The 72,089-nt window shown below is 39.8% G+C and overlaps 2 protein-coding genes across 6 annotated transcripts in view; both read right to left on the reverse strand.

Annotated features, from left to right (window-relative positions):
- Positions 1–12,062: 12,062 nt before the first annotated feature.
- Positions 12,063–47,978, reverse strand: LOC101355471 (zinc finger protein 709-like). 5 transcript variants are annotated; one of them, XM_023739446.1, is made up of 6 exons: positions 37,931–37,942; positions 29,498–29,533; positions 29,105–29,352; positions 17,753–17,879; positions 16,672–16,825; positions 12,063–15,522 (listed from the first exon to the last, which is right to left on the reverse strand). In XM_023739446.1, the coding sequence occupies exons 2-6, from the start codon at positions 29,508–29,510 to the stop codon at positions 13,737–13,739; spliced, it is 2,328 nt and encodes a 775-aa protein (XP_023595214.1). In that variant the 5' UTR covers positions 29,511–29,533; positions 37,931–37,942; the 3' UTR covers positions 12,063–13,736. The 5 variants fall into 5 exon arrangements, with proteins under 5 accessions (XP_023595214.1, XP_023595209.1, XP_023595211.1 ...); XM_023739441.1 differs by lacking the exon at positions 37,931–37,942 and adding an exon at positions 46,279–47,978 and having other exon boundaries at positions 12,064–15,522; positions 29,105–29,682; XM_023739443.1 differs by lacking the exon at positions 37,931–37,942 and adding an exon at positions 39,408–39,630 and having other exon boundaries at positions 12,064–15,522; positions 29,105–29,682.
- Positions 47,979–54,521: 6,543 nt separating this feature from the next.
- LOC101355726 (zinc finger protein 345-like) overlaps positions 54,522–72,089 on the reverse strand; it is a 19,738-nt gene continuing 2,170 nt past the window's right edge. The window contains exons 2-4 of the mRNA XM_023739447.1: positions 62,704–62,830; positions 61,583–61,733; positions 54,522–58,149 (exon numbers count right to left, since the gene is read on the reverse strand). Of these exons, the coding sequence (XP_023595215.1) occupies positions 56,199–58,149; positions 61,583–61,733; positions 62,704–62,830 (2,229 nt within the window). The 3' untranslated portion in view covers positions 54,522–56,198. The remainder of the gene's footprint in view (positions 58,150–61,582; positions 61,734–62,703; positions 62,831–72,089) is intronic.

Consider the following 72,089-nt stretch of genomic DNA (forward strand, 5'->3'; position numbering starts at 1 on the left):
CACCAAACATTTGAACATAACTAGAAGAGGCTCTATGCCACTGCATAAAACACTCCACCCTTCATCCATTGTCTAATCGCATGTTCATCATTGCCTTTTAAACCTCACCAGAAGCACATTCATTGTCCACATGTCTAACATCATGTGTATTGATGGCACCATAGGTATTCAATAAGACGATGGAGACTTTCTCTATGGGTCTTATCAGTTCTTTTTGAGCCCTCACCAGAATTTCCTTTGATGTCCATGCTTATACCAACCATCTCTTCAAGGCAATCTAGGCTTTTACTATTAAAAAAAAAAAAACCTGTTGCCGTCAATTCTGACTTATAGCCACCCTATAGGACAGAGTAGAACTGCCCTAAAGCGTTTCCAAGGAGCAGCTGGTGTGTTTGAATTGCTGACCTTTTGGTTAGCAGCTGAGCTCTTAGCCACTTTTTCTTCCAGCCTCCACCCATTACCCAATTCCAAAACTTCTTCCACATTTTAGGTGTTTTTTAGAGCAGAACCCTACTCTCCAGTACCAAATTCTTAGTTTTCTAATGTTACTGTAACAGAAATACCAATTGCTATAATAAACAGGAATGTATTTTCTCAGTTTAGGAAGCTAAAAGTCCAAACTCAGGGTGCCGGCTCTAGGTATGGCTTTCTCTTATGGGCCATGGGTTAAGGTCCTCGTCTCTTTTCATTTTCTGATCTCGGTTCCTTGGAGATCTTCATGTGCTGTGGCATCTATGTTCTCCCATCTCTGCTTGCTCAGTCTGCTCTTTTTATTTTTCTTGTTTGCTGTCTGTTCTTTTTATATCTCAAAAGAGATTGACTTAATACACACCCTACACTAATACTGCCTCCTTGACATAAAACTCACTCCCAAATAGGATTATATCTTCTGGTGTATTGGTTAGGATTTATAACATTTTTTTTTTGGGGGGGGGGGATACAATTCAATCCATACCAGGAAGTATAAAGCATTTTCCATCTGTGGGTCTCACCTCTCAGTTGTCTCCCTGTTCTAAGGAGCCTGCCCGGGTTTGTCTATTCTACATTCACGTATGCCTCTTGGGCAGATGTGTTTGCCACACTCTTGTACAACGTGGATGCACCCATGATGAACACCGTTATCTACAGCTTGGAGAACAAAGACATGAAGGGATTCTGGCGGCAGTTTCTTTGCAGTGAGCCTCCTAGTGACAGTGCTCTGTGCTTGACGTGTGTTCTAGGATGATGGAGCACAGCACTTAATAGTGTGAACTTAGCTTTCCCTTTCTGGGTTGAAATCTTGATGCAACCCTAATAGACGGTGACTCTGACAAAAATGCTCACCCTCCCTGTGCCTCAATTTCCTCATCTGGAAAAAGTATGAAAACATAAGCCTCATAAAAGTGATGTGAGGATTAAATGAGCACATATGGTAAGGCATCAGCACGAGAAATGTCATGTCACAAAACAACCCAGTAAACGTTGGTACTTGCTAAGAGGGATGTTTTAATAATATTCCTGGGTTTTCTCCCATATTAAGCCAGTTTCTCTCTACATGCCCTGGTCTCCACTAAGGCTGAGTGCCTCAGGATGAATGTATGCATGTAGGATGTTTAGCAGCATCGTTGGCCTCTGAAGCACTAGATGTTATTAGCACATGCCTCCTTCCCACTTGTGGCTATTAAAAATGTCTCCAGATATTGCCATTCTCTGAGGTGGAAAACGGCCCCCCAGTCGAGAATCACTGATGTAGCGAAGTGTCTTCAAAGGAGGAAAGAAAAATTTTAAAAAGCTAAAAGGAAGGGAATGGGGGCTATATCCCTGTCCCATTTGGGAATCTTGGGGAATATGATTAGAGTTGGGCCCTGTGTTAAAATAGGGCATTGGTAGCAGAGGTGGAGAGTCTGAGCAGGCTGGAGAACCTGAGAGGGCAATGAGCCTTCATCTTGGCCCTCTGGATTTCCATGAGGATGGATAAGAGCAGGGAGTCTACAGGTTGGAAACGGGCCCTGGGGTGAGAGGTGAAGTGATGTTACCCCATTGTCTGCTACGGACAGCCTACACCAAGGAACAGATGGAGGATTTAGCGTGATGAAGAAGATTCTGGGGGATTAGAAGGGGCTAAAAGCACGGCTAAATCCACAGGAGACAACCATGGGGTCTGGTGCAGGCCAAGAGAACACAGCAAACATTCATGATCATAGACTTTGACAGAGGCTGCCAGTGGAAAGCCCAATCTCAGTGCCAATAGCTGAAAGTTCAGGGGACTGTCCAGTGACATCCACTTTCTAGTTGTTACCATTCTAATTGGTGTAAGGCAGTGAGGTGAGATCCAGAGGGCCCAGATTTGTAACATCTCATACAAAAATCTGCTCTCTTCCTCAGTGTGGGATGTCCCTGCAAAGGCTTCTCTTGTTTTTGCACATTTTAATCAATTGCCCCCAAGGACATTTTTTTGACCTTACTACTCATTCTGTTGCCCAAAAAGATCTACTCTCAGGCTCTTTCCATTTCTACGTTAGTCATTCCAGTCATTAGATTTGGAGGACCTACTTGTGGTAGCCAGCCTCCAAGATGGCCCCCAAGGATCCCCACCTCCTGGTATTCTTGCCCCAGTGCAATCCTCTTCCACGATGCATAGGGCTGAAATGTGACACCAATACAATCGTGCAGACACATCAGAATGTGTCTTCCCAGGCTAGTTCATGACAGGTATTGCAGCTTTCTCTGTGCTCTCTTCCATTGCTCACTTTTAGGAGAAGCTAGCCACCATGTTGTGAGGACACTCAATCAGCCCTATGGAGAGCCCCGCATGGTAACTGAGGTCTCCTGCCAACAGCCAGAAGCAGATCCTCCGGCTCCAGTCAAGTTTTCAGATGATTGCAGCACTGGCCAATATCCTTATCAGAGACTTTGAATCAGTACCTCCAATTAAATCACTCCTGAATTCCTACACATAGGAAAATATATGTTGATGACTATTTTAAACCACTTAGTTCCGGGCTCATTTTTTTTAATGGAGAAAGAGAAAACCAATAATGACATGTAATTCTCAAAATCCTCTTCGTAGACAAATATGTCATCATAACTTTTCTGACTGTCTTTCTTATTAGTTGCTGACATGTCAATCTTGACAGTGATATTGTGACAGAGCAGACCTTCCCCATAGGGTTTTCTTGGCTGTAATTCTTATGGATGCGGATTGCCAGGTCTTTCTCCTGCACAGCCGTTGGGTTGGTTCAAATCACTGACGACTTAACCATTTGTGCCACCATGGCTCCTTTTTTCTAGACTAGAGCTGTTAAATAAACATTTAAGAGATATTTGATCCCTAGAATGCAAATCTTTCACTGAGCATGCTCTGATGCTTTGGCTAATGAGGACATTGTGGTTGTCTTGACTTTCTCCCCTTCTGTCTTCCTCTCTCACTGCCCTTCACAGGTACACAGGTGCACTCCCTGTTCCAAAGACCTTCTCTGCAATGCTGGGACATGAGCAGGCACAGTACGGTCTTCTAATAATTGGAGTACACACTTGAAACAAGTTTACATAAATGTGCTGACTCACCATAGCCTGTAATTGGAGACAGCTTAGCTCTCATGTGGGGAAACTCCATAATAATCCCCCACTAGGCAACAACACAAAGGGCTTCCTGGTGAGAACACTGCCTTCTGTCATTGTGAATTAAGAAAAGGCCAGGGTTGTCTAGCATGAATTGAAAACCTGTGAATTCTTCATGGAACCTATTTTAGAATATTGTAAGAAATGATCCCTTGGCTTCTAAGATTTATCAGTAGGGAAAATGGTTCTCAGGAGCTCCTCCCACAGTCCACAGGAAATCTTCCTTTCTCATTAACTGCAACTGCACCATATTTGTGAGATGCCTAAATTATTTTGAGTATGCAGCAGTCCTTAAATCGCAACAACATACAGATATCTATCTTTTTCTACCGAGAGCAATAAGAATATAAATATAGAAAAATATGCTAAATTTTAGTAAACGTTCGAAGGATAACTGAGACTTTCAGTAGTTTGGACCAAGTCTTACGTTGAACTAACCTGAATGAAATAAAATACATCTTCCTAAAAGTATAAAGGAAATAAGATATTAAGGAATTGCTGGACATAATTCAGAAGAATACAGAATTAGAGAACAATCAAATATTTCAGATGAACTTTACCAATAGGAAACTGACTCAGTTACAAAACTATGAAAACAAGGTTTAGAGATGGGGGAGAGTTTGAGGTCAGGTTTCTCAAAAGTGGGAGCCATTGCAATATAAGGACTTCGTGGCCTGACTGTGAGCCATCCAAATGGGAATCTCAAGCTCTGAATGTTTTAAGGTTTCTGAGACTAGCAGCAACTCCAGACAACTGGCATAGCCCCTGCCCCTGAAAAAAATTCTGTGTAGGAAGAATATTTGTATCTTCAGTTATGTCTTTAAATAAAACATATAATGTATGGACAGCTATTCTTCTTTGACAACAAATAAATGAACAATTGTCCTTTAATCTATGTTAAAAATTGTTCAAAGTAGTAAGAAAACCTAATGAATATGTCTATCACAGAACAAATTATCAGGCACGCAGATAATGAACTAGCATAGACAACAGAAACAGACACACAGATGTAAAACACCTATGATTTCATGGTCATGAGGATAAAAGGCAGAAACTGGAAAAAATAACAAATGAAACTGCAGATTTGAAAGCAACCAGCCAGAAATTCTGTACTTAAACATATAGTTACAAAAATAGAAGGGATAGGTTTAATATCATTCAATATACAGCAAGGAGTAGATTTCACAAACTTATAAGTACAAAACCAAAAAACAAAACTCAAGCAGAATTATAAAAGTCGGAAAACACTGAAGGAATGGTATGCAAAAGGGATAAACAAATCATGGTAAGGAAAATAAAGCTGGGTTGAAGCAGGCAAACTTCTAGTAATTCCAAGTTTTGTTCTTGGCGGACAATCTAGTTTGTGTGAAAAAGCGTCCTTTCTCCACATCATTTCTGGATTTTAAAAAATCTGGATTTTAAAAAATCTATTCAACATTTTGAATTTTATCTGACACCCTTTGTAGCTCTGATTCCAGGAGAACAGAATTGTTCTTAATCCCTAGTACCATTTTGGGGCAGACCTTTTGCCATTCTCATGTAAAACCTTGTTTCTTTTACTGGCTTTGGAGTATAACACCTTCTCTCCATCTTCATGACTGTTACCTGTCCACCTCCCAGTCACTCACTGGACTAACTCATGACTTCAAAAGCTGACTCATCCTTACGCTCCTAAATATGCATCACTTCTAGGGGCCTTCAGTGTCAGCACATATTTTTATTTTGGTCTCTAATTTCACTGACCTCATTACTGGGGAATTTCCACTCCATTCTACTTTAAATAACCTGTGGTCATCCAGAAGTGCTCTGTACCTATGAAATCAATGACTCTCTCTTCAACACATCCACTAACCTCTATTGAGCTTGACTCATACCTATTCCTTGATTAAATAAAATCTACAGTCCCCCCACGTGTCTGCCAGTTTATTGTGGAAGTTGCAGGTTGCTGTGATGCTGGAAGCTATGCCACCAGTATTCACATACTAGCAGGGTCACTCATGGCAGACAGGTTTCAGCTGTGCTTCTAGACTAAGCCAGACTAGGAAGAAAGACCCAGCAGTCTACTTCTGAAAAGAATTAGCCAGTGAAAACCTTATGAATAGCACAGGAACGCTGTCTGATACAGTGCCAGAAGATAAGCCACCCAGGTTGTAAGGCACCCAAAGACAACTGGGGAAGAGCTGGCTCCTCAAAGCAGAGTCAACCTTAATGACGGGGATGGAGTCAAGCTTTCGGGACCTTCATTTGCTGATATGGCACGATTCAAAATGAGAACAGCTGCAAACATCCATTAATAATTGGAAAGTGGATTGTATGAAGTACGAATCCAGGAAAATTGGAAATTGTCAAAAATGAAATGCAACACATAAACATCGATATCCTAGGCATTAGTGAGCTGAAATGCACTCGTATTGGTGACTTTGAATCAGACAATCATATGGTCTATTATGCCAGGAATGACAACCTGAAGAGGAATGGGGTTGCATTCACTGTCAAAAAGAACATTTCAAGATCAGAAAGTACGCTATCAGTGATAGGATAATACTCATACGCCTACAAGGAAGGCCAGTTAATACTATTATTCAAATTTACTCACGAACCACTGAGGTCAAAGATGATGAAACTGAAGATTTTTATCAGATTCTGCAGTCTGAAATTGATTGAACATGCAATCAGGATGCATTGATAATTACTGGTGACTGGAATGTGAAAGTTGGAAACAAGCAGCAGCAGTTGGAAAATACGGTCTTGGTGATAAAACTGATGCCAGAGATCAGATGATAGACTTACAAGACCAATGACTTCTTCACTGCAAATACCTTTTTTCACCAACATAAATGGCAACTATACACATGGACCTCACCAGATGGAATACATAGGAATCAAATTTACTACATCTGTGGAAAAAGATGATGGAAAAGATCAGTAACATCAGTCAGAACAAGGCCAGGGGCCAACTGCAGAAGATCAATTGTTCATATGCAAGTTCAAGTTAAAACTGAAGAAAATTAGAACAAGTGCATGAGACCCAAAGTATGACCTTGAGTATATTCCATCTGAATTTAGAGACCATCTCAAGAATAGATATGACATGTTAGACGCTAAAGACCAAAGACCAGATGAGTTGTGGAATGACATTAAAGACATTATACATGAACAAAGCAGGGGATCATTAAAAAGGAAGGAAAGAAAAGACCCAAATGGATGTCAGAAGAGACTCCAAAACTTGCTCTTGAATGTCGAGTAGCTAAAGCAAAAGGAAAAGACACAGTAAAAGAACTGAACAGATTTCAAAAGGCAGCTCGAGAAGACAGAGTAAAGTATAATGACGTGCAAAGAGCTAGAGATACAAATTCAAAAGGGAAAAACACATTCAGCATTTCTCAAGCTGAAAGAACTGAAGAAAAAAATTCAAGCCTCCAATTGCAATAGTGAAGGATTCTATGGGGAAAATATTAAATGACGAAGGAAGCATCAAAAGCAGAAGGAATACACAGTCATTACACCAAAAAGAATTGGTTGACGTTCAGCCGTTTAAAGAAATAGCATATGATCAGCAACCAATAGTACTGAAGGAAAGCCCAAGGCAATGGTGAAGAACAAGGCTCCGGGAACTGACGGAATATCAACTGAGATGTTTCAACAAACGGACGCAGCGCTGGAAGTCTATGCCAAGAAATTTGGAAGACAGCTACCTGGCCAACTGACTCCAGAAATTACTGGACAATGTCGTTAATATCATATGCAAGTAAAATTTTGCGGAGATCATTCAAAAGCAGCTGCAGCAGTATATCAACAGGGAACTGCCAGAAATTCAGGCCAGATTCAGAAGAGGACATGAAACGAGAGATACTATTACCGAAGTCAGATGGATCCTGGCTGAAAGAGGAAACCAGAAAAATGTTTAGCTGTGTTTTACTGACAACGATAAGGCATTCGACTGTGTGGATCATAACAAATTATGGATAACACTGTGAAGAATGGGAATTCCAGAACACTTAATTGTGCTCATGAGGAACCTGTACATAGACCCAGAGGCAGTGGTTCAAACAGAACAAGGGAATATTGCATGGTTTAAAATCAGGAAAGGTGTGTGTCAGGGTTGTATCCTTTCACCATACTTATTCAATCTGTATGCTGAGCAAATAATCTGAGAAGCTGGACTATATGAAGAATGAGGCATCAGGGTCGGAGGAAGACTCATTAATGAGGGATATGCAACTGACACAACCTTGCTTGCAGAAAGTGAAGAGGACTTGAAGCACGTACTGATGAAGATCAAAGACTACAGCCTTCAGTATGGATTGCACGTCAACATAAAAATCTTCATAACTGGCCCAATAAGTAACATCATGATAGAGAAAGGATTGAAGTTGTCAAGGATTTCATTTTATTTGGATCCGCAATTAAAATCCATGGAAGCAGCAGTCAAGAAATCAAATGACGCATTGCATTTGGCAAATCTGCTAAAGCAAAGATGTCACTTGGAGGACTAAGGTGTGCCTGACCCAAGCCATGGTGTTTTCAATTGCCTCATATATATATGAAAGCTAGACAATGAATAATGAAGACTGAAAAAGAATTAATGCCTTTGAATTATGGTGTTGGCAAATATTGAACCTACCATGGGCTGCCAAAACAATAAATCTCTCCTGGAAGAAGTACAACCAGAATGCTCTTTAGAAGGATGGTAAGACTTCATCTCATGTACTTTGGACAAGTTGTCAGGAGGGATCAGTCCCTGAAGGACATCATGTTTGGTAAAGTACGGGATCAGCAAAAAAGAGAAAGATCCTTAACGAGATGGACTGACGTAGTGGTTGCAACAATGGGCTCAAACATAACAATCATGAGGATGGCGCAGGACTGGATGATGTTTCATTTTGTTGTTCATAAGGTCTCTGTGATTTGGAACTGACTCGAAGTCACCTAACAACGACAACATTCACGTAGTTCTTCCATCTCTGCCTTCTCAGGGCACTCCTGATTCTCCTTTCAGTCACCAATTGTACTGTGTGTTCTTCTTAGGGCACTTTGGTCCTTTTTTATTATTTACTTTTTCTCTTTTTGAATTAAAAAAGCAGAACATTTAAAATATTCCATTTGGTTATGAATTCAGAATCACTGTAGATCACATGAACTTGGTCTGATTCTACAGAGCTCTTCTAAAAACCAGTAAGACTAGTTTGACTGTATTATTTAATGAGCATATCCTAATCTTGGAGCCCTGGTGGCGCAGTCGTTAACAGCAATGCCTGCTAACCAAAAGGTCGGCAGTTCAAATCCACCATGCACTCCTTGGAAACCCTACAGGGCAGTTCTACTCTGTCCTATAGGGTCGCTGTGAGTCAGAATTTACTTAATGGCGACGGCTTTGGTGTTTTGGGGGGGGGGTCCAAATTTTGAATATTGGCTTTAATCTGACAAGGATGCTATCCACAAAAAGTGTGAAGAAAAAGCTGAGGGTGCAGAATTCCAAACCTTTACAGGTACAGAAATGAAAATGACCTGAAAAATAGCTGTCAGAATGTTTAAGAGTTCCATATGGAAAAAGTATTCTATTTATTTTTTGTGTGCCCAAGAGGCAAGACAGAGATTCAATGGCGGAGATTTCTAGATAAAGAAGTCTGCACTAAGAATATAATGTTTAAAGAACAGGAAGTTGAATCATGTTTCATTGTTTACTTTTATAAAATGTCAGCCATTTGACAAGATTCAGCCAAGAGAAGCACCAAGGATCTCACCACCGTCTTCCTGACTCTCTACAGAGAATTGTGGTGCAGATGAGGTCACCACACGTAAGAAAAATCGAAAACAAAAACCCTTTCTATTTCTGAGAAAGACCTCCAGTGGTTACTGCAGGGCCGCTCTTCTTTCACTCACCAAGCATCTGAAAATTCCATTTCATCATTATCTTTTTATTTTCACTCATCCCACAATCATTAAAAGACTACCTGCTCTGTGACAGGCCCTGTTCTTTGTGCTGGTGATACAAGATGAACCTGATGTGTGGTAAGTCATTAGTTCACCCACTAATTCTTTGCTTCAAGTGTCTGTGGGTCTTCAGTGTGAGAGACACAGAGAGAAGCAGAAACGAAGAAGCATAAGCTGTACTCCAAGAAGCTCTATACGGTGTGAGACAGAGCAAAACCAGTGCTATACTAGGGGCCAAATAAGCATACCAGGATAGTAAAGAGACAGGGCAGTTGGGGTGATGACAGAAGGTTCCTAGAAGTGGTGGCCTTATAGAATCTTCACGTAAAGTTAAACAGAAGGAAATGTATTTTAGACAAGTGACGTGCAAATACAGATGTTAAGCAGAAAAGAGACAATTAGATGCTGAGTTTAAAAACATACATTCTGCTGGCAGTAGTGAAGTGGCTAAAGAATACTAATATGACAAGATAAACTCTTTGGAGACTACTGCAGTGATTATAAGATATTTGGGACTTAAGCCCGGGAAAGAGACTTTTGCTGGAAATGTGGACATGTGGGAGATGACTGGGTTCGTGGTTGAAGCCAAGAACATAGGTGACTATAGCATATTTTCAAAGAAGTGTAAACATGAAGATTGTGGAAAGAGCTAAAAAATAGCTAGAAGAGGAGTTCAATCAGGTTGGAGAGATTTGACACTAAGGGCAAACAGGAAAGAGAAATATTGAAGAAACTGGAGAGAGTAAAAGACTGATGGTGTGATGATCAGAAAAGAAGGGACAAAGAGCTGATGCAGAGGGCCAAATTCTTCACTGAGATGCATAGTATAGAGGTGTGGACGGATACAGGAGCAGAAACTTTCTTAAGGCAGGAAATTTGAGAACATCCATGCCTGATTGCCTCTAAATGTATTCATTTATTCATTCACTCATTAAAAATTATTCAGTCCTTACTATATAAAGACATCAGGTGCACAGACATCAGTCTTGGTAACCCATTTTCCAACCCTCACTAACATTCCACAAATTATGTAATACAGTAGTTGAGACATCAGTTTTAGGGTCAGGTAGAGTGTAATGGCTTCACCTACTTACTATGCCAAGGAAACTGAGAAATCCCACTTCACAGGCCAACTGTGTCACGTGGAAATCTCAGATTCCTGTCCTTGTTTAGTTTTGACACCAGCCACTCATGCAAGATTCTCACTCTGACTAGCCACCTGGGGCTACGCCAGACTTCATAAGTTAAAAGAACACCGTTCTTCACATGGACAAGAGGTAGATACCAGCTGCAAGTTTGGAAGTCTGAACAACTCCCAACTACTGATTTGCTGGCTAAAACTCTGGACGTACCCTCTAACTTCCTGAGAATACTAGCCACAAGATCGTGGGTACCCAGCCCCCATACCGTTGAACTTCCTTTCAGTTCAATAATTTACTTGGATGACTCAAATATTACGAAAAGGTCAGGCTTATGATAATAACACAAAAGGATGCAAATGAAGACATGCATAGCAAAAGCTCTGGGAGAGTCCTAGTGCAGAGCTGCCACGTCCCCAGCACTTGCCACCCTCCAGATGGATAGATGTTTCTCACCATCTGTGAAGCTCCCTTAAGGCTCCGACATTGGTGCTTTTATTGGCCAGTCCTGTCTGAAAGCTAAATTATGCCTCAACAGGTTAGCATCAGGCCACCAGGTGGTACTCTGATCCTACCTGCCCTCACTCATCAGCCTCACAAGCAGTCCAACTCTCAGGAACCTCGAGCAAAGGCAAAATTGCTTTCTACAAGGTGGTTCATCATCCCCCAGTTAGTTCTGAAACTACTTTATATGTATTCTAAGATTGAGCAAATACTGTGCATAATGAAATGCAGCATTATTACTATTAGAAAAAAGAGTAACAAAGGAAAAAGATTAAATTGAACCCAGTGATGTTGGACTCGAATCAGAGATATGCGTACAACCTTGTAATTTTTGAAATGTATAAAGATACACATGGAAATAAGCATAAATATGTCTTATGAGTATACTCACACACATATATTTCCTAGCTCTTTCAACTCTGACGGCCCAGTAGTAATAAGCATACCAAATGCCCAAATTTTTGCTTCTAAGCCTCTATTTCTAATAAAAGGAACCAGTATTTCTTGGAGAAAAGTCTGATCCCAGGGTTTGGGCAGGAGAGGATAGGATGAGCCTCGAGAACACCAAAGACACAAGGAAAAAGGTTAACCCAAGAAACTACAGGGCTGCATAAACCAGAGACTCCATTAGCCTGAAACTAGAACTAGATGGTACCTGGATAACACCAATGACCACCCTGACAGAGAACACAAGAGAGTCCCTCATGGAGAAGTGTGGCACAGAACTCAAATTCTAGTAGAAGACCAGACTTAATGATCTGAGACTAGAGGAACCCCAGAAGACATGACCCCCAGACTCTGTTAAACCAGAACTAAAACCACTCCTGAAGCCAACCCTTCAAAGATTAGACGGGACTATAAAACAAAACAATACTCATGAATAGTATGCTTCTTAGTTCAAGTAGATACACAAAACTAAATGGGCAGCTCCTGTCCGGGGGCAAGATGAAACGGCAGAAATGGATAGGAGCTGGTTGAATGGACACAGTAAACATGGGATGAAAGAGGGAATGTGCTGTCACATTATAAGGATTGCAACTAGGGTCACATATATGCATATATTTTTGTATGAGAAATCAACTTTAACTGTATAAACTTTCACCTAAAGCAGAATTTAAAAAAAGGTTAGTCTTGAAAACTGGCAGAAAGTAATCTACAAATAATAGGGACATGTAGAAAAAAATACAGAAACCCACTTAAGGGAGCTCCACATAACAAAACTTGGGACAATTTCAGCAAGAAAAGAAATACGGATTAGCCTATACAGGCAGTCCTGGAGTTATGAACTTATGTACATACAGTCAATCTGTATTCATGAACTAAACCCCGTAAAACCTATTAAAAATTAGGAATCCCTCCTGCAGGAATTCAAACCACGCAGCCTTTTCTCAGTGGTCACATGGTGGCTGCCACTTGGTCTCAAAGCTTGGAGCCAGGTAGAAGATGACACCCCCAGCAACATCACGTGAGGAGCTACACATGGGCAGGGTCCATGCTCAGTGCTTACCTATCCTCCCTACTGTCCCACCTCATGGTGATGGTATGCATGCACCATGCCAATGCAGGTGGTAGTCCCGCCTCCCCACGTTGGGGGTGAGGGCATAGCAAGAGAAAATCCAATGAAGCCACAAAGATTCCTATTAACAAATGAGTTACTTTAAAACAACAGAATGTTATTACTGTGTTAATGTTATTTTAGCGTACCTAGAAGTGTCCTCTTTAATGACTTTTATGAATAGAAAGGCATGCTATACACTACATACTAACAAATATTTGACTGAGCTTAAATATGAACTGTACCTAACTCTTCTAACTTATGTACAAATTCGACTAAAACACAAGCGTACGAAAGGAACTCATTTGTAATTCGGGGCTGTACTGCTCTAAACAATTTAATAACAGGAAGAGAAAGGAAAGCCATTTCTTCCACGATTCTAATAAACATAGAAGAAATGACTGGGTCAAAAAACACCATGTTGTAAACACCACAGAATTACCAATACATACTAAAAGTTGGTCACGGTATTGTAAAAAAATATAGTCTCAAAGCATCGCCCTATGAGAAATTACTAATCATAAATGCCAAAATAGTTACACTTAAAATAGAAAATAGGGGAAGGAAACATGATCAATGTGAAAATAAAATATACAACATATACAAAGCAAATGTATTTAATTGTATACAAAATAGCATCAATAAAAACAGTAAAAAACAAAACAACATTTACTCAAGGCTGTTCCTTGCAGGCTTATTTGTAATAACCAAAGACTTTCAGAAAAGTAAAGTTCAGCTTGTACTAAGAAAGTAACAAACAACGATGAGGACACGCAAATACAATAAAACTGGCATTTCTCCCAAAGGCACAAAGTGACTATAATGACTCATTCTTTTAGTATTGCTTTCTTACAGAGAAACTTTGTTCTTAATTGCAAACTTTCGAAAATTAGCTCTTTGAAATTACAGCAATAGGGATGAATCATCCCACTTTTGACAATCTCTCCACTGTGAGTTCTTATATATGAAGGTGTGAGAAACGACTAAAAGTTTTCCCACATTCCTTAAACTCGTAAGGCCTCTCCACTGTGAGTTCTTCTATGTATAGTAAGGTGTGATGAATGCCTAAAAGTCTTCCCACATTCCATACATTCATAAGGCCTCTCTCCGCTGTGAATTCGCATATGTGAAGTGAGGTGTGAGACTTGCCTAAAGACTTTTCCACAGTTTTTACATTCAAAAGGCATCTCTCCACTGTGAGTTCTTTTATGCGTAGTGAGGCCAGATGAATAACTAAAGACTTTCCCACATTCTTTACATGCATAAGGCTTCTCTCCACTATGAGATTTTATATGTGAAGCAAGGTTTGAGGAATACCTAAAGGATTTCCCACATTCCTTACATTTATAAGGTCTTATTCCACTGTGAGTTCTTGTATGTAGAGTGAGGGATGAAGAACAACTAAAGGCTTTCCCACATTCCTTACATTCATAAGGCTTCTGTCCATTGTGAGTTTTTATATGTATAGTGAGGTGTGGTGACTGACTGAAAGCTTTCCCACACACCTTACATTTATAAGGCCTCTCTCCACTGTGAATTCTTCTATGTGTACGGAGGTCTGAGGCTTGCCTAAAGAATTTCCCACATTCTTTACATTCATAAGGCTTCTCGCCACTGTGAGTTCTTATATGTACAATGAGGGATGAAGAACGACTGAAAGCTTTCCCACATTCCTTACATTTGTAAGGTTTCTCTCCACTGTGAGTTCTTTTATGTGCAGCAAGGGCTGACGAATAACGAAATACTCTCCCACATTCCTTACATTCATAAGGCCTCTCCCCACTGTGAGTTCTTATATGTTGAGTGAGATGAGAGGAACAAGTAAAGGCTTTTTCACATTGTTTACATTTATACGGTTTCTCTCCACTGTGAGTTCTTATATGTTGAGTGAGGGATGAGGAAAAACTAAAGGCTTTCCCACATTCTTTACATTCATAAGGCCTCTGCCCATTATGAGTTTTTCTATGTGTAGTGAGGTGTGATGACTGACTGAAGGCCTTCCCACATTCCTTGCATTCATATGGCCTCTCTCCACTGTGAGTTCTTGTATGTGTAGTGAGGTATGAGGAAGAACTAAAGGCCTTCCCACATTCCTTACATGCATATGGTCTCTCTCCAGTGTGAGTTCTTATATGTTTAGTGAAGTCTGAGGTCCGACTAAAGGCTTTCCCACAATCCTTACATTCATAAGCCCTCTCTTCACAGTGAGTTCTTACATGTTGAGTGAGTGATGTGGCATCACTAAAGGCTTTCCCACATTCTTTACATTCATAAGGCTTACCTCTGTCATGAGATTTTTTATGTAAAATAACAGATGAAGGACGGCTATAGGTTTTACAACATTCTCTACTTTCCTGATTACTTCTCACGTGTGTCCAAAAGGATGAGAATCTATACAAATCTTTCCCACATTCCTTACATTCATAGCGTTTCTCACCAGTGAGCGTTGTCACAGGATTCTTAAGGGTTGAGACAGAAATGACATCCTTCTCACATACCTTGCGTTTATGGGGTTTCTTTCTAATAAGAGTTCTCAAAGGAGTGCGTAGGTGAGAGGGACAACTGCAAACTTTTCCGTGTTCCTTACACTGACAGGGGTTGCATCTGGTGTGAGGTCTGGTCTGATAGTTATGTGATGAATGGTCCTTGAAAACTTTTCCACACTCACAGCATTCAAAAGGATTTTCTTCTGCAGGATTTCTTTTCATCACAGTCAGATTTGGAGTCTGGCAGCTTTTCCCACACTGATTGTCTTCATTACTTTCACAGAGGTTCTCTACTGTAGGACTTCTGTTAAAAATAGGCATCATACTATTGAAAATAAAATTTGTTCCCATTTCACCATTACCAAACACAGTAAGCGTGCACAGTTTCTGCCGAGTTGTCTATTTCATAGGTTAAATCATCTAGAAGAAATACTACCATAACTGTCACTGTTTTTCAAAAACACAAGGCCTTCTGATAATTGTGTCTAAGATATATTTCAAAAACAGGTGACTCATATTTATGAAAGTGTATTGTGAAAACATTCTGAACGCATAATTTTACAGCTGGGTTTATATATATAAACACAAACACCCACTTGCTTATAGACATGATTAAGTTTCAAAGTCTAGGAAGTTATGTGAAAACTGGCATTATGCTACAAAGAATGACCACACAGATCACAAAATGGATACCTGTATCATTAAATAACTGTCAAACCACTGAGATTTATGTCCTAGCCAAGTTAACACATTACCTAAACCACCACAGCAGGCATTAGTCTTGCCTGGCATCTCGGCATTTATTACTGACAGACATGCATTCTTAATCCGCGAAATACATCGTAGATTTTTTTTTCCTATCACCCATAAATGTGAAATATTTGATATAAGACAGAAAGTGAGGAGTTGGGGTATATGTATACATATTTATATATATCAGCGTATAACAGGGCTTAGAACAGGTTCGTAAAGTTCAACATAAACAAGGACAGTGTACATGGTGCATAGCAACCAAATCTGCTGCTCATCAGATTTTGACCCGAATAAAAAAAGTGGTGTCCCACTGCACTGAATGTGTCTAGTTCTCCACAGTCTTGCCAACAATCCAATTTTCCGCATAGATCCTGAAAGATTCAGGAGACTTATGAAGATTGGATTATTGACAGGACTGTGAAGAGTGACACGTATTCAAGATGCGGTGATCAGATGCTAACTTTGAGCAGAGCACTGCTAATCGTTTCCTCCTCAGGTCAAAATCCGATACAGAACAGATTAGGTTGCTATGAAATGCATACACTGCTCTCGTGTAAGTTGGCAATTACTGAACTGTCACGAAGCAGTCCAAAACCTTGGTGTATATGTGTGTGTGTCTACATATATATATATTTAAATGTCATGACACCTCAAGACTTATTACTAAGGCATTGTATACTTTTGTTTGAACGATACTCACCTCATATGTCTCCCCTGGCTTTTATGCTGATCTTTATTGCCATGCAATTGGTCGCAGACTTCTCCTAACATGGACGACCAGGTGTTATTCTTCATGAGTTGCACCACTATATGTTCACTGGATAACTTTTCTTCATCATTAAACTTTAGAGAGACTGACCCAATATTTCAAGTCAATATTCACAATATGAAAGAAAACAGAAAGGAATTATCAAGGGAAAAAAAGGCTGCTACGACCAAAGAAAGACTTAACACACATTTTCCCATTTTAGCACTCTGACTATGGTTAAAAAGCAACTTACTGGGAAATACCGCCATAAGGATTTAGAGTGATGGTGACATGAATAAGTGTAATTAGGAGAGCTAAATAGAAAGATATTGGAAACAATACACATGTAACACAAAAAGAGAAAAAGGGTCTCTGACCACAGGCGTGAGAGGATTGCTGAAAGTCAGAAAAGCTCCAGTATCTGGGAAGTTGTGTCCTCAACCCAAAAGAGACTTTTTCTAGCTGAATAGTTCAACTGTTATTCCCTCCATGCAGGACTGGTCCTTCAAAAAATTCTGGCTTTCCTGGTGCTTCCCAAAACAGTGGCCCTGAATAAGTCCTCTCCACAGTGCTCAGATCTTTCCTGTGACAGAGTGCTCATGGAGAAATGCATATCATGAGGGAGAACAGTGAAGAACAACGAACATTTCCTTGACACTGATGGACAGGTATGAATTTATAAACAGCAAAATATTCATGTTAAACTTGCAATAAACACAATAAAACTCTCTACAAGGTCCCAAACCACAAATCTCTCAGTGCCCCCAAGTGACCCGTGAAGCCAATACTTACATTTACAACACTAAAAGAGCCTCAGCACTTTTAATCACAAACGAAATGAATACTTACTTTAACACAGAGTTTTACATTCATGGGGAAGCCAGGATAAGTTAGCGCTATAGACCAAAGGATCATGCCTGTTTTACTTAGCAATTTATTCCTCTTCTTCAGCCCAAATACTGGTCCAAAGTTGGGTACAATATTTTTATTCACTAAAAGAATAAATTTAGAAAAAAAACCATGCCATTCTTACCTACTGAAGCCAGATTTCTGAAGGTTTCCATCATCACATCTCTGTAGAGCTTCCTCTGAGCAACATCCAGCAAAGCCCATTCTTCCTGGCTAAAGACCACAGCCACATCCTCAGCCATCACTGAGTCCTAAAACATCCCACACATTCTGGATTAGCAAGGTACCATGTACTCTGATGTGTACAAGAACAAACGGTGAGGACGACAGTCCTGGGAAACTGAGAATTCATAGGGATTGGACACAAGGTTCTGTGTTCTACCAAGGTCTACTCTAGCGTATAGCCACAAGCCTCGTCCGTTCACTAACTATATTCATTTCCTCAGTGATTACATCCTGTCTCACAGATTTCCAACACACTGAAATAATCTCTCCATAGTTTCACTATAATCAATTGCAGTCATATTATTCTTTTTATGGTCTAGAACAGTTAGAAAACATAGAAAAATTAGACAAATACTCTGAGATCATTTCCATGTGAACAATTACACTTCCTTCCAAATCTTTCCCACATTCCTTACATTCATAGCGTTTCTCACCAGTGAGTGTTGTCACAGGATTCTTAAGGGTTGAGACAGAAATGACATCCTTCTCACGTACCTTGCATTTACGGGGTTTCTTTCTACTAAGAGTTCTCAAAGGAGTGCGCAGGTGAGAGGGACAACTGCAAGCTTTTCTGTGTTCCTTACACTGACAGGGGTTGCATCTGGTGTGAGGTCTGCTCTGATAGTTATGTGAACCAGAACACTCAACAAAACAAAGCACAGAGTGAATGCAGGATGAGTTACTAACAACTGGGAAATACCACAGAATGGCATTTTTTCCATTTGCCGCTCACAGCTATGACAGGAACAAGGTCCTGTACAAACTGGTAATCGAAGGTCCTGAATTGGTCATATTTCTTGAATCCTAGATCAAGAAATGACAGGTCCATTGGCTGAATAAAAAGAATATTCTTTTGCAGAATTATGAATTTTTACGTCAGTCGCCTATTTTTCAAAAACTCATGACACCCTCTCTGTTTCATACAGATGAGCAAAGGAAATAAAGGATAAAAAGAGCTCAGGTAAGACAGGAAACATGAGAATCCAAATCTCCCCATAATTCTCAAATTTTGAGACCTGATTCAACTACACCAATTATTAGTGACTGCCCCCTCAACAAATATAAATTCACACAACCTCACATAAACAGTCTAATATTATAAAACGACAAAAAACACTACCTCTGCAGAAACAAGAACAGTATACCCTTGTGTTTATTCAGCGAGAAGCTGTTATGATTCCCATTTTGTAAAGATGGAACGTAATAAATTTAATCAGCGTGACCTAATCATATACGTAACCATTGTGCAACTGGCTGTTTTACTATATATAATTTTTACTAAAAAAACTAGCACTTAAGTTGAAGTGCTGACGGTTTACCTGTTAAATTGCCCGTGAAGTCCAGGAAACAGAGATTTACACTCCAACCATCTAGAGACTCCACGCCAGCATTCTCTCACATTTGCAGCCCTTGGAAGGCACACAACCATGACTATCTGAACACTGACCACTGGAATCTCCTGGTCTGTTAAGAGTGACCTCTGTGAAACAGTACTAATCCATTGGCTTCCTCATGGAGGAGAGAAAAGGCTGCTAAATGATACTTTGGGTGCTAAAACAAAGCAACTTTAGAGTTAGAAGACTCCTCTTGTCAGGGAAGTGGTGAAGTGAGCTGCCTAGGTCCTCTCTAATCAATCCTGGTATGATGGGTCATAACAAACTTTCAGCCAGAGCCAAAATCCAGAAGTCTCCTCCACAGCAGTGGGCCAGGTTACATACTTTAAAATCATCAAAACTCTAAAGCTCATTCTGTAATAATGATAAAAATGCTTCCTGTACTGAGCAACTATGATTTGTGAAAGGTTTTGCAAACAGTTTTCAACACGCTAGCTCGTTTTTATCTGATGACTCTCCTAAGCAGGTATCATTTCAAACAATTCATCGCTGAGTAAAGTAAGAGACAATCACATGCTCTATGATGCCCACAGAGCCCTTTGCTTTTTATACTTTTATCACCTATGGCAAAGCCCTGGCGGTGCAGTGGTTAAGAGCTTGGCTGCTAACCCAAAGTTCTGCAGCTCAAATCCTCAGCTGCTCCGTGAAAACCCTACTGGTCAGTTCTACTCTGTCTTACAGGATCGCTATGAGTCCGAATGGACTCATAGGCAACAGGTTTTAAACGCGAACTTACGTATGGAAAATGCAGCACGCTAACGGGATAAGCAGCAACTAACAGAAGCATTATTTAGTAAGTTACCACAAGGAGCTACAAAATTATTTTACAAAACATTAGCTAGTGAAACCTGGGTTGGTAAGGGAAAAAAAGATTGCACCTTCAATTCTAAAATATTGGAAGCAGACTATGATTTTGCGAACACTCATACACATTTCACATGCTCATCGCCTTCAACAAATCCCAAGAAGCACAAGAATCAAAGGGCTCCACTAGCCTTCATGACCAGAAAAGATACATTTCTTATACCCAGAAAAAATCATTATCGGTACTAAAAACAGGTTAATTTGGTCAACTGAAAAAAGCAACTTAAGTGAATACTATAAAGTAATATGAAAATAAAGACCACAGTAATGACACAAAACTCAAACGAAGACCTCCAGTGTCTTATTCAATATAGAAAGAGTTTGTAAGTCGTCACTCCCATCCTCCCAAGATAAAATCTGAACATACGGAACTCAGAAAATTGGGGTCACAGGGCATACTGCTGCCCAAAACTGGAGGGACACAAAAGCAGCTACAGAGAATCACGCCAGAACAAAAACCTAAGAACTGAAACCACCTCTAGGATCAGTATTAGCATAGAAAAACTCAAAAATGCAACTGATGAATTGCTGGAGGCTTGATATGGACAAACTTTAGGGATGAAAATGCCAGAAGGCCCAATCTCAGGGGGACCCAGAGAGTTTTGTGAATTTTATTTATAGGAACCCTATCAGATCCTCAGTGTGACCATCAGAGAAAAATCTCTTTGTGCTTTCAAATGTAGCCATTTCAAAAAATTCCCAGAGGATTCTGTTTTCCCTGACAAGGCTTGCCCTCAAGAGAACCTATTTTACCAGAGTCTACCTGACCTGCAGTAATGTAATACCCAACAGTAATGAAATACCCCGTCTAGGCTTCCTGCCTCATCAAAGTGGGTGAGGGGAGGAGAAGCTCTTGCAGGGTCACTGCCCAGGGCACAGCCTCACTAAGATTGAGACTTAATCACTGGACTATCTCAGGCTTCCCTTTTGTGCCCTCCTTACCACTCCACCCACAGGGCTCTTATAAATGAACGGGATTACAACAGAAAGAACTCCAAATCTCAGATCTGGTTTAAGAAGTATCTAGGAAACCCAAATAAAACAGGGACAAAAAAAGCAAGAACATCAGAGCAACTGACAATTACAGCAAACAGTAAACACAGTCTAACGTCTAGCCAGAGAAAAAAACCTCATACTAAAGGCCTATTTTGTTTTACTTAGCAAATAATCTCTGGCTTTCAACAAAATCCACCAGTCATACTAAAGACAAAAGCACAGCATAAAAGGACAATAGAAGCATCAAACTCAGTCTAAGATACACCATAGACTTTGGAATTATCAAAACAGAAATTCTATATTAAATAATGAGCTACATGCGCTAATACAATATACAACATGTAACACACGGATAAAGTAAGCAAAGAGATGAAAAGCATAACAAAGAAACCAAAGCAAATGCTAGAAATCAGAAGCACAGTAACAGCAAGGAACAATGCCTTTAACAAGTTCATCAAATGACAAAACAAAGCCAAAGAATCTGTGCGCTTTAAAATGTCAATAGCAACACTCAAAACAGAAATGCGAAGAGAAAAAAGAATGAAAAATATAGAACAGAATACCCAAGAACTGTGGGGCAATTACGAAAGGTAGGCCATCCACGTATTGAGAATACCAGAAAGGAAAGACAGTACAAACGAAATGAATAAATCGTTGACGGGATAATGACCGAGGAATTTAGAGAATTAATGATGCACACCAAACCAGATTCAGGAATCTCAGGGAACACCAAGCAGGATAAATACCAAAAAATTACATTTAGTAATATCATATTTGAACTGTACAAAATCAAAGAGAAAATAATGAAAAAAGCCCAGTCAAGGATATGGTACAACTGGAACCATCATTCATTGCTAGTGAGAACGCAAAATGGTACAGCCACCATGGAAAAGTTTGGCAGTTCATCAAAAATTCACAACAGAAGTACAATATAACCAGCAATTCCACTCCTCGACAAATACACAAAAGAACAGGGAAAAAAATCAAACAAAAATATATATACCAATATTCATTGCTGCACTATTCACCAAGCCAAAACATGGAAACAAATGCCCATCAACAAATAAATGGATAAACAAAATATAGTCTATCTATAGAATACAATATTGCTTAGCTATAAAAAAAATCCCTGACAGATGCTAGAATATGGACGAACTTTGAAAACATTATGCTGAGTGAAATAAATCAGTCACAAAAAGACAAATACTGCATGATCCCATTTCTATGAAATAGGCAAATGTGTAATGACCACACTTACTAGTGGTTACCAGGGATAGAAAAGGAGGAGAAAGCGGAGTTGCCTGCATAAGGGGCACTGAGTTTCTGTTACTGGTGGTGGAAAAAACTGGGAAAAGATAGTGATAATAGCTGCACAACAGATAAAAGTAACCAAGGTCGCTACATTACTTTTGTTGCTTAAGTTGCCATTGAATAGATTATGACTCATGGTGACCCCCTGTGTGCATGGTAGAATTGCTCCATAGGGTTTTCAAGGCTGTGATTGTTTGGAATCAGATCCCCAGGCCTGTCTTCAGAGGAGCCTCTAAGTGGATTCGAAATGCCAACCTTTCAAGTAGAAGTCAAGTGCTTAACTGTTTTCAACACCCATTATACATACAAAAATTGAATAGAATGTTTTGTTATATACACTTTCATAACAATTAAAAAGAAGTTTAGAAAAAGCGAAGTAGAAATAAGCGTGTTTCCAGACATATGGAGGAAAGTCGTCACGAGTAGAACTTTTTTTCAAGAAATGGTAAAAGAAGTTCTTCAGATAGAGAAAACAAAACAGATGAGAAACTCAGATCTTTGTAAGGAAAGGGAGAGCATTAGATAATAAATAAATAAAAGTATCATTTAATCTTTTATCTTATTTTTAATAACTCTAAAACTTAAGTTTATTCAAAATAATAATAGCAAAATATACTACGTGATTATAGTTCATAGATAATTGAGGGGAATAACATTAGACTGGGACCACGATAAATGTATAATGTGAACTCTATAGCAACTATAAAGGAAAAAAAAGGAAGCATAATTGATATACTAAAAGGGGAAGAATATGAAATCGTATACAATGCTCAATTAAAACCAGAGAGTGGAAAAGACTGAAAGACAAAAAGAAAAAAAGAGCACGGGCACTGGACAGAAAACAGTAACAAACGTAACAAGGAGCCCAGGTGGCGCAGTGGTTAAGCACTCGGCTGCTAAACTGAAAGGTTGGAGGTTCAAACAGAACCTCCGCTCTACAGGAGAAAGATGTAGCACTACGTTTCAGTAAAGATTACAGGCTTGGAAACCCTACGGGGCAGTTCTACTCTGTCTTATACAGTCGCCATGAGTTAGAATCAACTCAATGGCACACAAAAACAACAAACAAGGAGACATCAGTCCAATTTTATCAACAACCTCTTTAAACATCATTGTCTATAAACACCAATTAAAAAACAGAGACTACATTTTCTACAAGAAACTTAAAATACAAAAAGATTATAAGTAAAAGAAACTCAGAAGGAAAAAGGAATAGCTATATTCATAATTTCAGACTAACCAGGTTCCAGAGCAAGAAAAATGAACAGGATGACAATCTTTAATGCTTATCTGCCTAACAACAGAGCACCAAAATGTACGAGGCAAAAACCGATGCAACAGCAAGGAGAAATAAAACAAGTCTACTATTACATGTGGATACTTCAACACCCCTCAATTAGTACTTGACCGAGCTAACTGGAAGAAAATCATTAAGGCCGTAGTTGAACTAACAACACTGTCAAACAACCGGACCTAACTGACATTTGTACATGTCATCCAAAAACAACACAATACACACTTTTCTCAAGCTCATAGGAAACATTCATCAAGGCAGACCACATTCTGAGCCACAAAACACAAATGTCAAAGATTAGAAATCATACACAGTATGTGCTCAGACCACCGTTTTAGATGCCATCGAGTGAGTTCTGACTCATACTGTCCCTACGTACAACAGAACGAAACAGTGCACAGTCCTGCACCATCCTCACAATCATTGTTACGCTTGAGCCTACTGTTGCAGCCACTGTGTCAATCCATCTCATTGAGGGTCTTCCTTTTTTCCGTTAACCCTTTACTTTTCCAAGCATGATGTCCTTTCCCAGGGACTGATGCCTCCTGACAACATGTTCAAAGTATGTGAAATGAAGTCTCTCCATCCTTGCTACTAAGGAGCATTGTGGTTGTATTTCTTCCAAGACAGATTTGTTTGTTCTTCTCGGAGTCCATGGTATATTCGACATTCGTCATCAACACCGTAATTCAAAGGTATTGATTCTTCTTAGGTCTTCCTTATTCATTGTCCAGGTTTCACATGCATATGAGGCAATTGAAAATACTTTCGCTTGGGGTCAGGAGCACCTTAGTCCTTGAAGTGACATCTTTGCTTTATAACACTTTTAAGAGATCTTTGGCAGATTTGCCCAATGCAATGCGTTGTTTGATTTCTTGACTGCTGCTTCCATGGGCGTTGACTGTGGATTCAAATAAAATGAAATCCTTTACAATGTCAATATTTTGTTTGTTTATCATGAGATTGCTTATTGGTCCAGTTGAAAAGATTTTTATGTTGAGGTGTCCATACTGAAGACTGTGGTCATTGATCTTCATCAGTATGTACTTCAAGTCCTCTTTCAGCGAACAAGGTTGTGTCATCTGCATATCACAGATTGTTAATAAGTCTTCCTCCAATCCTGACACCCCGTTCTTCTTGTAGTCCAGCTTCTCAGATTATTTGCTCAGCATGCAGATTGAATAGGTATGGTGAAAGGATACAACCCTGGCACACCTTTCCTGACAAAACCATGCAATGGCACCTTGATGTGTTCAAATGACTGCCTCCTGATCTATGTATGTGTTCCTCAGGAATACAATTAACTGTTCTGGAATTCTCATTCTTTGCAATGTTATACATAACTTGTTATGGACCACAGAGTCAACTGCCTTTGTATAGTCAATAAAATACACGTAAACATCTTTCTGTTATTCTTTGATTTCAGCCATGATCCATCTGACATCAGCAATGATATCCCTTGTTTCAAGTTCTCTTCTGAATCTAGCTTCCATTTCTGGCAGTTCCTTGTCGACGTACTGCTGCAACTGCTTTTGAATGATCTTGAACAAAATTTTACTTGTGTGCGATATTAATAATAATTTCTGCATTCTGCTAAATCACGTTTCTTTGGAATGGGTACAAATATGGATCTCTTCCAGTCAGTTGGCCAGATAGCTGTCTTCCAAATTTCTTGGCATAGATGAGCAAGCACTTCCAACGCTGCATCTGTTTGTTGAAACATCTCAACTGGTATTCCGTCAATTCCTGAAGCTTTGTTTTTTGCCAATGCCTTCAGTACCATGGGTTCTTGATCATATGCTACCTATTGAAACAGCTGAATGTCAACCAATTCTTTTTCGTACAGTGACTCTGTGTATCCCATCTTCTTTTGATCCTTCCTGCGACGTTTAGTATTTTCCCCGTAGAATCCCTCAATATTGTAACTTGAGACTTGAATTTTTTCTTCAGTTCTATCAGCTTGAGAAATTCCAAGGGACAAACTGGGAGGCCATAAAAACTGAGCAAGGTCTATTTACTATTAGTGACTCAGACTTTACTGTTCAAAGTGTACAGGAAACGCTTATGCACTCCTTGTTTATGATATACTTAACAACAAAGTTTAAAGCATTATTTAAAACACAAAACAAACGAAAATTTCATATATTATACTAAATCATGTGAAAATGTCTTCATTTTGGTGGCGACTGGGGTCTGAAAAGCTAGTGGGCAGCCAGCTAAGATGCATCAATTGGTCCCAACCACCCGGAGCAAAGGAGAATGAAGAACACCAAAAACACAAGGAAAATATTAGCCCAAGAGACAGAAAGCGCTACATAAACCAGAGATTTTATCAGCTTGAGACAAGAAAAATTAGATGGTGTGCAGCTACCACCAATGACTGCTCTGAGAGGGAACACAACAGAAAGTCCCTGAGGGAGCAAGAGAAAAGTGGGGTGCAGAACTCAAATTCTAGTAAAAAGACCAGACTTCATGGTTTGACTAAGACCGGAGGAACCCCAGAAGACATGGCCCCAGGACTCTCTGTTAGCCCATAACTAAAGCCATTCCCGAGGCTAACTCTTCACACTGATTAGACTGGACTATGGGATGCAAAATTATACTCGTGAAGATGTGCTTCTCAGCTCAAGTATATACATGAGACTAAATGGGCAGCTCTGGTCTGGAGACGAGAAGGCAGAGAGGCTCAGGAGCTGGTTGAATGGACACGGGAAATCCAGGGTGGAAAGGGGGAGTGTGTTGTCACAGTATAGGGAGAACAACTAGGGTCACATAACGTTTGTATAAATTTTTGTATGAGAAACTAAGCTGAACTGTAAACTTTCACTTAAAACACGATAAAAAAAAGAAAATGCCTTCATTTTGATTGTACTTACCAGTTCAGAGGTGCTTTTATACCTCAACTATTAATACTCAGATCTTATAAATTTATATTTATCAAAACAAGCACTGTAAAAGCAAAATAATGGCCACAATCCAAGTGTCCAATTGTTAAGGATTGAACTGTCCCCCAAAAATGTGTGTCAACTTGGCTAGGCCATGATTCCCAGCATTATGTGATTGTCCACCACTCTGTCATCTGATGCAATCTTCCTATGTTTTGTAAATCCTACCTCTATGATGTTAATCAGGCAGCATTAGAAGTAGTTATATTAATGAGGCAGAACTCAATCTATAAAATTAAGTTGTGTTTTAACTCAACCTCGTTTGAGACATAGAGATATAGACTGCACAGAGACACGGAGAACTCATACAAACAAGAAAGCAACACGGGGAGCAGAGCGCATCCTTTGAACCTGGGCTCCCAGTGCTGAGAAGCTCCTAGGCCAGGAGAATACTGATTACAAGGAACTTCCTCCAGAGCCAATAAAGACAGCGAGCCTTCCCCTGGAGCTGATGTCCTGAATTCGTACTTCCAGCCTACTAGACTGTGAGAGAAAAAATTTCTCTTTGTTAAAGCCAAACACTTGTGGTATTTCTGTTACAGCAACACTAGTTAACTAAGACACCATTTGTGGTGTTACAATTAAAAACGAAAACAAAAAATCCTGAAGTCAAGTGTAGTCTTCTGGAGTTTTATAACAATTTAGATCTGCTGCTCTCTAGGCGGTCTGGTGGCACAATGGGTAAGAGTGTGGCTGCTAGCCAAAAGGTCGGCAGTTCAAATCCACCAGCTGCTCCTCAGAAACTCTAGGGGGCAGTTCTCTGTCCCATAGAGTTGCTATGAGTCAAAATCGACTCGATGGCACTTAACAAGATCAACAATGTATTGTTATGAAAAGATCACCAGGAGAGTTTGTTCACTGAAAAGCGAGTGCTAATTCCACGGTATCTACTGTATAACGAACTAGGTGAAATAAAAAATTTCTATTTCTATTTGCTTGCTTCAACACAAACACTGGCGAGATGCCTAGGAAAGTAATAAAGCTGGTTATTTAAAGGAAGCTGGGGAAAAGGGATGGGCTGGATAAGAACAAGAATAGGAATAAATCTCCAAAAAGTATACTTTTAATGTTCATATTAAGTTTTGAACTTTGAAGTATTATCTATTGGAAAAACAATTTCAGTGAAGTATACTGTAGTTTCAAACATGATGTAAGTCAAACTTCTGTTAAGATATTAAGTATTTTCACTAGGAATTCATGTTTGCAATAACTTACCATTTAAAATTTAATCATTTAGGACCCAACTGTTATTAACCAGTTCTAATATACTTGTACAAATCACAAAAGTATAAATCCGGGCTCTCTTTCTAAACACAGTAACCAGGGATATCAGAGTCTGTGCATTCATTTTGTCTCATCCAGGAGAATGTTTCTAAAATGGCTAAAGTATTTAACACATTAGGAGTTCTGGTATGACCTCTTAAATGTACAAGAATCTTTGAGAAATTTCTCAAAACTTAAGTAAGCTTTACAGTAACATTTACATCAGTTAAAATAGGCATTCCTCTGTTTAAGAAGTCTGTACCCATTAAATTGAAAGATTCCCCATAGACACACACCAAATGATCTAGAAATTTTCTTCCAGTGCCAAGTACAAACTCATGAACTGAAATATACATATCTTATATGTTAATCTACTATTGCAAAAAAAATATTTTAGATTCTAATTCAAGACTACAGAGAACATCAAAAATTACAAGAGTTAAATACCAGTTTTAGGCATCGGTGAGGGAACAAGGACCTAGACTGGGGATTCATGCTTTCCACACACCTGAAAGGCTCAAGGTAAAAGCCTTCACCACTGGAGAAAAATGGGTCTGAAGACCCCACACAGGATCCAGCTGGACTCGCTTTCCCCAGTTTCATACCTTTGTGACATCAGGAGAGCACCCACATCACCCAGAACCCCATGAATAGTCAGGACCTTTGCCTACGAACTCTTCGCGCTTTTCTAACCCATAACACAATGTGAGAGGGGGAGCTACGGTTTTAGAACTGCACAGAAAATGCTCCAGTGCCTGGAGGGAGTCAAGAACACTGCTCAGAGAGATGGGAAAAGGATAGCTCTGGAGGGCGGAGCTCAGCTTTCACGGCCAGAGCTGCTCTGTCTTCAGGCTCTGGTCAGGAGACTCTGTCATTCAACACAGACCACCAATGCCCAGGATGCGGATATTAACACCCCACGGTGCCAGCTCTGAGAGTCACATAAGAAAAATGACCCCAGGCATCCAAATCCTGAAAAGCCACTTGTGTATAAAAAAAAGTGTCCAGAGACAGTGAAGCAGGGCCTCAGGGTGCCTCCTAGGGCTCAGTCCCATGGCCTCCTCTGCCACCTTTTTTCTCCACTTGGGAACCACAGTCTCGCAGCACACAGCTGCTCCCCCAATAATTCATATCCAGCCTTACCCACTTACGGTAAGGATAATCCAGTTTTCGGCAGAACTCACCATTTCCTTCTCCAGCTTCTGGAAGTTAAAGGGAATGTCGTCTCTGAGCCCAAGAAGCCACTTCAGGAAGAGGAATGGGAGCGAAGCAGAGCACTGGGGCAGTTTGGAGGCAGATGAACGAATGTTTGGTCCACAAACCAGCCAGAGCAGTTGAAATCCTTCCCTGTGATTTACGGATGTACAAGATGGGCGCCCTAGGTCCTCAGCTGTGTGGACTGGACTAGTTCTCCCTGCACCACACCTGAGACCTGAAATGGAAAAAGAATGGGGAGGAAAGTGTTGAGGAAGCAGGGAGTGACAGGTCTTTGGCCTCCTCCCAGGCTCAGGGCCACGCTCCACCCTGAAGGCATTTGCACTGAAGGCAGAACAGGCTCCAGCCTCCAGAGCACACACCTGCATTCTTCATGCAGATCCATGGGCCTCTTCTTTCTGCCAATAAGATCACAGACAGAGGAATTTACTTATCCCAGAGCATGAGAAGCAACCAGGCCTGGCTGGGCTGCAAAACTTGAATCCGTTTTCCTCCAGAGTGTCAGGGGTCCAATGTTGAAGTTGTAGGTTCACCTGTGTAACTGTCCCTTAAACATGAACACACACACTGTTATTTGATATTAATGTGGGTGAATTTTCAGAAAAAACATTTTTCAATGAACTCATCATAGTTCATTTTTTTACGTGCAGTTAAAATCCTTCTGTGGTGTTTAAAAAATTTTTCAGTTTATAACAGTAATGTGTTACTGAAAGTTTTTCTGTTGCTTTTGCAATGAACATTTCTGCCTTCCTCTTGAAGCTTTTTTGTTTTTTCCCCCATCGTTCTCAAACAATGACATAATGAGTCCCTAAGCTTTTGAGAAATCTGGGAGAATTCCTGAACACTGTCTTTTAAATTTGTAATAAACTGATCAACAGATAAATCACAACATCATTGTTTTGTCTAAGGAGCTGTCTCCTGCCTCTGTTCTCATTTTTTTCCACCCTACTCTCCCTCCAAACTGACTCCTATTCTTCCATTTCTTGGTTTCAGTGTCAATGTTCTGTCTCTCATAGAATTTTTACACCAGTGTCTCCCCTTTAAGCATTGTCTTTCCTTTTATTATTTTCTATAATATCAGTCTGATTTTAATTCACATCCTTATTTCTAAACTATTATTTCCAGCATAAAGTAGGAGTTTCTTCAGTATGTAAAATCTGAAGCCCCACCCCAAAATTGCTGAATCAAAATCCACGTCTTAATAAGATCCTCGGGTTATCCACATTGATATTTAAGAAGCTTTCACTGATCTATAGCCTGTAATTCAAGCAACAAGCATTCTGTCAACAGATGCCCTTTCAATCATCTACATCCACTTTATATCAATGCACTATATTCCTGATCCACAACCAATCTCCATGTCTTGGTCTTCTCACAGTCTCCATTAACTTATTCATAACAAGCTCCTGCCTGAGTCATGCAATCATGGTTGTCACTCCAAAATCTACTGGCAGCACAGGAATTGCTTAATGCCCGTCAGTGGCTGTCCAATGGCCTTCAAACAGCCCAGAGTAGTCAGCAGGGTTCTAACCCACCTACTGCCATTGCCTCCAAGCTGCCTCACACAACACTCCCACCCACACTTTGTTTTCTCTGCTTCAATCACTTTTTTATCAAGGAATGGATGATACTCGGTTCTCTGCTGCCTCAGGGATTTATTTAAACACTCATTCTTCCCAACTGAAATACTCTTTCCATCCTGACCTACTGACACCACATGGTATCAACCTACATAATCATGCATGTAAATAAGACTAATTTTCTGAATCTTCACTTAACTATTTTTCCTTTTGAAGCAGTCTAACCTGACTCCTGAGTTAAGTCCTTCTATTTACAGATATCAGATATCTCTGGTTTGTTTTATTAATTTTTAAAACTGTCTCCCGTACTAGGCTATAAATCTATGGGCAGACACTATTTTGTCCTTGTTCCAGAAGGAACAAGATCGCTGAGGACACACACGGAGATCATCACCTGTTGTATATAGTCCTGAGCAGCAATATCCAAGAACTTTCAGTGAAGACAGCCATGTTCTGTTTCTACACAGGCCAATATGGCAGTCTCTAGCCTATGTGGCTACTTAGCACTGAACACACGACTAGTACAACAAAGGAACTGAACTTTTAGTTGTAATTTATTTTAATTGAAATAGCAACCTCTGGCTAGCAACCACTGCTCTAGTGGACGCACCAGAACCCTAAGCGACCAACACAGGAGAGAGGGTGTGAAAGCTGCCATTAGCACAATGCAGAGCTTGACAGCTTTTTGTTTGCTGGAAGCCTGTCATGTAGGGAAATAGTACAAGTAAAACCAAAGGTAACATTCAACTCAATTTGCTTGTATTTACATGATGGTAGTTAATGTCAACCTAAACCGGATTTACCTCATTCTGAAAACTGCAATGATATTTAAATATACACATGAGTGGGAGTAACTGAGAGGACAGGAGAGGCACTCTCTGAGGAGGTGACATTTGAAATGAGACCTAAATTATAAGAACTATTTAATTCTTATGATTAAAAAGTTTTCCTCTAATCAGAAGAAATACCTGGTGCAAAGGCTGAAAAGGAAAATCTTGGTATCTCTGAAAAAGATTTTTCAAAAAAATAAATATGTCAAGAGCCTATCGAACAAGAGTGTGTTGTACATTTAAGTCAGACAACTACTTATAAGCCTGAATATGGAGGATCTTGCTGGCCAACATAAAATGTGTGGATTTTATTCTCTGTGACTGATAGCTTACTTTGTTTACACTGTTGATATATGTCTCTTGCTGGTGGGGGGAGAGTGTACCTTCTTGTGACAAGAGAAAAACAGACAGAAGTTCAGAGGCTGCTTTCATAAGGGAGAGCTCCTCTCAGGGTAGCTTGGACTATTTCCCCTCATCTAGTGAATGGAGGCTGATGCTGCTTATTGGTTGCAAAAACCAGGTGAGAAGTAGATTTGTTCAGGTGAGACTTTAAAAGCTCTGTCTTGGACATGTTAGGTTTCAGAGTCTTAAAGTCCTTAGTGTCCCAGGTGGACTATGGGAAGGGTTTGGTGTCTGAGTCCACTGGTACCCAACAGCCCACATCTCAATTTATAGGTTGTCACCTCCTAGCCACGAAGACTCAAACTGTGACCTCTGAAACAGGCTGCGCTCTCACTTCTGAAGCTTCAAGCTAAAAGAAAGGAGGAGCACAGTGCTAGCATGAATCAGACCTTTAGCAAATGGAAGTTGATATTTTGGTGCTATGTGAGGGGCAATTCTTAAGATTCTGAACTAGGAAAACTCAAGAGTTTGGAATGAAGCCTTCAATTTGACATGAAGTGACTACACTACCACTCATGTCTCCAAGGAGAACTCCAGTCCATAAAGTTTACACCCAATAAAACCCTATAACACCGTTCTACTCTGTCACATAGAGTCACTATGAGTCTATGATCACCTTGATGGCACCTAACAACAGAAACATACCCAAAAGTCTTGAAAGGAGGGACGCAAACAGGTATTATTACACCAGTATTCACTGCAACAATATTCATAATAGCTAAAAAAAGGGAAAAAAAACAAAATGTCCATCAACAGATGCCTGCATAAATACAGAATATTATTAAGTCATGAAAAGAAATGAAGTTCTCATAAATAGGATATGGATGAACCTTGAAAACACTACGCTAAACGAAATAAATCAGACACAAAAGGACAAATACCGTACAATCTCACTTAAATGAAATATCTACAATAGGAAAATGTATAGAGATCAAAGAATTAACCAGGAGGATGAGAGAAAGGAGGGGGAGTTACTGCTTAAGACGCACCACGGTCTACTAAGAGTGATGGAAAAACCTGGACACTGATAGTGGTGATGGTTGCATAACACGGTTAAAGTAATAAACGTTACTAAATTATACACTTAAAAATGGATAAAACAGAGAAAGGTTTTGCTATATATATTTCATGACACATACACAAAAAAAGCATGAAATGGCACCATTAAAAAAAAAATTAGTTTCTTAGAGTGTGTAAGTTAAAGGAGGAAAATTTAGATTATATTATAGGGATAAAAAACAGAGAAAAGTGGGTATTTCTAAGATTTCATGCCAACCTAAGACTGTACTTACCCACAGAAATAAAATCACATTTCAGAAACTGCAATGTGTAAAGAATTGACTTTTTTAGGTAATTGGATCTAGATCATCTTGTTATTAATATGAAGGAAAAAATAGGCTGGTTCCACAGCCAAAAAAAAAAAAATCACATGAATGATAAGTAATGAATCCTAATTTAATAATAAATTGTAATAGCATTGGCAATCCCAAAGGTTTCTCAAAACAGACACTTAAATGTAGACATTTTAAATTTGCTCCAAAGGCTTTTCAATGCTGTGATCTTTCAGAAACAGAATGCTAGGCCTGTGTTCCAAGGCACATCTCGGTGGCTTCAAACTGCCAACCATTCAGCTAGTAATCTAAACCTTTTCCGCCACCCAGGGACTCCCTACTTGACTCTTATACTTTGTAAAACAATTATTATAAAAGATGAGGTACCTTGTGCAACACTGTACTATCAGTGATTTTCTACGATCTGCTAAGGTACATGGATTAGTTTCATTACACATGCCTCCCATTTTGCCCTCATTCCTAATATTCGCTGTTCTGACACTGGGAAGGAATATGCACGGTTTGTGCTCCAAAGTTTTCAACCTCTTAAGAAGTGTGGTTCTTTGGTAGTAAAAATTGTGGTTCAATCCCCAGCATCAAATCCAACACAGATCACACACACTGGGTGTGAGATCTCCATAAATCCTTCAAAGCCTGCATTCAGCTGATTCAGCAACATGTTTTATATCAGACCAACTAGGATTGGCTGTATTGTTTCTCACATAATCACAATGAAAATGCCTGCCTTAAGCCGAAGAATTTTCTTGAAATGTGCCTCATACTAAATATTTTCCTCCAGAAAGTTGGATAAACATGGTCCTAAATGTACATACTATTTCCAACTTGTGTTTCTTGGTTGATCATTGGTCTTAAATATATAAAACCGTTAAAGAAAAGGGGGTATATTTCTCACCACAATCTTCATTTCTGTATGGCCAGCAGCACTCAGCAAAAGTCCTGCCTGAAGACGCGCAGAAAACAAAAAGGACTCTAACAGCACTGAAAAGAGAGGCAGCTCCACACAGTGATAGGAGACTTCAACACACCACTTTCAGTGAAAGACAGAACATGGAGAAAGAAGCTCAACAAAGACACGGAAGAGCTAAATCCTACAATCAACGAACTTGATCTCATAGACATATACAGAACACTCCACCCAACAGCAGCCAAGTATACTTTCTTTTCCAACGTACATGCAACATTCTCCAGAACAGACCACATATTAGGCCAGGAAGCAAGCCTTAACGAAATCCAAAGCAATCGAAATATCACAAAGCATCTTTTCGGACCATAAAGCCACAAAAGTAGAAAACAACAGAGAAAGCAAGTAAAAAAAATCAAACACATGGAAACTGAACAACACCTTGCTCAAAAACTACTGGGTTATAGAAGAAATCAAGCATGCAATAAATTCAAAGAATCAAACGAGAATGAAAACACATCCTACCAGAACCTTTGGGACACAACAAAAGCAGTGCTCAGAGGTCAGCCTATAGCAATAAACGCACGCATCCAAAAAGAAGGGCCATAATCAAAACATTAACCCTACAACTGGAACAAGTAGAAAGAGAGCAGCAAAAAAAGCCCTCAGGCGCCAGAAGAAAGGAAATAATAAGAATTAGCGCAGAATTAAATAAAATAGAGAACAGAAAAACAACTGAAAAGAGTTAACAAGACCAAAAACTGGTTATTTGAAAAGACCAAAAAATTGATAAACCACTGGCCAAACTGACAGAAGAAAAACAGAAGAGGAAGCAAATAACCTGTATCAGAACTGAGATAGGAGATTATCACAACAGACCCAACTGAAATTAAAAGAACTGTAACAGAATACTATGAAAAACTGTACTCTAACAAATTTGAAATCCTAGAAAAAATGGACAAATTTTAGAAACTCACTACCTGCCTAAACTAACACAGAGGTAGAACAAGTAAATAAACCCATAACAAAAAAAGAGATTGAAAAGGTAATTAAAAAACTCTCCCCCCCCCCAAAAAAAAGCCCTGACCCGCCTGGATGGCTTCACTGGCGAATTCTACCAAACTTTCAGAGAAGAGTTAACACCACTACTACTCAAGGTATTTCAGAGCATAGAAAAGGATGGAATACTCCCAAACTCATTCTACGAAGCCAGCATAACCCTGATACCAAAACCAGGTAAGGACACCACAAAAAAATAAAATTACAGACCAAAATCCCTCATGAACACTGACACAAAAATCCTCAACAAAATTCTAGCCAACAGAATTGAACAACATATCAAAAAAAAATTCATCATGATCAAGTGGGATTTATACCAGCTATGCAGGGACGGTTCAACATTAGAAAAACAACGTAATCCATCACATAAATAAAACAAAAGACAAGAACCACAGGCTCTTATCAACCGATGCAGAAAAGGCATTTGAAAAGTCCAACACCCATTCACGATAAAAACGCTCAACAAAATAGGAACGCAAGGGAAATTCCTCAATATAATTAAGGGCATTTATACAAAACCAACAGCCAACATCATCCTAAATGGAGAGACTTTGAAAGCATTCCCCTTGAGAACAAGAACCAGACAAGGATGCCCTCTATCACCACTCTTATTCAACATTGTGCTGGAGGTCCTAGCCAGAGCAATTAGGCTAGAAAAAGAAACAAAGGGCATCCAAATTGGTAGGGAAGAAGTCAAAGTATCTCTATTTGCAGATGATATGATCTTATACACAGAAAACCCCCAAAGAATCCACAAGAGAACTACTGGAACGAATAAAAGATTTCAGCAAAGTTTCAGGATACAAGCTAAACATACAAAAATCAGCTGGATTCCTTTACACCAACAAAGAGAACCTCGAAGAGGAAATCACCAAATCAATACCATTTACAATATCTCCTAAGTAGATAAAATACTTAGGAATAAATCTTACCAGAGACGTAAAAGATCTATACAATGAAAACAAGACACTACTGCAAGAAACCGAAAGAGAACTGCATAAGCGGAAACACATACCTTGCTCATGGATAGGTAAACGCAACACAGTGAAAATGTCAATTCTACCCAAAGCGATCTACAGATACAGTGCAATCCTGATCCAAATTCCAACAGCACTTTTTAATGAGATGGAAAAGCAAATCACCAACTTCATATGAAAAAGGAAGAGGCCCTAAATAAAGCATTACTCAAGAAGAAGAAAGAAGTGGGAGGCCTCACACTACCTGACTTTACAATCTACTACACCACCACAGTAGTCAAAACAGCCTGGTACTGGTACAACAACCTATGAGCAGCTGATATTTGACAAAGGCCAAAAGTCCGTTAACTGGGGAAAAGACAGTCTCTCTAACAAATGGTGTGGGCATAACTGGATATTCATCTGCAAAAAACAAACAAGACCCATACCACACACCATGCACAAAAACTAACTCAAAATGGATCAGACTTAAATATAAAATCAAAAACGATAAAGATCACAGAAAAAAAAAATAGGAACAACGCTAGGAGCCCTAATACATGGCATAAACGCAATAAGAACCATAATTAACAACGTACAAGCACCACAAGAGAGACTAGATAAATGAGAGCTCCTAAAAATCAAACACTTATGCTCATCAAAAGACTTCACCAAAAGAGTCAAAAGACAATATACAGACTGGGAAAAAAATTGTGGCTATGACAAATCCGATCAGCGTCTAATCTCTAAAATCTACAAGATACTGCAAAACAACAAAAAGACAAATAACCCAATTAAAAAATGGGCAAAGGATATGAACAAGCACTTCGCCAAAGAAGATATTCAGGCGGCTAACAGACACATGGAGAAATGCTCACAATCATTAGCCATTAGAGAAAAGCAGATCCAAACTCCAATGAGATATCATCTCACCCCATCAAGGCTAGCATTAATACAAATAACACAAAATAATAAATGTTGCATAGGTTGTGGAGAGACTGACACACGTATACACTGTTGGTGGGAATGTAAAATGGTACAACCACTTTGGAAATCGATTTGGCGCTTCCTTAAAAAGCCAGAAAAGAAGTACCATACAATCCAGCTATCCTGCTGCTTGGAATATATCCCAGAGAAATAAGAGCCGTCAGAAGAATAGATATATGCACACCCATATTCACTGCAACATGGCTCACAATAGCAAAAAGATGGAAACAACCTAGATGCCCATCAACTAACGAATGGATAAAAAAATTACGGTATATCCACACAATGTAATACTACGCAATGATATAGACCGATGAGTCCGTGAAACATCTTGTAACATGAAGGAAGCTGGAGATCATTATGCTGAGTGAATTTAGTCAGTCACAGAAGGACAAATATTCTATAAGACCACTATTATAAGAAACCGAGAAAAGGTTTAAACAGAGAAAAAAACATTCTTTGATGGTTACGAGTGTGAAGAGGGATGAAGGGGATTATTAACTAACTAGATAGTAGATAAAAATAATTTTAGGTGAAGGGAAGGACAGCACACACTACAGGGGAAGTCAGCACAAAAGGACTAAACCAAAACTAAGAAGTTTCCTGAATACAATCAAACACTTTGAGGGACAGAGTAGCAGCGGCAGGGGTCTGGGGACCATGCTTTTAGGGGACATCTAGGTCAACTGGCATAACAAAGGTTATTAAGAAAATTTTCTGCACCCTACCTTGGTGAGTAGTGGCTGGGGTCTTAAAAGCGGCCATCTAAGATGCTTCAGTTGGTCCCAACCACCTGGAGTAAGGGAGAATGACGAACACCAAAGACACAAGGAAAGTATTAGCCCAAGAGACAGAAAGGGCCACATAAACCAGACTTTATCAGCCTGAGACCAGAAGAGCTACATCATGCCCGGCGACCACCAATGACTGCCCTGACAGGGAATACAACAGAGGGTCCCAGATGGAGCAGGAGAAAGGTGGGGTGCAGAACTCAAATTCTAGTAAGAAGACCAGACTTAATGGTCTGAGACTGGAGGAACCCTGGAAAGCATGGCCCCTGGATTCTCTATCAACCCAGAGCTGAAACAATTTCCGAGGCCAACTTTTCAGACAGGGATTGGACTGGACTGTAGGCCATAAAGTGATACTCGTGAGGAGTATGTCTCTTAGCTCAAGCAGATACAAGAGACTACACGGGCAGCTTCTGTCCGGAGGTGAGATGGGAAGGCAGAGAGGGTTAGGAGCTGACTGAATGGACATGGGGAATCAGGGGTGGAAAGGAGAAATGTGCTGTCACAGTATGGGGAGCGCAATTAGAGTCACACAACAAAGTATGCATAAATTTTTGTATGGGAAAAAATATGTAAGCAAAAAACACTGAATAAAATTAGTTAATCAAAAAAAGTCTGAAACAGACAATAAAAAAGAAAACGAAGAGGAGCCATGTTAGGCAGGGAGACTGATCCAGATTATGCCTCGGAAATAACAACAGACATGAATTTTAGTTCACACACCGTCACTGACTAGATATTTGTCCATCGAAAAACTATTTCTTTAAGAATATTACTTTTGTAAAATGCTGTAAATACTCCCTAACTCAGTGTTGTTTGGAGAATAAAATGAGGTGCAGTATATAAAGTACCTGGCGCAGTGCCAGTCGTTCTCAAATAGCTCAGTAAATGGTAAATACACAGGCCAGCCGTGATTGAAGCCTGATGAGGAGCTCAACGCGGCTGTAGTTAGTTCGCATGCCCGCGAGCGTATGTGTTCGCTAGAGTGTGTGTGTATGTACTTGTGCGAGAGTGCCAGCGCCTTTGCTCTTCGTGTGCGCCCGTGTGTTGGGAAGCGGGGGCAAATGAGGCCAAAGAGCATGACTGAAGCTAGACTGTAAAGAAAAAAGGAAGGGGAACAAAGAGAAACGCGCGCGTGTGCACGCGAGTGTGTGAGCATCTGCGTGTGTCTTTGCAAGCAGTGGCAAACGTGGTCGCAGAGTCTGGCCGAGGCTGGAGCGTAAAGAAAAAGAAGAGAGAACAAAGGGGCGCGGGGGCGGCGGACGGGAGGTGGGGGCAGGGCACTGAGACCCAGGCGAGCGACCCCGGCGCCCGTGAGGCCCAGGACCCTGCATTTCTCACGCGCTCCCTGTGCCGCTGACGCCGCTGCCCCGAGAAGCACGCGTGTGCGCGGCGAGGGTTCCCACGACCTCACCTGTGAACGCACCGAGAGCCCAGAGGAGTCAGCAGGAAGCCAGGCGGCGGCGGCTCCCCGGCTACAGGGAGTCCCGAGGCTCTGGGAGACCAGGAGTGCGCGGGGAGCGGGCGCAGCGCCCTCAGACCCGGGACAGGAGCTGCGGGTCACCGGCTAGCGGAGCAGGCCCACCGGCGACAGGGCCACACCGACCTTATACCAGAGCCGGAGAGACAAAACCAGGCGGTAGAGAACGCACATCCACTTCCGGTTTCGGGGACGTTCGGTGCACCGGGAAGGGATTCCGTGCGGGAACCCACGGCGCTCCAACTCGCGACCTTGGGGATCAGTGGTTCCCCCTCGTGTTTGCGATTGGGCCAAGGCTGTCCTTATTTCCTCTACAGAGAAACGCCTGGGTGTTCTTAAATGCATACATGAATTGAAACGCGCATTTCGGTAATCACAGATACCCATGGAGAGGAGAGAAAGATGGTGTTTATGTGTTTGGCCATTTGAAAAAATTTTACCATGTCCTTTAGAGAAATATTTCTTTGCTCCTCATAGATATTTCCGCATCTCTAGAATTGTTAAGTCTCTAGTTTTCCTTCTGTTCCATGGTTTGTAGTCTCCTGCATATCAGGTATCTTTCCCTAGGAGCAAGGTACAGACTGTGCACACCCAGTCTGATCTTTCCAAGTGCTCTGGATCCTGGAGAGCAGAGTTTTCCAGGGTGAGAGGCAGGGAGGTACCAGTTGTTCTGAGGGCCAGTAGGTGAAAGATGACGTAACTTTGAAGACAATTATTTAGTTTTTTTTTTTTCTCATATATACACACATATAATAAGGTACATAATATGTGCTAATCTTAAGTGTACAACCCGATGAATTTTTACATCTGGATATTCACTCATATAACCTCCTCTTAGATCAATGTAGAGAAATTTTTCTGCGTATAGGAGGATTTCCTTCTGCCCTTTTCCAGGTTGATATTCACCCTAGGAGTCACCAGTGTTGCGACTGTCATTGTCAGAGATAAGATTTGTCCATTCTTGGACTTCATATAATAATACTGTATGAAGTACAATGCGTCTAACAGCATCTAGTCAACGTAGTAATGTCTGCTAGATTTTATCTGTTGTTGCACATAGAAGTAATTTTTTTGTCACTGTTTTATTCCAATAGATGAATATACAATTTTTCTTATTTTGTTGTTCATTTTATCTGTTGTTAATGTTTGTATAATCCAGCATATGGTCTATCTTGATGAATAATGAGCACTTAGAAATAATGTGTCTTTGCTGTTGCTGGGTGGAGTGTTCCATAAATGTCAACTAGGTCAACATGATTGACATTATTGTTCAGGTCTTGTATATGCTTGCTGACTTTCATATCCCTGTTAAGGTGGAAGAATGTTGATAAGAACATAGTCTGGAAAACTAAGAGAAATATGAGATCAAAATGTTTTGATATATTCATTGATTAAAAAAAAAAAACCATAATTAAGGGACTCTCAAATGCTTGGAAAATGTTGCTCCATGTTCATATTATAATCAGAGGCAAATCACATCCCCAATGTGTTGTTGTAGATGCTGTTGGCCAAAATACACCATTAATCTAATATGGAATTTCTCACTTTTTGGGTTTGGTTTCATGGAGGTTTTTATTTTATTTTATTTTTTTTGTACTTCAGGTGAAGGTTTACAGAACAAATAGATTCTCATGAAACAGTAGTACACATATTGTTTTATGACATTGGTTAACAACCCCATGACATGTCAGCGGAGGGTTTTAATCACTTTGATCAACATTACAGAAAATGGAACATATTACATATTCATCATCCTTCTAACTTTTCCTGTGATAAAGGGGAGCAAGGCAAGTTGGCCATGAAGACGGCACAAATATCATAATACACTATTACCTAAGGTTGTTATTGTCAAGAAAGCTGAATAGTACAGTGCCTCAAAGTTCAAACTTGAGAGTCTAAATTCCAGCTCTGCCATATATCAGCCGTGAGTTGTTTTTTTTTATCAAGTCACTTCACCTCACCTCCCTCAGCCTCAGTTTACTCTTATGTGAAATTGGAGCTATAAGAGTACTTTCTCCATAGGGTGTATGAGATTATCTACTTGTCTTGTGCTTTCTTTCATCCCTTCCTCCTTCTTTTGGTAATGATGTTGTGATTTTCCTTTGGGGAGTTGCCGCTTCTTTAGTTTGGTCCAAATAGTTCAAATAAGGCTGACCTCACTTCCCAACTGGAAGGATAGGTGAGTGACCCATACCTGGTAGTAAGTGAACACTGGCCATAGGGATTGAGTCACCGGTTAGCATGTGACCAGAAGAGGCCATTCAGAATCCATTCTGAGACTTTTGATGAGGTAGTTGGGGGAACCACTCTAGGGTTGTTATCTTGATTGGATGTAAGCATGGAGTTGATGGCATTCACCTCATAATAACATGAGGATAGTCTAAGGATGAAACAACTTAGAGGGAAATATAGCAGAGAGACAGAAAGTGTCCAGATGATATCGTTGAGCCCATGGATACAGCTATGTCTTTACCCAGCTGTCCCAAAGACTTCCAAGCACAAGAACCAAAAAAAAAAAAAAAAAATCTTTCTTAACAATTTTTTATCTTTTTTTAAACTAATTGCAACTAAAAATTTCTTCACTAATTTTGTATTATTGGGATGATAAAATGAGATTAAAACATCTGTTGCTGTCGAGTGGATTCTGACTCAGCGACCATATAGGACAGAGTAGAACTGCCCTACAGGATTTCCAAGGAGCAGCTGGTGAATTTGAACTGCCGCCCTTTTGGTTAGCAGCCGTAGCTTTAAACCACTGTGCCACTAGGGCTCCAAAATGAGATGATACATTTAAAATGCTTAACTCAACACCTGCAACAATGGACTCAAGCATAACAATGATTGTGAGGATGGCACAGGACCGGGGCAGTGTTTCATTCTGTTGAACATGAGGCTGCTATGAGTCGGAACCGACTCGACGGCACCTAACAACAACGCAATGTCAAATAGCGTATAAAACAAAGAATTGGATTTCTCACTGTTAAGATAACAAATTTTTTTAAAATTACTAAGTTAAAAGGTTAATTTTATTCTTTATGCAATCTGCCAAAACAAATTCCTGAATCAAAAACAAAGCCACATAATTTTGAAAAAAAAACTAAGGTTTTTACCTTTAAAATTTTTGCTTTAAATAACTTAAGTATCAGTTCTCAGTAATCTATAATAAACTTCTCACAAGTCTGAAACTTTTTAGAAAGCCACAAAAGATTCGTTTCTGTTATGTGATATAAATTACATAAAATATGTTATCAAATCAGGAGAAGTACCAATTTTTCTTTGAATTAAAAATTTACGTATCAAGAATGTTTATCTAATATTAAACAATAAGCATATATTATGTCTTAATTATATTATTTCCATTGCTAACTTAGTCCCAACTTTGCTTCCTTTAATCTAGCATCATCAAAGCCAATGGTTTTAACTATAGAATTCACACTATTTATCTATAAAGTTTTTATCACCATTCAAATGATTAGCTTAATATAGTTTTGATATATCCTGACTATATAGTACCATGTCTCAAGATTGTTATATGTTATATCTGAAGCTCTCTGGAAATGAGAATAATCAGTATATTTAGAGGTTAGTTTTCTCATTAACTTTATTTGGCTTTGCGATCTGTTGTAATTTCAAGCATGTCGTTCACTTTTTAAAAATTATTGTAAGTTATCCATGGTAATCCTTAAGTTTGTCATCTGCAGAAAAGTTCTACTTTACCAACTCACTGAAAATGCTTGAACAAAATACCTCAACAAAAATGAACTATATCAGACTTATAAAAAGGATTATAATAATTCAAATACGTATATCATTGGACTGAATCAAGATTTCTAAAACTTGAAAAAAACTGACAAAATTTCAAGGTATTACTGATCTAGAATTACAAGTAACTAAAATTAACTATGGAGTTAAGACCTGGATACACCTCTCTCAACTGAAGAAAGCTGCTGCTCCTACTTGGACAGTTAAACCAACTAAAGGACTCAAAGTAAAATTCAAAAATCGCCAGGATGAGAAACAAAATCTGGCATGGACAACTCATCCCAGGATCCAGGACCAGGCCTGTAAATCCTTTGTTCCCAAACACCGGACAACATAAAGATAGAATTCTTGAATTTGGCTTATTTCTTTTTTGTAGTATTTCCTATTCTTTCGTTTTATATACCTTCCAGGTCTGTGGACTAATAACTTTCCCTTGGTGAATGAATGTTATTGATATTATTGCTTTGTGCCTAACCCTCATTGTTTTTGAAATAGCTTTAGGCAGCGGCCTAATCCTCTTGGCATATCTGAATGGCAACCCCACATTCCAGAACCGAGCTGGTGGAAATCTAACTCTTTAGATTTGAAGGAGGCTATGGCTCCACCCTTTAAGAAGCAGGAGACTGTGACTCTACGCTTTGAGACCCAGAAGGCCCTACTTCCACCCTTTGAAACCTAGGAGGTCATGGCTCTACCCTTTGAATCCGAGTCAGCCTAATTCCTGTGTTCTTACCTACAGTTCTGGTACTCTCAGAACTGCTCCAGGGATGCTCCTTTTATTTTCTTGGAGGACAATAGGTGTAACTCCTTTGATCTGTTTCCTGCCTGTAGAATCCCAAGAAGCAGACAGGTTTCCTTCTTTTCATCCTCTCTCCATCTCCTTCAGCCTAAGATGATGGGTTTTCTGCTGTCGAAGTTGGTTGGATCCATCAGTCACAGGACTAATCTCTTTAACAAAAGATTGAGTCACCAAGACCTTGGTGAGAGTTTTAGGGAACATGTCCTTAGTGTGTTCAACAGAATTTTCCAAATCTTTAAATTCTGCTTTCATTTTTCACAGTTCATTTTTAAGTCCATTCTTTTTTCTCGCATTTCACTATAAGCGGGAAGAAGAAATCATGCCGCCCGTTTAAGACGTTTCTTTGAAGTCTCCTCAGCCATATACCCAAGTTCCTTACAAGTTCTCCTCTCTACCAAATATTCGAACATAATTCAGACAAGCTCTTTGCAACTGCATAAAAAGTATCACTCCTCCTCCATTGTCCAATCTCATGTTCATCATTTCCTGTTAAAGCATCACCAAACGCCTATGTAATGTCCACGTTTAGGAACATTCTATTGAAGGCACCGTATATATTCTCTAAGATGATAATTTCTCTATGGCTCTCCTCACTTCTTCCTGAGCCCTCACCAGAATTGCCTTTGATGTCCATAATTTTACCAACATCTCAAGGCAAACTAGGCTATTAGGCACCTTAAAACTCTTCCAGCCTCCACTCACTACCCAATTCCAAAACCACTTCCACATTTTTGATTTTTACAATAGCACCCCATGCTCCAGTACCAAATTCTGCCTTAGTTATCTAATGTTGCTATAACAGAAACACAAGTGGGTGACCTTAACACAGAAATTTATTTTCTCACAGTTTAGGAGGCTAGATGTCCAGATTCAGAGTGCTGGATCTATGGAATGCTTTCTCTCTTGGTCGACCTTAGGGGAAAGTTCTTGACTCTTCTCAGCTTCTATTTCTTGGTTCCGCTATGATCTTCATATGATGTGGCATCTATCTTCCTCCATCTCTGGTTGCTTGCTTGGTTGCTTACTCAATCTGCTCTTTTTCTATCTCAAAAGAAACTGACTTAAGACACACCCTACACTAATACTGCCTCATTAACATAACAAAGAAGACCCACTCCCAAACGGGATTATGTCCACAGGTATAGGAGTTAAGATACATAACACCTATTTGAGGGGTACAACTCAACCCATAACAGGAAGTACAAAGCACTTTCAACCTGCGGGTCTCATCTCTCAGTTGTCTCCTTGTTCTACGGAGCCTCCTAGGTGTCTCCGTTCTATATCTACATATGTCTCTTTGGCAGGGGTGTTTGCCTTGGTCCTGTACAACGAAGTCGCTCCCCTGATGCACCCCTTCCTCTATAACTTGTGGATAGTAAAAGCATCTGACAACTTTTAACTTCACAAGGGGGAAGAAGAATCAATCAAGATCAGCAGCCCAAGGCTGATTCCTGTGAGGCAGAGGTCAGATATGTCTCCTCTTTCTGCCATTTTTACCAATTCTGACACCATCTGTCTATCTCATGTCACTCTCTACTTCTCTGCTGGGTTTGATAGTTCATTGCAATGACCACACAGAACTCACAGACAATACTCACGATTATGGGGTTTATTCGGGAAGTAACAGGTTACAATTCAGGTTCAGGAATGCTCAGAATACAGGTCTTCCATCAGGACAGACTCTTCCCTTCTGTGCTCACAGGCACGCCTCTCCCTGGCTCTCTGTCTCTGCCCAAAGGCACTCAGGTTCCTTGCTCCATGCGCTGGGAAGCCCACTGAGTGGTCTCTCCTGCCACTGCTTCTCACCATCTTCAGGGTTACACCTTGCTGTCTCCTGGGCCCAGGAGCTTCTCAGCACAGGGATCCCAGGTCCAAAGGATGAACTCTCCACTCCTGGATGTTCTCCTTGGTAGTGGTGGGATCCTCTATTTCCTACCTCTGGTGTGGGTCATTTCAAGCCCAGTAGGATGGCAAAACCAACCAATCCCTTTGGTGGGCTACAATTACCCTATCTGCACAGTCTCGCCCAATCACCTGGGTGGGCGTTACAAGACCTTGGCAACAAAGGCTACACAAAAGCGATCCATGGTGTTGCAGACCGCCCCCGGCTTTTCTAGTAATGGTTCTTTCATACTTGGAGGATAACTTCTCCCTCCTAATCATTTTACCCATCCAAAACAGTCATTAACCATTAGTCCTCAATAGGGCAAAGAGTCTTAAGGGTGGGGTTACTCAGGTACTCACCATTCAGGTCTACTGCAGGTATCCATCTGCTCTGGTCAGGTTCTCCAATAGTTCGTCTTGGCTTCACCCTTTCTGATGTCTGATAAAATTCAACTGAGAGAAGATTACTCCCTTGCTCTAAGCCTCACAAGGTATCAGCATAGCAAAACATTTAAGGACCTTTAGGTTTGGTCACCGTACTCAAATTCAGCAGTGACTCCCTCTTAGTCCACACTTTCACACTTACAGCTTCTACAATTAGTTTTTACAATCACAGTTAACCCTGTTAACAATCAACACTCAAAAATGAATCATATAATTATATTGACATCTTCTCCATCCTCTCTTACCCCGACCTATCAGGAAAAGAGGAATCTATTCAGTGGGGATCCTCTCTCGTCCTCCTCATTTCAGGTAAGCACAACCACTTCATGCCTTTCTCTTCTCCCATTTTAGATAGGTAATGTTTAAATTGCCCGTCCCTATTAAACCAGTACTATGAGAAGACAAACATGTTCCCTGGTCTTAAAGAATCTTCTGTTCCAGTTGTAACTAAGAGCATCTGCATCCATAAGCAAAGTACAGTCCAGAGCAAGCCATCAAATTGCAGCAATCTACACCAGCTTAAGATGCCAAACGTCTTCCTCTTCATTCTGTCGGATTCTGGTCCGCTCATCCCTAGCCATCCAAGCTAGGCCACAATGGGTAGTAGCCTTAGGCTCCAGAGCTCACACACATCTCCAGGCACTTCAGACAGCCCCTTCACAGTCCCATCCCTAACCCCTTTGGGCTAGATAAAGGGGTTCCACCTGCAAACTTCAGGAGTTCACCAACTCCCTTTATTTTCTGACCAGCCAGACCTTCCTCTCACTCTCTTATCCCAAAACCCATGGGCTAGGTCAACGACTTCCAGTGGAACATGTCCATATTCAGCCTGTCTCTTCATTGCTGCACTTCTCAACTTCTGCTCATTGAGTGGACCCAGGTGGTCACCACAAGCAAGCATACTAAGCTGTCTACTCGCTGGCTCCCTTTAACTTCCAGTCCTGGAAAGGTGCTCCTTCTGAAGGACACTCTCTTTTCTAGCCTGGATGAGTCCAACAGCAAACTGCTTACTCGAAATTCAAAAAGCAAAACACTTATTTTCTTGCAGATCATTCACATGAAAATCTTCTGATCTCTCAGCAGTTCTAGATAGTTCTGCATGACTTTTCAAAAGAAAAATCTGGGTGGGGCTCAGAGTTTTGACCTAAGCCTCCAATCTTTACACAGGGCTACTGCATTCAAACAGCCTGTTTCCCTCAGGCAAATCCTAGCTCCCCTTTTAGCATACCAATCAAGTATTGGCTGAAGGTGGAGTTACACGTCCTTTGCAATCTATAACACCCAATATTCATTTCTATCATAAATTTAGGTCTGCTTTACAACACTACGTAGGAGAAACATTCAACATCCATAGTACATTTAGATAAACACATAATCATAAACACATAACCCTTTTAAAAAATTCCAGTTTCATCTTTTCTCCACCCCTTGACTGTCTTCCCATTCATATGCATATGGCCTTGGGCCTCTGGCTAGGTGGAATCAGTAGACCTTGGCCCCCTATCAATCATCCTGCTTATCTGGCCTGGCTTTTGCCCCAGGCCACTTCAGCTGAATCTTTTCAGCCATTACAGGTAACAACAAAAGTAACCATCTAAGAATCAAAAGTTTCACTTCCCAAGCTCCTTCATTCTTTCTCTTACAAGTTTCCAGGCTTCTGTGAGTCTGGAACCATTGCAAAGAATCCCACTTCTGATGCCAACTGTAAAAACGGCTTGGGGTTGGTGGCGTCTGACCTCCTCTAACTTCACAAGGGAGGAGAATCAAGATCAGCAGCCCAAGGCTGATGCCTATGAAGCAGAAGTCAGACATACCTCCTCTCTCCATCATCTTTATCAATTCTGACATCAACCATCCCTACCATGTCACTCTCTTACTTCTCTGCTACTGTTTGATAATCCATTGCAATGTCCACACAGAACTCATAGACGATACTCACGATTATGGGGTTTATTTGGAAAGTAACAGGTTACAGTTCAGGTTGAGGAACACTCAGGATACTGTTTTTCCATCAGGACCTCTTCCCAGCTGTGCTTGCACGCACACCTCTCTGCTTCTGCTGAAAGGCACTCAGCTTTCTCACTTCATGGACAAGGAAGCCCACTGTGTGATCTCTCCTGCCACTGCTTCTCTGCCACCACTTCTCACCATCTTCAGGGTTACAGCTCGCTCTGTCTCCCGGGTCCAGGAGCTTCTCAGTGCAAGGATCCCAGGTCCAAAGGACGTGCTCTCCACTCTGGCTGTTATTCCTAGGTAGTGGTGGGATCCTCTCTTTCCTGCCTCTGGGGTGGCTCATTTCAAGCCCAGCGAGATGGCAAAACTGACCAATCCCTTTTACGAGATACAATTACCCTATCAACACAGTCACACCCAATCACCTGGGAGTTACAAGACCACTGTGAGAAAGGCCATACAAAAGTTATCCATCATACTGCAATGAACGAAGACATGAAGGAAGCCCTGCAGAAGCTTCTCTGCAGTGAGTCTTCCTCCCAGTGACAGCACCAATGCACTGAGCTTGGAAAGTGTGTCCAAGGGTGACAGAACAGAGCCCTTAATAGTGTGAACTCTTAGGTTTCCCCTTCTGGATTTAAATCTTGATGCCATCCTAAAAGACTGTGACTGTGAAAAAAAATGCTTACTGTTCTGTGCCTTAGATTCCTCATCTGTGAAAGAGAGTTTAGGACATGTGCCTCATAAGGCTGATGTGAAGACTAAATGAGCTAATATGGAAAAGCACCAGCATAAGAAATATCAAGTCAAGGACCAATTAAATGTTGCCTATTGTTATGTTAGAGGGATGTTTATAATGTCTGAGTGTTGTCCCGTATTAAGCTAGTTTTTTTCGATGTGACCTGGCCTCTACTAGAGCTAATGCCCCAGGATAAATATATGCATTGTGGGATGTTTAGCAGGATCCTGGGCCTCTAAAATACTAAATGTTACTAGCCATGTCTCCCTCCTAGTTGTGATTATTAAAAAATGTATCCAGATATTGACAAATATCCTCTAAGGTGGCAAACGGTCCCCAGTTGAGAACCACTGATATTAGGAGTGTCTTCAAAAGAGGAACAAAAATTTTAAGACTGAAAGGAATGAAATGGGGGCTATATCCCTGTCCCATTCTGGAAACTTGGGGAATATGATCAGAGTTTGGTCCTTTCTCTGTAGCAGAGGTGGAAGGTTTGGGCACACTGTAGATCCTGAGATGACACTTGACCCCCTTGGATTTCCAGAGGCCCCATGAGGAATGAAAGGCAGAACCTAGAGCCCACAGTCCACAGATTGGAAACAGCCCCTGGCATGAAAAGTGAGGTGATGCACCCAGTGAGCACTACGGACAGCCTTTGCCAAGGAACAGATGAAGGATTCACTGTAAGGAAGGTTCTGGGGGATTGGAAGGGGCTAAGGCACAGCTAAGTCAGCAAGAGAGGACCACATGGTCTGGTACAGGCCAAGAGGACATAGCATGAGTACACTTGATCAGAGCCTTTGATAGAGGCTGCCAGTGGAAGGCCCAATGACACAGCCAATAGCTGACAGTTCAGGTAACTGTCCGGTGACCTCCATTTTCCACTTGTTACCATTCTAATTAGCGTATGGCAGTGAGCTGAGATCCAGAGGGCCCACGCTTGCATATATCTCATACAAAAATCTGCTCTCTTCCTCAGTGTGTGGGATGTCCTTGCAAAGGATTGTCTTGATTTTGCACATTTTTAGTCAATTAGAATCACACAGTATGTAGCTTTTCTGGACTGCTTTCTTTCACTTAGCAGTATGCATTTAAGATTCCTCTGTCTTTTCCAAACTTGGTAGCTTATTTATTTTTAATCAGTGGATAATATCCCACTGTATGGATGCACCACAACCTGTTTACCCATTGACCTATTGAATGACATCTTGGTTGCTTCCAATTTTTGGTAATTATGAATAAAGCTGCTACAAATATTTGTGTGCAGGTTTTTATATGGATACACATTTTTGACCCATTTGGGTAAATACCTAGGAGTGCTATTGCTGGATCAGAATGGTACACCTGTTTAGATTTGCAACAAACTGCCAGACTGTCTTCCAAAGTGGCGATCCCATGGAACACTATTTTTTACCTTCCAGTTTGGCAAAGATCACAGTTTAACACTGTGCTGGCACTGCCGTGGGGAAACAGGCACATTTATATATTATTGATAGAGTTTAAATTGCTGCAGCTCCTATAGAATGCAATCTGGCATTGTCTATCAAAATTTGAAGTGTACGTTTTAAAATACGTCCATTGACCCAACAAAATTTCACTGCTAGGAAATTTATTCTACAGATATTACTCAGACATGTGCATGATGGGCAAGAATGTGGCTTGCAACATTGTCTTTAAGAACAAAAGGAAGGAAAAGACTTAACTGGAAAACTGGATAATACGTTACAGTCCGTGTATGTAATATAAACCATTAGCTGTTTGAGACAGATAGGTCAATTGCTATGTGCAGTGTGAAATGATTTCCAAGACATATTAAGACAAAAAGACTAGAAAGGTACAAACAATATGTGTGGTAACCTACTATTTGTGTAGACGTCATTTGTGTTTGTATATGCATAAAATATCTCTGGATACACAAGAAAATTATCACAAGGATTCCTCTGGGGACGATGATTTAAATAAAGAATGAGAAAGAGATGTTTCATTGTATACATTATACTATTTGAGTATTTTTTATCGGGGTATATATTTTCTTCTCCAAATACAAAAGACATTTAGAATAATAAAATACATGGAATATAAAACAAAAGGAAAGTTTGCAATTCACTTCTCTGCTCTAACCTGAATTTTTGTAAATATATATGTAATACATTTACCAATTTAACGTTTTCCAAGTGTACAATTTAGTAACATCAATTACATTAATTGTATTGTGCAACCATCACCAATATCTGTTGTCAAGTTTTCCATCACCACGAACAGAACTCAATGTCTGCCATTAAGTCTGAGTTGACTCAGCATTGGCCAGGGACACAGGGCAGAGCCTGAGTGATGTAATCATCCTGGACCTTCTACTAGGTAAGTCCCACGAGCAGAAAGGAAGCTGCATGCTATTTGTTCTATTAATTTTACCGTATCCTCTGTGAATTACCTGTTCCCTGTATCTGAATCTATTCTCTAAGTCAGGAGTCAACACACTACCAACCCCAGGCCAAATGTGTCCAATAGCTTCTTTTTTAAATACTGTGTTCTTGGAACATGGCTACAATTCAAGGACGTATTTGTCTACAGCTGCTTTCGAGCTACAACTGCAGAGTCAAGTGTCTGCAAAGGTGGATATATAGCCTGGAAAGCCTAAAATGTTTACTATCTAGCCCTTTACAAAAATGTTTGCTGAACCCTGCTCCAAGTTACTATCTGGCATGGATATTATTTCCAAAGCAGACGTTTATTAGAAACAAATGAATAATCTACCTGTATCTGTAGCCGAAATATTGTCATAGCAGTTTAAATATGTGAATGTGCTTACCCAAGATATACTCACCAAATGACGACATGAACGTGTTCCATGAAAATATTTTATAAAAAATGAGCCTTTCCTCCTCTCTTCCATTTCTTCTATAATCTGTCAGCAGGGTTCAAAACAGGAGGAGGAGGGGCAAGATGGCAGCACAGATATTAGCACCCTCACAATTCACCACAATGGCGAAGAAAACAAGTAAAAACCTGAGAAATCAGTGATCTTGGAACTCTGGACATCATCTGAAGGATCGGAGAACCAGGCTGAGCACCACACTAGGGGAGAGTTTAAGAAGTGACCACAGGAAGGTGGGGACTTGCAGACCATCCACACCCTACTCGCCACCCAGCTCAATGTGGACATTTTAAGATGGCCACAGGAGGCAGCAGCTTTATTCATAAGTACCAAAAAGCCCAGCGCAGGAGCAATATACAGGACTCATTCTGAGACAGGCAGGGAAGGAGAGAGAAGGTGGGCAAAGTGTATACTGGGACTAGGCAGACCTGAGAGAAGGAGCACAGAAACAGCATAGATTTGAGTCCCGTGAATGTTAGGAAAATCCAGCCAGAGTAACATGGTGCAGACTAGCCTGGGTGACTTTACGGACAGAGGGACAGAACAGAGTGTGCACCTCTAGAGAGGGACACAAGGTAGATGTATCAGTGCAGGTGTAGGCAGTGGTGGGAGAGCACCAGAAATTTTTGTTGTCTGGTGCCATCAAGTTGGTTCTGACTCATAGTGACTGCACATACAAAAAAACAAAAAACACTGCCTGGTCCTGTGCCATCCTCACAATCATTGCTGTTCGAGTCCATTATTACAGCCACTGTTTCAATCCATCACACTGAGGGTTTTCCTCTTTTTTGCTGACCCTCTACTTTACCAAGCATGATGTCTTTCTCCAGGAACTGATCCTTCCTGATAACATGTCCAAAGTACATAAGATGAAATCTTACTATGCTTGATTTTTTTTTTAACATTTTACTGTTTAGGTAAATGAGCAAATAAATTTCCCATTCTATAATTTATACACAGCTTGTTTCATGACACTGGCTGCAAACCCCTGAATGTCAGCACTCTCCCTCCTTCCTCCCTGGGATCCCTGTGTCCATTTGCCCAGCATTCCTGCTCCCACCTTCCTTCTGAACTTTACTTTTGGACAAATGCTGCTCTTTAGGTCACGTACAGTTGATTGTTCCAAGGTGTACATTCCTCACTGGTGTTACTATTCATTTTATACACCTATCTATCGTATGGCTACAACATGGTCATGATTTATGTATGGTAATCTAGTATTTGTGCAGAAAAAGTCATTTGTGTTTACACATGCATAGAATATTTCAAACACACAAAACGATGACAAGAATTTCTCTGGGGTGGATGGTTGGGGTCAAGAGAGAGAACGGGGAACTTTCTCAATCTTGGAATAATTTCAGTTCCAAATTTGAAGGGTATCTAACGGTCATAGTCTTGGGGGTTCCACCACTCTTAACAGTAACTCTGCTCTTACGAGTTTTGTTCTACATTTCTCTCCCACTCTGTCCATGACCTACTATTGTGGTCCCAGAGTGATTGGAAATGGTAGCCAAGCAACATGTAGTAGTTCTAGTCTCAGTCTAGTGGAGGGAGTGGTTAATGTGATCCATTAGTCCTCTGGACTAATTGTTTCCATGAGTTTTTGTTTTCCTCACTCTTCTTTGCTCTGGAAGGAAAGACACCAATTGTATCTTAGACTGTCACTCACAAGCTTTTAAAACCCCCGTCTCTACTCATCAAAGTAGGATGTAAAATATTGTCTATATAAATTATGACATACCAATTGGCCTAGATGTCCCCCAAGACTATGGTCACTAGCCCTCAAGCCCAGTATCTCAGTCCCAGGAGGTATATTGTTACAGCTAAATTTTCACAACCGTGTCCCCTATATGCTCTACTGCATAATAGGTATATTTGCAGCATGTATATATATACATGTACGTGGATGTACTTCCATATGATCCCCTACCCCTGTTCAGCTTACACATCTAGTATCTACTCAAACATTATGGTTCACTATTACAGTTGTTGCAAGACTGCATATGTATTAACATTTGCTGTTGTTGCCTTTTATTCTTGCATACATTTCAGTGTCTTCCTTTACCTTGAATATGTTGTGCTGACTTTACTGTATATTATCTTTCCTTCACCAAAGTTAGTGCATGTCTAGTATCTAGTTAGTGGTCCCTCCTTCCCCCCAACCCCAGAAAACATTATACAATGTTTATATCTGTGTGAAAACCTTTTCTTAGCTTTTTATAATAGTGGTCTCATACACTATTTGTTCTTTTGTGATTGACATTTCACTCAGCATACTGTCCTCCAGGTCCATCACCTCCAGGTCCATGAGATGTTTTGCAGATTCGCTGTTATTCTTTAATGTTGCGTAGTATTTCATTGTGTGTATATACCAGTTTATCCATTCATCCATTGATAGTCAGTAAAGCTTTTTCCATCTTTTTACTATCGTAAATAGTGCTGCAATGAACATGGGTGTACATGTGTCTATTCGTGTCATGCCTTTAATTTCTCTAAGATGTATTCCTAGGAGTGCCATTGCTAGATAACATGGTATTTCTATTCCTAGCTTTTTGAGAAAGCACCATACTGTTTTCCACAGGAGTTGCACCATTTTACATTCCTACCAGAAGTGTATGAGAGTTCCAATCTCCCTACATCCTTCCCAGCATTTGTTATTTTGTTTTTTCTGAAATACTAGTTAAGCGATGTATACTTGTATACTCACAAATATTTCCATGCTCTTCCCACTTTGAGACCCCAGTAACAATAAGCTAATACCTAATGCCAGATCTTTGTTTCTAAATATCATTCTCCAATAAAAGGAAATGGGGTTTCTTGGAGAAAAGTCTGATTCCAGGACACAGGCAGGAAAAAGAACAGATGAGCTCTGAACACTAGCAGAAAGTAACGTACAAGTAGCAATAGGTACATGTCAAATAAATACACAAACCTCCTAAGGGAGCTCCTAATAACCAACTCTGGGGTAATTTGAGCAAGAAAAAAAAGTAATATGAATTAGCCTACACAGGCAGTCCCCAGGTTGCAAATGTCAGACTTATGCACAACCAGTAGTTATGGACCAACTCCCATAAAGCCTATTACAAATTAGGACAAACTTCTGGCAGGAACTCAAGCTCTGCATCCCTTGCCTATTTCGCAGCATGGTATCAGCTCGCTCTCACTCGTTGGAGCTGTGCAAAGACCAGTGCCTCTCACGACATCATGCATGCCTTGCAGGGGAAGAATCCATGCTCCGTGTGTCCCTCTCATTCCAGTCACTTCACCCATGGTGAGTTTCACACGCAGATTGCCAACGCAGGCGCTCTATTGTCCTACATAATTTGGGAGTGAGCAGGGCGTATCAAGAAGGAATCCAGTGAAGTGGCAAAAGCTCCTAATAACAAACAGGTGCTACTTTGCGAAGTGCATCAAAATGTTACTATTAATATATTATTATGTTATAGATGTTTTCGTGCATCTGGAAGTGTTTCTTTAATGCTTTTTATGCATAGAAAAGTAGACCATATACTATACACTAAGCGTGTAGCTGATATTACATATGAACCATACCTAACAGTTCCAACTTACATAACAATTTGACTTAAAAACACACTTAGGAATGGAACTTATTCGTAATCTGAGGACTCTTATACTGTTACAATGAAATAAGAAAAGGGGAGAAAAAGGAGAGCTATTTCTTTCAAAATTCAGATTAACATGAAAGAAATAATTAGAACAAAAAATAAAATTTGGTGAACACCACAGGAATAATAATCACAAGTAATAATTATCACGGATACTAAGATTAGTCATTCAAAATATAATGGCAAACAGAATATTTGCAGTGTCAAAGTATCGCCCTAAGAGAAACTTACTAATTATTAAGGGTAAAAGAGAACTTTAACAACAGGGAAGAATGGAAGGAAACATTTAAATATGAAAACAAACACTCATAAACCAAATATAAGATGAGCGTATTTAATTACATACAAAACAACATTAATAAAAACATTAAAAATGCAAAATCACATTTTCTCCTGGTTAGTCCCTGCAAACTTATTTGTAATAGCCAAAGATTTACAGAAACATAAAATTTAGCTTCAACTGAGAAAATCAATAATGAAGAGGATAGTCCTGCATTACAATGAAACTGTCATTTCTCCCAAAAGCAAAAAGTAACTCTAATGAAACATTCGAGACACTATTGCTTTTTTACTCACTGAGAAACTATGTTCTTTAATCCTAGTCTTTTGGAAATTTGTCATAAGCATGAAAACATCTTACTTTTTACAGAGTAGTCTCTCCACTGTGAGTTCTTTTATGTGTAGTGAGAGCTGAAGCCTGACTAAATGCTTTCCCACACTGCTTACATTCATAAGGCCTCTCTCCACTGTGAGTTCTTATATGTGTAGTGAGGGCTGAGGCCTGACTAAAAGCTTTCCCACATCGCTTGCATTCATAAGGCCTCTCTCCACTGTGAATTCTTCTATGTGAAATGAGGTGTGAGGAACGACTAAAGGTTTTCCCGCATTCCTTACATTCATAAGGCCTCTCTCCACTGTGAGTTCGCATATGTGAAGTGAGGGATGAAGAATCACTAAAAGCTTTCCCACATTCCTTGCATTTATAAGGCCTTGCTCCACTGTGAGTTCTTGTATGTGAAGTGAGGTTGGAGGCTTGACTAAAGGTTTTCCCACATTCCTTACATTCATAAGGTTTCTCTCCACTGTGAATTCTTATATGTTTAGTGAAGGCAGAGAAATCACTAAAAGCTTTCCCACATTCTTTACATTCATAAGGCCTCTCTCCACTGTGAGTTCTTGTATGATTGCTGAGGTGTGAAGAACACCTAAAGGATTTCCCACATTCCTTACAACTGTAAGGCCTCACTCCACTGTGAGTCCTCATATGTGTAGTGAGGGATGAGGCCTGACTAAAGGCTTTCCCACATTCCTTACAGTTATAAGGCCTAACTCCACTGTGAGTTCTTAAATGTGTAGTGAGAGATGAGGCCTGACTAAACGCCTTCCCACATTCCTTACATTCATAAGGCCTCACTCCACTGTGAGTTCTTACGTGTGTAGTGAGGTCTGAGGGCCAACTAAAGGCTTTCCCACATTCCTGACATTCATAAGGCCTCTGACCATTATGAGTCTTAATATGTGTAGTGAGGTGTGATGACTGACTAAAGGTTTTTCCACATTCCTTACATTCATAAGGCCTCTCTCCACTGTGCGTTCTTTTATGTGTAGTGAGGTCTGAGGAACACCTAAAGGCTTTTCCACACTCCTTACATTCATAGGGTCTCTCTCCACTGTGAGTTCTTTTATGTGTAGTGAGGACTGAGGAACAACTGAAGGCTTTCCCACATTCCTTACATTCATAAGGTTTCTCTCCACTGTGAGTTCTTATATGCTTGGTGAGGGATGAGGACTGACTAAAGGCTTTTCCACATTCCTTACATTCATACGGTCTCTCTCCACTGTGAGTTTTAATGTGTGAAGTGAGATGTGAGGAACAACTAAAGGCTTTTCCACATTCCCTACATACATAAGGCTTCTCTCCACTGTGAGTTCGTATATGTGTAGTGAGGGATGAAGCATGTCTAAAGTCTTTTCCACATTCCTTGCATTCATAAGCCCTCTCTCCACTGTGAGTTACTGTATGTTTAGTGAGGTTTGAGGAACACCTAAAAGCTTTCCCACATTCCTTGCATACATAAGGCTTATCTGTGTTAAGAAATTTATGTAAAATGAGGCATGAAAGACTATCGGTTTTACAACGTTCTTTACATTCACATTTATGACCTCTCTCATGTGTCCAAAAGGACGAAAAACTAAAGAAATCTTTCCCACATTCGTTACATTTATAGTATTTCTCACCTGTGAGTGTCGTCACAGGATTCTTAAGGTTTGAAATACAAATGAAGACCTTTCCACATACCTTACAGTTCTGGGGATTCTTTCCATTAAGAGTTCTCATAGGAGTGGTTAGCTGAGAGGGACAACTGCAGGCTTCTCCACATTCCTTACATTGACAGGTGTTGCATCCAGTGTGAGATCCAGTATGATGGTTATGTGACGAGAGATCCATGAAGGTTTTTCCACACTCACAGCATTCAAAAGCATTTACTGCTGCAAGATTTTTTTTTAGCCCAGTAAGATTTGGAATCTGGCTGAAGCTCGTCAGATACTGATTACCGTCATTACTTTCACAGAGGTTCTCCACTGTAACACTTCTGTAAAATACATGCAAGATGATGTTGGAAATAAATTTGTTCCCATTTCACCATTAACAAGTGCAGTGAATCTCCATGGTTTTTGCCCTGACTGGTCTGAAGTTTTGTAAGTTAAATCATCTAGCAGAAACAGTATAATTACTGTTTCTCTAAAATACAAGGCTTTTTCATAACTGTGTCCAAATGACATATGTTTAAATTACTGAACATCTGACCCACATTTATGAAAATGTATTGTGAAAATTCTCTGAACGCAATTTTACAGATTTATATGTAGTCATAAGCATATACATATACATACATATATATTGGTATAAATCAGGATTTTGAACCGGGTGAAAACATTTCAGCAATCGTCAATGTAAATAAGGGCAGCATACGTGTTCACAGCAACCAAATCTGATGCCCATCGGATTTTGACCCAGGTAGGAAACAAACAGTAATGCCCCGTTTGAAGATGTCAGCTGACTACACTGCTAATAATGGGTGCCACTTGCCATAGTTCTGCCAATAATCCAAACTCCCCTACGGATCCCAAAAGTTTCAGGGGCCTAATGCCAAAGACTGGATTACTGGTGTGACATAGAGGGCAACACACGTACAAAGTGCTGTGGTAGGTTGACATCTTGGAGTGGGGAGCCGTTGATTGTTTCCTACTGGAGGTGAAATCTGAGAGGCAACAGATTTGGTTACTATGCAATTTGCATAGGCTGCCATTCTTAACGTTGACAATTACCGAACTGTGACGAACCAGTTGGAAGCCCTGATTTATGCACGTTGTTGTTAGGTGCTGTTGAGTATGTTCCGACTCATAGCAACCCCATATACAACAAAACTAAACATTGCCTGGTCCTGCACCATCCTCACAAGTTATGCTTGAACCCATTGTTACAACCAGTGTCAATCCATTTTGTTGAGGGTCTTCCTCTATTTCACTGACCCTCTTTACCAAACATAGTGTCCTTTTTAGGAACTGGTCCCTTCTTATAACATATCCAAAGCATGTGAGATGAAGTCTCACCATCCTATTTTCTAAAGAACATTTTGGCTGTACTTCTTTCAATATAGATTTGTTCTTTTGGCAACCAATGGTATATTCAATATTCTTTGCCAACACCATAATTGAAAGACATCAATTCTTATCTGGTCTTCATTATTCACTGTCTGGATTTTGCATGAAAATGAAACATTGTAACATCAAGGCTTGGGTCAGGGGCACCTTAGTTCTCAAAGTGACATCTTTGTTTTTTAACATTTTAAAGAGGTCTTCTGCAGCACATTTGCCCAAAGCTATATGTCATTTCATTTCTTGTCTGCTTCTTCCATGGGCATTGACTGTGGATCAATGTAAAATGAAATCCTTGACAACTTCAATCTTTTCTCTGTTTATCACAGTATTACTTATCAGTTCATTTGTGCACACTTTTGTTTTTATGTTGAGGTGTAATCCATACTGAGGCTAGTCTTTGATCTTCATCATTTGTTGCTTCCAGTCCTCTTGCCTTTCAGCTAGGAAGGTTGTGCCATTGGCATATCACAGGTTGTTAATGAGTCTTCCTCCTATCATGATGCCACGTTCTTCATATAGTCCAGCTTCTTGGATTGTGGGATATTGTCAGCATGAGTTGAATAAGTATGGTGAAAGTATACAACCCTGCCACACATATGATTTGAAACCATGCAGTAGCCCATTGTTCTGTTCCAACAACTGCCTCTTGGTCTATGTGCAGGTTTCTCACGAGCACAATTATTTTGGAATTCCCATCTTTTTGCAATGTTATCCATAATTTGTTACGGTCCACACAGCAGAATGCCTTTGCATAGTCAGAAAACACAGGTATATATCTTTCACGTATTCTCTGCTTTCAGCCAAGATCCATCTGACATCAGCAATAATATCCCTAATTTCATATCCTTTTCTGAATCCAGCTTGAGTTTCAGGAAGTTCCCTGTAGATTTTCTGCTGCAATCATTTTTGAATGATCTTCAACAAAATTTTATTTGCGTGTAATATTAATGACATTGTTCAATAATTTCTGCATTTGGTCAGATCACCTTTCTTGGGAAATGCATAAATATGGATCTCTTCCAGTTTGTTAGGTAGCTGTCTTCCAAATTCCATAGCACAGACGAGTGAACACTTTCAGCAATGTATCCTTTTGTTGAAATACCTCATTTGATATTCCGTCAATTCCTGGAGCTTTGTTTTTCGCCAATGCCTTCAGTGCAGCTTGGACCTTTTCTTTCAGTAACTTCAGTTCTTCAACATTGCTACCTCCTGAAATGGTTGAACACCGACCAGTTTTTTCTGGCACAGTGACTCTAAAGTATTCCTTCCATCTGCTTTTGATATTTCCTGTGTCCTAAAATATTTTGCCCATAGAATCTGTCAATATTGTAACTCGACGCTTAAATTTTTTCTTCAGTTATTTCAGCTTGAGAAATGTCAAGTGTGCTCTTCCCTTTTGGTTTTCTAACTCCGGGTCTTCACATATTTTATTAAAGTTCTTTACTTCAGCTTCTAGAGTCACCTTTTGAAATCTGTTCGACTCTCTCATCATTTCTTCCATTCACTTAGCTACTCTGCATTCAAGAGCAACTTTTGGAGTTTTTTCCAACATCCACTTTGGTCTTTTTTTTTCTTTCCTGTCTTTTTAATGACCTCTTGCTTTCTTCATGTATAATATCCTTGATGTCATCTCACAACTTGTCTGGTCTTCGGTAATTAGTGTTGAATGCATCAAATCTATTCTTAAGATGGCCACTAAATTCAGCTGCAATATACTCAAGGTCGTATTTTGGCTCTTGTGGAATTTTTCTCTTCAGCTTCAACTTGAACTTGCATGTGAGCAATTGGTCTGTTACGCAGTTAGCCCACGGCCTTGCTGCAACTATTTATATTGAGCTTCTCCAATGACTCCAAAAACGTAGCTGGTCTGATTCCTGTGGATTCCACCTGACAAGGTTCACTTGTACCACCGTCCTTCATATTGCTGAAAAAAATTATTTGCAATGCATGCCGTTGATCCGGCAAAATTTTATTATGCAATCTCCAGTGTTGTTTCTATCACCAAGACCCTATTTTCAAACGACCAATTCCTCTTCGTTTCCAACTTGTGCATTCCAATCATCAGTAATTAGCAATGCATCCTAACTGCATATGTGATCAACTTCAGACTGCAAAAGTTGGTAAAAACCTTCAATTTCTTCATTTTTTGCATTAGTGGTGGGTGTCTAAATTTAAAATTCGTACTAATCTCCCTTGAAGGAGTATGGATATTAACCTATCACTAACAACACTGTACAAATACATGTATATATATGTATGTGTGTGTGTGTGTGTGTGTGTGTGTGTGTGTGTGTGTGTGTGTGTGTATTTTAATGTGAGACTTTCTCCTGAGGCACTCCTTTCTTTTCTATAAATGACACTCACCTCAAAAGTTTCCCCTGGATTTTAGGCTCATTTTTACTGCCATGTGATTTGAAGATGTTTCCTAACACGGAGGACCAGGTATTATCCTTCGTGAGTCGCATCATTATATGTTCGCTGGATAACTTTTCTCCATCAATAAAGTTTTGAGACACTGACCCAATAATTCAATATGAGGTTCACAGTATGAAACAAAAAGGAAAGAAATTAGTAGGGAAAAAAGGTTGCTGTGAACAAAAAAAGATTTACCTTCATTTCAACATTTCAGCACTTTGGCAATGGTTAAAAGGCAAATCACTAGGAAAGACTTCCACGAGGATAGAGTGACGGTGACATGAATAGGTATAATTAGGAGAACTAAGAAAGAAGATGTTGGGCATAATACACATATAACATTAAAAGAGAAAAAGGGTCTCCATGACCTCAGGTGTGAGGGGATTGCTAAAGCCAGAAAAGTAAGCTCAGGTATCTGTGAAGTTGTGTCCTCAACTGAAAACAGACTTTTCCTAACTGATTCAAATGTAATTCCCTCCATTCAGGGCTGGTCCATCCAAAAATTCTGGCTTTCCTGGTGCTTCCCAACTCATTGGCTCTGCATGAGTCCCATCTCCACTGTCCTCAGTTTTCCTAAGTTCTCTGGGAAAACAAATGTGTATAGCTCACATGGTTCTCATGGAGAAATGCACATTGTGAGGAAGACAGTGAAGAGCAATGAACAATTCCTCGACACTCAGCCAATACTTTGCTCTTCAGGGTTTCCGAAGGACAGGTATGAGTTTATTTGTGTTCAAGTAATCACATCAAACTTACAATAAATACGTTAAACTCTGTACAAGATCGCAAACCATAAATCTCTCAGTGCCCCAAAGTGATCCCTGAAGCCAATGCTTACACTTACAACACTTAAGAAGCCTTAGGGCTTTTAATCACAAGATAAACGAAATCTCACTTTAATACTAAGAGCTTTAACTTCATGAGAAAGACAGGATATGTGAACTCCACAGAGTAAGGGACCAGGCTTGTTTTCTTTAACAATTTATTTCCATTCCTCAGCCCAAATACTGGAGCAAAGTTGTTGAGCAAAATACTTTTGTTGACTAAAATAAAAAAACTGTCATTCTTACCTACTGAAGCAAGGTTTCTGAAAGTTTCCATCATAACATCTCTGTACAGTTTCCTCTGAGCAATATCCAGCAAAGCCCACTCTTCCTGGCTAAAAAGCACGGCCACATCTTCAATGATCACTGAGTCCTAAAATATCCCACATATTCTGGATCAGTAAGGTACCATGTAATTCATGTGTACAAAAACAAAAAGTGAGGCTGACAGAATATATGCTTTCCCACCCCCACCCTTCTTCATCCCCACTCTGCCTGCTCTGCTTCCTGCGGCCAGTCTCTTAGCCGGGAAGCACCACCTTCTCCCCGGTGTCGCTTGGATTCCATCCGCCCACGCTGGCCAGCTCCCTAAGTGCCATTTGTTGGCTGCGATTGCGTTTTTCCCCTTCTTTAGATTTCTCTTACCTCTCACCACCTCCTCCTCCTTTCCCTCAAATACCTGGTTCCGTGAGCCATCTCTGCTTCTTCCTGAAAGGCTGCAAAATGTCACTTGAATGTGAAATGGCTTCCCGGCCCATGCTGCCAAACTAGTAGGATCCTTGGGGTTTTGTTCCTTTTGAATTGTTTCTTTTCTCTTTTCTCAAACTGGCAGCCTGTTCTAGCCGGGCAGTACTGCATGGCTTGGGACCTACCCCCTCAGTTTGCCCAGATGTGCAGAGAGATCCCCGAGGGGACTTCTTTTTTCTTGTTTTATTTTTGGCTTTTTTTTTTAATTTTTCTTTGGGAGTTTTCTTGTTCTTTTTATTTGTTTGTTTTGCTTTCTTCTCCCTCTTCTTCCTTTTTTGTCTTTCTTCATTACTCAGTTTATTGTCTCCCTATACTTTCCTTCTTTTCCTGTCCCCTGAATACCTGGTGCTGAGTGACACCTCTACCCCTTTTAGCCAGGCTGTACTTCACAGCCTGGAAGCAACTTCCTCAGATCTCGCAGCCACACTGGAGGGATCCCTGGGAGCTTTGGTTTTCTTTCTTATTCTTATTTATTCACTTATTCCTTTCCTTTTGTTTTTCTCCATTTTATAGTCTCTCATCTCTCCACTCCAACTGCAAGCTCCCCTACCACTCTTTTTTCTTTGTATGTTTTCAGCTCCCAATCCTCTCTCCTCTCCCCCATACCCATCTTAGCTCCACACATCAGTCTCCCCCCTCCATCCTGCCTACCTTCACCGTGCGCTGAACATCACACCACCAAGCAGCACAGGCATGGCATACTGGAACCTGCCCTGCACTGATTAACGGCCCGCCATGGTGGCCGTACTGCCACAAACAACCCATCCCAGCAACTCCTCTTCAGCTACAACTGCCCTGCCATACCATATCTGAGCGACTGACACTGCCAATTGGAGGTGAAAAGTATCGTGCCCAAAGACAAGCAAACAACAAAGAACACACAGCCCACCTGCTCTGATGTAGCCAAATAAAAAAGGACAAACCAAATTTACAATCAATAAACGAGGAAAATAACTACTGAATGCCCCAAAAACAACAGACAATATTAAAACATTTACAAAAACAGAACAGGATGTTTCCAGTAGTTGTAAACACCAGATGACTTTCCAGTAGAAAAAAAGAAACTAGACCTATCTGTTAGGGAATTCAAATCTGTAATATTCACAGCAATCCAAGAGTTGAAGAAAAAGCAGACAAAAATGATGAAAAATAGACAAATTCATAGAAAATACAGACAAAAAAATGGAAAAATTCAGGAAAATAATGCAAGAACAAAATGCCAAAATAAATTCACAACTAGAAATCATACAAAAACAACAATTAGAAATGCAAAACATAAACAGGATTTCAGAAATGAAGTGTCATAGAGGGGGTGAGGAGCAGGTCTGAAACAGTGGAAGACAGGATTAGCGAAACTGAAGAGAAACACTTGGATACAATTCTGCTTGAGAAAAAAATCAGAAAAAAGAACCAGGAAAAGGGGAGAGACCCTGAGAATTATGTGAGATACAATCAAAAGCAAAAATCTGCGAGTGATCAGAGTTCCAGAACAGGGGGAGAAAACAGAAAACACAGAGAACATCACCAAAAAACTGCTGACAGAAAACTTCCCCAATACCATGAAAGATGAAAAGCTGGCCATCTTAGAAGCTCAATGAACCCCATATAGGAAAGACTCCAAAAGAAAATCACCGAGGCATATCATAATCACATTTGCCAAAACCAAAGACAAAGAATGCTGAGAACTGCTCAAAAAAAAACAAAAAGTCACATACAGAGGAGAAACAATAAAACTAAGCTCAGATTATTCGGCAGAAACCAGGCAGGCAAGAAGGCAATGGAATGACATATATAAGATCTTGAAAGAAAAAAATTGCCAGCCAAGAAAAATATATTCTGCAAAACTGTCGTGCAGATACAATGGTGAAATTAGGTCATTTCCAGATAAAAATTAAGGGACTATGTAAAAACCAAACCAAACTTACAGGAATTACTAAAGGGAGTCCTTCAATCTGAGAAAAAACAACATCAGCTTACAGGCTGAATCTGGAACACAGGATCATACTAGCCAGATACTAATCTAGGAAATGAACTCTCAAAGACTATACAAAACCAAAAGAAATGCAACAGGGAATCAGAGTAATTAACCTGTAAATGACAACATCATCACAAGAAAAGAGGGAAAACATACCTCAAGCCGTATACAAAAAATAATTCAAAACGGATCAAAGACCTAAATATAAAGCCAAAAACTATAAAGTTCATAGAAGAAAAAATAGGACCAACACTACAGGCCCTAATACACGGCATTAACAGGATACAAACCATAACCATCAACACAGAAACCCCAGAAGATAAGCTAGATAACTGGAATCTTCTAAAAACCAAACACCTATGCTCTTCAAAAGACTTCACCAAGAGAAAAAAGAAAACCTACAGACTAGGAAAAAATTTTTGGACAGTACAAGTCAGACAAAGGTCTAATCTCCATAATCTACAAGAAAATCCAACATCTCTACAACAAAAAGACAAATAATCCTATTAAAAAATGGGCAAAGAAAATGAACAGACACTTCATCAAAGACGATATTCAAGCTGCCAACAGACACAAGGAAATGCTCACAGTCAGTAGCCATTAGAGAAATGGAAATTAAAACCACAATGAGATACTATCTCACCCCGGCATTACTGGCATGAATCAAAAACCCTGGAAATCACAAATGTTGGAGGGGCTGTGGGGAGATCGGAACTCTTATGCAGTGCTGGTGGAAATGCAAAACAATACAACCATTTTGGAATACGATATGGTGCTTCCTTAGAAAGCTAGAAATAGAAATACCAAACAATCCAGCAATCCCACTCCTAGGAATATATCCTAGAGAAATAAGAGTCGTCACTTGAATAGACATACACACCTATGTTCATGGCAGCATTGTTCACGATAGCAAAAAGACGGAAACAACCTAAATGCCCATCAACAGATGAATGGATAAACTATGGTACATACACACAATGGAGTGTTATCCAACGATAAAGAACAATGATGAATCTGTGAAGCATCTCATAACATGGATGAAACTGGAGAACATTATGCTGAGTGAAATAAGTCGATCACAAAAGGACAAATATTGTCTGAGGCCACTATTGTAAAAACCCATGAGAAAGTTTACACACAAAAAGTAACAATCTTTGTTGGTTACCTGGGATTGGAGGTGTGGGGGGGAAATATTGAATAGGTAACAGATAAGTGGTATCTTTGGTGAAGGGTGAGACAGTACACAATACTGGGGAAACCAGCACAACTTGTGCAAGGAAAGGTCATGGAAGCTTCACAGACACATCCAAACTCCCTGAGGGACTGAACAGAGGGCTGTGGGGACCATGGTCTCAGGGAACATCTAGCTCAATTGGCAGAACACAGTTTAGAAAGACAATGTTCTACATTCTACCTTGGTGAGTAGCGTCTGGGGTTTTAAAATCCTGTTAGCAGCCATCTAAGATACTCCACTGGTCTCATCCCTTCAGGAACAAGGGAAAATGAAGAGAACAGGATACAAGGAAAAGATTACTCCAAAGGACTATGAACCACAGCTGCCAAGGCCTGCACCAGACTGAGTCCAGTACAGCTAGATGGTGCCCGGCTACCACAACTGACAGCTCTGACTGGGATCACAACAGAGGATTCTAGACAGAGCTGGAGAAGGATGTAGAACAAAATTCTAACACACACAAAAAAGACCAGATTTACTGGCCTAAAGGAGACTGAAGAAACCCCGAGAGTATGGCCCCCGGACACCCTTTAGCTCAGTGGTGAAGTCACTTCTGAGCTTCACCTGTCAGCTGGGAATGGGACAGCCCCATAAAACAAAACAGGACTAATGAGGCACAGCAGTCCAGGGACAAGGGCTAGAAGGCAGAAGGGTACAGGAAAGCTGGTGATAGGGAACCCAAGGTTGAGTAAAGACAGTGGTGATGTGTAGTGAAGTTGTTAACCGCTGTCATAGGGCAACATGTATACTAACTGTTTAATGAGAAACTATTTTGTTCTGTAAAAGTTCATCTAAAGTGAGAATAGCGGCACAATTGGAAAAGCATAGTCGATGTCATTGAACTGTGCTTGAAGAAATTTTTGAAATGGTGTCTCTTTGGCTATGAATATTTTCACCAAAAAAACAAAAAAGGTCGAGAAGGGAGAGAGTTGACATATCATGGGGTTGTTAACCAATGTCATAAAACAGTATGTGTATTACTGTTTAATGAGAAAGTATTTGTTCTGTAAACCTTCACCTGAAGTACAATAAAAAAAAAAGAGAGAACGGTGTAGGTATAGAACCTTCTAATGGAGAGAAAGGTAAGGCAATACCAAGTAATAATAGACTGCTTCAAACTTAAAAGATAAGGGTAAATCCCATGGTAACCACAAAGAAAGTTAACAAACCTACACATCAAAATAAAGAGGGAAAACATAAAGTCTCAGTAAAAACAAAACCTACAAAAAACAAAAGAAATTCAAAAAAATCTACAAACAAAAGGAAATCAGCACAGGATAGTAAGAGGAACAAAGAAAACGCACAACATAGAAAAGCACTACAAAGTGACAGCAATAAACTCACACCTATCACTAATTACACTGAATGTAAATAGCCTAAATTCACCCATAAAAAGACGGAGAGTGACAGAATGGATAAAAAAACAGGATCCATCAATATGCTATCTATGAGAGACACATCTTAGAAAGAAAGATGTAAATTTATTAAAAATCAAAGATTGGAAAAAACATATCAAGCAAACAACTATGAAAAAAGAGCAGGAGTAGATATACTAAACTCAGATAAAATAGAATTTAAAACAAAATCCACTATAAAAGACAAAGAACACTATATAATGATTAAGTGGACGATCCATCATGAAGACATAACCATAATAAACATCTACGCACCCAATGACAGGGCTCCAAAGTAGGTAAAACAAACAGAAAATGACAGTTTCACAATAATAGTAGGAGATTTCAACACACCACTCTTGGTAAAGAACAGAACATCTAAAAAAGAAACTCAACAAAGATACAGAAGGCCTAAAGGGCACAATCAGCCAACTTGACTTCATAGACATATATAGAACACTCTAACCTACAGTCACAAAGTATACAGTCTTTTCCAATGCACATGGAACGTTCTCCACAATAGACCATATCTTAGGCCACAGAGCAATCCTCAATAAGATCCAAAACGATGAGATAATACAAAGCATCTTCTCTGACCACAAAAACATCAAGGTAGAAATTAACAACAGAAAGAATAAGGAAAAAAATCAATTACATGGAAATTGAATAATACCCTGCTTACACATCACTGGGTAATAGAAGAAATCAGAAATGGAATCAAAAAATTCCTAGAATCAAACGAGAATGAAAACACATCATACCAAAACCTTTGGGACACAGCAAAGGCAGTCCTCAGAAGACAATTTATAGGAATAGATGCACACATCAAAAAAGAAGAAAGGGACAAAAATAAAACGTTAACTACACAATTCAAACAAATAGAGAACAGCGAAAAAAGCCCACAGTCACCAGAAGAAAGGAAATAATAAAGATCAGAGCAGAAATAAATGAAATAGAGAACAGATAAACAACAGAAAGAATCAACAAAATCAACAAACCACTGGCCAGACTGACAAAAGAAAAACACGGGAAGACGAAAATAACCCAAATAAGAAATGAAATAGGGGACATCACAACAGACCCAACTGAAAAAGGATCACAACAGAGTATTATGAAAAATTATACTCCAACAAATTTGATAACCTACAGGAAATGGATAAATTTCTAGAAACACACTACCTGCCGAAACTATCACAAAGTGATGTTGAAAATCTGATCAACTTAACAAATTTAAAAGATTAGAAATCACACAAAGTATGTGCTCAGACCACAACGGAATTACACTGGAAATCAATGAAAGAAAGCTGGAAAATCCCAACATACATAGAGATTAAACAACACACTTTTAAATAACACATGGGACAAAGAAGTCCCTAGACACATTACAAATTACTTTTAAAGAATTAAGTGAAATTGAAAATGCATCTTACCAAAATTTCTTGGATGCAGAGAAAGCCATACTGAAAGGGAAATTTACAGCACTAAATGCACGGATTAGAAAAGACAGATCTAAAATCAGTAACCTAGGACTCCGTCTTAGGAAACAAGAAAAAGAAAAGCCAATTAAATCCAAAGTAAGCAGAAGAACAGAAATAATAAAAATGAGAGAAGAAATCAACAAAAATGAAAACAGGAAATCAACAGAGAAAGTCACCAAAATCAACAACTGGCTATTTGGGAAAAAATAAACTGTTAAGAGAGAAGACACAAATGACTAATATCAGAAATGGAAGAGGGGCCATCATTACTGATCCCACAGACATTAAAAGGATAGGAAAAGAATATTATGAACAACTCTATGCTCATAAACTTGATAAGCTAGATTAAAGGGACCAATCCCTTGTAAGAAACAATTTAACAAAATGTACACAAGAAGATCATTTCAACAAAGCTATAGGTATTAAATAATTGAATCAATAAGGAAAAACATCCCAAAAGAGAAAGCACCAGGCTCAGATAGGTTCTCTGATGCATTCTACCAATCATTTAATCAAGAAAGTATACTAAATTCTCTCTCTTCCAGAAAACAGAAGCAGAGCAAATACTTCGAACTTTTATGAGGCCAGCATCACCCAGTATCATCGTTCTGTTGTACATAGGATCGTTATGAGTTAAAACTGACTTGGCGGCACCAAACAACAGTGTAATTCAAATGCCAAAACAAAGATATTACAGTATTAAAAGAAAGAAAAACTACAGACCAGTATCTCTCATGAACATAGATGCAAAACCCCCAACAAATTAGGTAATTGAATCAAACAATGTCTAACAAGAATTACACACCATGACCACGTGGGATTTATTGTAGGTGGGTAAGACTAGTTCAACACCAAAACATCAACTGATGTGATCCTTCACAACAGGCTAAACAAGAACATCAATAGATGCAGAGAAAGCACTTTACAAAATCAAACACCCACTGAGAATAAAAGTGCTCTGCAACCTAGGAAAAGAAACAAATGCCCTCAACTTGGTAAAGAATACCTACAAAAAAACCGAGAGTTAATATCATAATTATTGGCAACAAACCAGATGCTTTCCTGCTAAGATCAGGAACAAGGCAAGGATGTTCCCACTCACCACTCCTATTTGACACTGTACTGGAAGTCCTAGGAAATGCAATAAAACAAGAAAAGTATACAGCTTTTAAAGACTCTCTCTCTTTGCAGATGAAATTATTATCTATGTAGGAAATCCCAAATAATCAAGAAAAACACTCACAAAACTAATAATGGATCATACCAAAGTTGCAGGATAAAAGGCTAATATACAAAAGTCAACTGATATCCTATATGCCAGTAAACACATTCTCAATTTGAAATCAAAAACACAATAGCATTTACGTTAGTAACAACAACTAAAATTAAACACTATAAATATAAAACAACAAATGCAAAAGAGCTTTATAAAGAAAACTATAAAACTCTGATGAAAGAATTCAAACGTCTAAATAAAAGGAGAGCTATTCCATGCATGGGAAAATCCAATACGGTTAAGATGCAAGCTCTTCCCAAAGTGATCTACACATTCGATGCAATCCCAATCAAAATCCTAGCAAGTCATTTTGTAGAAATTAACAAACGTTTTCTAACAACTCCATGAAAAGAGCAAAGGCTCAGAAACGCCACCACCATACTGAAGAAGAACAAAGTTGGAAGACTGACACTGCACAACTTCAAGACTAACTCTGAAGCTACAGTAATCAACAGAGTGTGATATTGGCAAAAGAACAAAGAGATCAATGGAAGAGAAGAGAGAGCCTGGAAATACTCAGGCAGAAGTAGAGTCATCTGATCTTTGAGTAAGAACTTAAGGCAATTCAATGGGGAAAGGATAACCTTTTCAATAAATGGTGCTGGAAAACCTACACACTCATTAACAAAGAAAAGGAAACCTAGAGAGTTCTTAAACCTTTTACAAACATTAACTCAAAATGGATCAAAAACCTAAGTATCAGTGAAAAACTATAAAGTTCCAAGAAAACAACATAGGCGAAAGCCTAGGAGATGCAGGGTCTGGCAATGAATTTTTAGATATAACACTAAAAGCACGATCCATGACGGAATAAAATGGATAAATTCAACTCCCTTAAAATTAAAAACAAAAACCTGCACTCAAATGAAAACACCAGGATGTGGAGCAACAGGAACTCTCAAGTCATTGCTGATGGGAATGCAAAATGGTACACCTAGTTTAGCAGTTTCTTACAAAACTGAACATACTCTTACCATATGATCTCGCAATCGTACTCCTTGATATTTAGCCAAATTAGTTGATAACCTATGCCTATGCAAAAATCTGCACATAAATATTTCTCACGGCTTTATTCATAACTGCCAAAAATTGGAGACAACCAAGAGGCCTTTCAATAGGTGAATGGATAAGCAAAATGTGCTGCATGCATACACTGAAACATTAATCAGCAATAAAAAGAAATGAGTTATCAAAAGTCATATAAAGATATGGCAGAACCTTAAGTGGATATTGCTAAGTAAAAGATGCCACTCTAAAAAAAGCTACATAAGATTTCCACTTTATAACACTCTGGAAAGGGAAAAGTATATAACAGTAAAAAGACTAGCAGTTGCCAAGTTTCAGGGAGAAGAGGAAGGGATAAATAAGCGGAGCACAGGGATTTTTAGGAAAGCAAAACTATTCTGTATGATATAACAGTGGTGGATGCGTGACATTATGCATTTGTCAAATACTATAAAAGGCGTAACACAAAAAATATACCCTAATGTAAACTATAGATTTTTGTCAATTAAAATATAACACTGAT

The sequence above is a fragment of the Trichechus manatus genome, unplaced genomic scaffold (assembly GCF_000243295.1).
Source record: "Trichechus manatus latirostris isolate Lorelei unplaced genomic scaffold, TriManLat1.0 scaffold00134, whole genome shotgun sequence".
In the NCBI taxonomy this organism is placed as follows: Eukaryota; Metazoa; Chordata; class Mammalia; order Sirenia; family Trichechidae; genus Trichechus; species Trichechus manatus.

Excerpts from the sequence above, each read along its gene's own strand:
- LOC101355471 (XM_023739441.1), bottom strand. The coding sequence starts at position 29,503 with ATGCAGGTGTGTGCTCTGGAGGCTGGAGCCTGTTCTGCCTTCAGTGCA. Across the intron at positions 17,880-29,104 it reads AGAAGCTGGAGAAGGAAATG|GACTCAGTGATGGCTGAGGA; the intron begins GTGAGTTCTGCC and ends GGGATGTTTTAG. Across the intron at positions 15,523-16,671 it reads AGCCAGGGGAGACATATGAG|AAGTCCTACAGTAGAGAACC; the intron begins GTGAGTATCGTT and ends TATTTTTAACAG.